The 70,206-nt window shown below is 31.2% G+C and overlaps 1 protein-coding gene across 2 annotated transcripts; it reads left to right on the top strand.

The window, feature by feature from the left end:
- Positions 1–2,404: 2,404 nt before the first annotated feature.
- On the top strand, positions 2,405–54,880 carry MS3_00004165 (uncharacterized protein). 2 transcript variants are annotated; one of them, XM_051212058.1, is made up of 4 exons: positions 2,405–4,905; positions 30,673–30,911; positions 42,651–42,834; positions 49,992–54,880. In XM_051212058.1, exons 1-4 carry the CDS (start codon positions 3,193–3,195, stop codon positions 53,832–53,834), a joined length of 5,979 nt encoding a protein of 1,992 aa, XP_051073312.1. In that variant the 5' UTR covers positions 2,405–3,192; the 3' UTR covers positions 53,835–54,880. The 2 variants fall into 2 exon arrangements, with proteins under 2 accessions (XP_051073312.1, XP_051073311.1); XM_051212057.1 differs by having other exon boundaries at positions 42,651–42,822.
- The last annotated feature ends 15,326 nt before the right edge of the window (positions 54,881–70,206 follow it).

The raw sequence follows: 70,206 nt of genomic DNA on the forward strand, positions 1-70,206 counted from the left end.
GGTTGATTATCGTCGCTCTTTGACTAACGTTAATTGGTTTGCATCTCGCAGATAGAAACTTTGGTCCTATTTTGTTAGAAATATTTTTGCTGATTCTTAGGTAAATAAAAATAGAATTTAATAACCATTTTTGCCGTATAGTACTTTATTTTGTACAACAGAAGCTATTAACTCTGTTGTAGATGAACTGAATTGTTGAAGCGTCATATATTCTCTGCCGTTTACTTATCTCCTTGACCTCCATTATTATGTAAGTTGGTTGGTGTTGATACCAATAAAGGGATGACCAATTGGCTGTGTTTTCAATTCTTTGGAAGAGAATATTTTACCATACTCAAAAGAAAGTATTCGATTTATTTATTAACTTATGCTGCTGTACCACAAGTAGGTGTTCTTTTGTCTTTCCTTTCTTCCTAATCTATTGTCGTCTATTAAAAGTTTTTCAAATATTCAGATGATCTCACTGTATGTACATCACTTTCGGTTTCCTCATACTTCCTTGAAATAAATGAGTACTTAACACCCAATGAACGATGGTCAACTTTTAACGGCCTTACATTTGGAATTTTGTAAACAGATGACAACCGATTTTTGTCGGATACAAACTATCCATTTCATTTACATCTTTCCCATCACATATTGTCCTGTAGAACGAGAAGCAGTCACACTAGAAACCATATATGTAATCCTAGCTATAAATCCCATGTAACATTGTATCTAACACATTTGCTATACGATGAATATGTTGTAAGAGCTGATCAAACCGTAAACTTATACTCTTGAATCTGCTTCTAATTCAATATTGTGTAGATTTTTATCTTCTCACAAATATTTTATATTATCCTAGACAATTTTATTTACATGATGCATATTTACTTTTTGCAATTCATAAGAAGAGTAAAAGAAACTTATTGAAATATCGCAATCTGAGAATTTTATACTGTATTTAACAATAGAACATTAAATAAAGCCATTATTATTATTATTATTATTATTATTATTATTATTATTATTATTTATTCACAAAATAAGCTTCAAATCTCTCACGATCAATGTCTCTTGATTTCCAATAATTCTTCGATTGATATCAGTTTTAAATGAAAGCTATTTTTATAAATTTAGCATTTAAAAAGGACTATTGCTACTAACTTTTTAAAGAACTGATGATATTAAGCAAATGGATACCATTAATGTTACATTCGATTTTTGGTGGTAATTTACGACAATTATAAATATAATTCAAAATGATTACTTTAATGACTCAACCGTTGAAAAATACCATGTTTGTCAAATGTTAAAAGTGAACCGTATGTATCATAATAACCTATCAATTTGCAATACAAATAATCCAGAATTGAATATGACGTTACGTTTCACATCGGTAGAAATGATTCTTACCATTAGGAAAGATGAAGGATAAAATTTACTGAATAAGACAACATAAAACGTCCACTCATATTGACAGTTATGTTTAAATCGGAATACATCGATGAAGTTATTATGTAATGGAGGGGCTATAACGTAATCTTATCTACCAGTCACTTAGTTATATACAACAAAAGACCTGGCACTGATTCAAGTCGTCACATTGTAATAACATGATAAGATTATATTATCAGGACAAATCTCAGAACAGTAGAATTAGTAATAGAATCAGTAGAGGTTAAATATCCCGCTAACAACCATTCACGCCTTTGAATTATAAAATATCTTTCTGATTTTAATATACTATCAACACGCAATACGAGTTCTAACTAAGTCTGTATACCTGCAACAAGTAATTCTTTTGAGAAATTGAATAACAGCAAACGATAATGAAATTTCTTAAATGAGAAGAATATATCACACTTTTTGCCAGTAAACAATAAATTTACTAATTTCTTATCGATTAAAGATTACATTATAAAGTCTCATCACAATTTGTACTTCTTAAGTACGGTTAGGTTGTCATTACATAAATGAAAACGTGGAGCTGAATTGTATACACTGGCATTAAGCTAAATGAAAGGAATATTGTTGTGAATATACAAATAAACAGACAGAAACAAACAAATAGTGAGTGAATGAGTGGAAGAATTGAGTTTTTAGGCTGTGTGTGGCATGTCTAGGATTAAGCTTTTATTGGCCTTGATACATCACGATATCAGTGTATAAACAATTGTCGGTGTCCTATTTCTAGTTTATTCGTCCATATTTCATTGTAAGTTCAGTGAGAGAGATAGATAGAAAATATTTTAATAGGACACGCTTTTAGATTGCCTCAATTTCTAGACAGCCAATTGAAAAAATCTCGTGTGCACAGGTTGTATTCTTCTCTTCTCTGATTGGCCATCAGACTAATGGTAGACAAACGCAGGATTTATTAATGATAACCTATTGCTACCGGAACTAATCGCCTACGTAAAGATAACTTGTTAGTATCCCTATTCTGATTTGTCAGCTTTGTCTGCGTGCATCATCTGGCGAACACTGTACTGATATCATAACTACTATCATTACTATCATTATCATTACTTTTTATGTTCATATTGGTGTTTTATGCAAATACCTAAAACAACTATCTAGTTCACCCCACTTCCACATTTATTTATGAAATCATTTTTATAATAAACACTGAGACATCATAAAGACTATTTTATTTTTGAAAATACTATGTGTTAGTAGCTATTTACTAGTTCTACTACTCTTGATTCCATAACTACAGCAAATATTGACAAACTATTGAAACTCTGCACATCTTGTATGGAATAAGCTTGATTAAAAAACAATTATTTAATTATTATTATTGTCGTTGTCGTTCTACATGTCTGATAATTATTAGTAATTTATTCACTGTGCATAATTTAAATCGTAACAAGTGTATTTTGAATGTCATCATATCATTTTATGAAACTGACAAACATTCATTTCAATACAACAATTATTATTGCTACTATTACGGCTGCTATTAATATCACTCTTTTTATTTGTTCAACCCATATTTAACACTAACAGAAGCATTTCAGTGTCCAATGTATCAAACAGTATAATTGTATTTGAAACTCCTATGATGATATTCAACACAGACCAAATGTTTTAACGTATTTTAGCTTCTGTTGAGTTACAATTTTTTTCTTGTACCAATTTTTAATACTGAAAGCAGAATTTAAAGATTAAAATCTTTAAAAAAATCGATAAATTGAAACTAAACTCATGATGGATGTAAGTGGTACTGATCCACGAACAAGAACTGGATTATTTTTATGGCCATGGGCAAGTTATCCTGCTGTTGCAGCAAATGCTGCTGTCGGTGCACATGCACAACCAATTATGATGGGTGCAAATGCTGGAGCAATGAATGCTATGCCTGGTTCTAATATGTTGAATGTATCATATACAGGTTCTGGATCTGCTACTATACCTGGAATGATTGAAGATCCATTTGAAAGTTTTTGTCAACGATTCTCTTATACTGGTGCACATGCAGCGCATATGTCACATATACTTCCACATCAACATGTTGGATTAAGTGAAACACGTCATTTATCACAAGATCATGAAACAAGTGATAATAATGATGGTAATCGTCATCCAAATCATTCACCATCTATAAATCATACACGTGCACATATTACTTCACATCGTCTGCTTTCTGTTCAACCTCGTGGTAATATTAATCATTTACATCAAGACACTAACACCACAAATGGATTAAATGACCAATTAAACGATCCCAGTAATAATACTAGTAGTAATCCAACAGCCGGTTCGAACAGTCATGCTGCAGCGATCGCTGCTTTTGCATCGGCTGCAGCTAATTCTGCTATAATGGGTGCAAATGATCCAACTTTAGGCAATTCTAATGGTTTATCTTTATCACATGGTATACAAGTACCGCGTCATGTACAGTCTAGTTTACGAAATTCCAATACAAATGAAATGGTTTTAGATAACTTATGCAATGGTTTTGCAAAACCTAGTCATTTTTCAACTCAACTACAATCAAGTGTAACAAATGCTTTAAATAGGCAGCAATCAGCGATCACCTCGGTGAATTGTAATAAATTACAAACGGATACAATAACTCCATATAATTTACACTGTCACCATTTGAAAAATCTAGGTAATCCAGCAGCTGTTGCTCTAGCCGCTGCCGCTGTAGTTGGTGGAAGTGGTGGTGGTTGCGGTGGTGTTGTCGGCGGCTGTGTTGGTACAATTGATCATTCACAATTTCAAACAACATTGAACAACGAAATTCGCGATAATTCAACACCTACAAGTAATAAGCATTTGGATGAACAAAGTTCAACTAGTAATAGTAATAATAATAATAGTAGTAATAACACAAGAAGGTCGAATTCAAATAATGATAGTTATTCGATTTCTCATGGACAACAACAACAATTTATGTTTTCACCAAAAAGTCCTCTTCCTGATTCATTGGAAAATCCAAATAAAAATGAATCAAATACAGGTATTGATCATACAACACATAAATCAAGTCGTGGTAATACAAATTTATTGAATAAAAACAATAGTCGATTATTGTCTGGACCACAACAAGATCGGATTAATAATTTAATTTTTAGAAATTCTACTTTAAGAGCTACAGAATGTTCACCGGAATCCACAAATACGATAGCACCAGATCGACATTCATCAGATATGGTCATGGATGATGTATTAACAAGTCAAAGAGAAGATAATAATACAACTAACAATAATGTCACAAGTAGTAATAACAATAGTAATAATGGTAATGTACGAGTAGAATCAAGATTTCTCGGGATAAATCAAGAGGAAAATCTATCAATTAATGGTATATGTAATGGTGAAGGTTCTTTATCATCCATACTGTCTGTTCCAAATGGTCATACTCCATATCATCCTCCAGCTAAAGGTTACAAATGTAAAATTTGTCAACATGTAAGTTTTTTTTACTAAATGTTTTCCCAAAATTAGGCTGCAATCATGTAGATGATTAGTTTGATTCGTATCAAAGTTTGAAAATGTCTTCAGTTATAATAAAATTGAAGAAATACATGTTTTTTAAACCTTGGAGCTCTTTTTGAGTTCACTAGTTGACAATATTAGCATGAGTCATTTACTTACACCATACTATTTTTGTCAATAAGTATTCATTATCTGTTGGGAATTGTTTATGCGTTAGAACTTATGTCTTAATTGATTTTCTAATCAAATAACTCTAACAAGTGATTACGTAATATGATGCCAAAAAATGTACTGTGAATGGATCTTATTTGATTTGACTAAATTTTTTCACCAGTAAACTGATGTCCATTGAGGAGAGTTATTGAAAACTAGGGAGTGAATGCTACCAATTATATTGTCTTATATCAAAATGAAACAGCTATCCATTTCATTCGAGTCGTAGCTATCATGGAATAAGATGGATCTTCATGAGATCAACTTATCCAAAGTAAATTTAGTTCAATTATTGTTACCTCACGTCCCATTTTCTAGGGGATTTGATCCTCATATAAATGTCTTAATATTCAAGTGAGCATAATGATTGTATGTTTATGCTCAAATGTTAAGTCATTATTGATATGCGTGACTTTTTACATATCTATATAGATAAAATCAGACGTCCGAGAAAAAAGACATTTAGTGTCCAAAATCTAGGTGAATTTCAATAATGTCAATGTTTAGCTGTTTAGATTACATTTATCAAATCAGTGTAATGAATTAACCTAAATTATTTGATCTGATCTATGTTACGTTGTTTATGTCAATAAATCATTTGTAATTTTTTCCTGTTAATATAAAGTATTTGGTGAATTTGATTGATAAATACTGTCTTGAATTGAATGGCGTATTCACGTATATATACTGGTCATGCTTATTAACAAACACTTATAATTTGAGTGAAAAATTGAAAGACATTGTACAAAATCATTGATTTATTAATTTTGTAACTACGATATATACTCAACTGATCATGAAAAAAATTTAGAAAACTTTTTTGATCCTTCGATTAGCAATGAGATTTTGTTATTGAGTGTAATCTTGACGGAAAGAATAATGTTTGATAAAGATCTGATTGAATGGTTTTGCAATGATATCGGATGTTTATCAGATGATTTCTACCTCGTCTTTTTCGTTTGGTTGAGGATAAACTGCCATGAATAGGCACCTTAATGATTTACACATTCGTTACAACTCGTAATTTGTAGATTCAAAATGTAACCCATTAAATACAGTTTAGAAATTTGAGTAGTATCGATTAACTGGGTTTTTATAACATTCTATTATGGGTGACAGTCTATTTACTGTAGTGAATTATTTTGTATATCCCTGAAAAAATACTATCGAATTTGGTATTCAATTGATAATCTAGAGTTTACCGAAAGAGATCGATTGGAACCGAGTAAAACTGAATGAATACTTGTTTGATTATTTCCAAACCATTCAGGAGACTTCATTTTTGATCAATGTAACGGTAATTTTCTTCTTACTTTTCAGTTTGTGATATATATTTTATACACCTAACTTTCAATATTATTTCTGAGTCCCAGTGAATAACAACAGAATATTAGTAACAACAGTTTTTAAGTCAAATAGACTACAAGTCTATTAAGCATTTGTTGATTCTAAATATGGTAATAAACGTAATTATTCAATCAGCATATTTATGATGTTGTTTATCATAAGTTTCATAACAGTTGTATTTTTCTACATCACTAGCCATTGAACACATAATCTACAGTGTATTCTACTTTATATCTTTCCTTTGTTCACTTTAAGTATTGTTAAGCATATTGTATATTCGAGTGTATTTATGCATGGTTGTTTATGCGTTCACATACTCTCTCTTCAAATTCAAATAGCAGGTATTAAAATGACATTGAGACTGTGAATACAAAAATGTTGATTTTGTAATATCGAATAGAAAACTTCATTGTTAGTTTATTATTTTTAAAAAGTATATACAATCGAATCGACTGTGTTATACATACCTAATCAAGATTTCCTCATAAAAAATATTGACGACAAATATCATTATAACACTATTATCTACCACATATAGTCAATGATGAAGGTTTGTGATAGATAACTTTATTATTTTGTAATCATATTAGAAATTAAATTCATTTGGTGGTGCTTGTTTGAATCTTCCCATTGATGTTTAGGACTGTAATTGACTAGTCTCTTATTGGCATATGTACATTCTGTGCGGATTGCCTCGATATTACCTCAAGGTACAAACAATGTTAGCAAAGACGGATGGTGGCTAACAATGGAATCCATGAGGTGCGTTTCATCTTATTTAGGACTCGTCAGCTGTATGTACCCACATCTCAGTTTTGTGTAGAAAAAGGAAAGTATTGGTATTTAATACAATCAACTATAGTATATAGCATCTCTAAATGTTTACTTCCCTTTTTCTAGAGAGGAAATAATGCTTTTTAATACAGAGAGCACAAAACCATGTAAGGCCTTAAAGTCAGTAGGAATTCATTTGGGTTTTTTTACTGTTATCAACATATCCTCAGAACATAACGTACATGTTACATGATCGCCACCAGCATCACCATCATTGTAGTGATCTCATAGAATTTGATTGGTCAATATAAACTTGATTTATACTTTAGAAAACTAATTACTGTAAAATAATAACCAATAGACATTTTGAAGGTAAATTTTTCACTACATTGATTTACTACAAAATTATATGTGTTCATCTACATCAATCTGATAGGTCTTGATGATTTTTTATTCAGAAAAAATTTATTATACAGAAAAAATATTTGAGTAAACTTCTAGAGACAAATTTATATGGGTGATCATCATTTGTCTAGAAGATTTCAATCACAGTGTGTAAGTAGTAAAATCATGTATATATTTTTTGGTATTAATTAGACATGTTTCTTTTGTTTGAGTTTTTTCCCCAGCTGTTTTCTTCTACTTTTCACCCATACTTTTACACTGATAAGTTAGTTTTGTAGTTGAATCAGAAGTAAATTTTAGTCAAGTTGAGTATTCATTCCTTATCTTACTATTAATAGACAGTCCAAGTTTCAACGGTCAGTAATATCATGTACTTGCCTGATGTTTCTTTCTGTATCCATCTTTATGATTCTATCATAGATACATATGTCAAATTTCACATTTAACAAGGTGATAAACTAAATGTTTGGTTTATTTGATTTTTGTATACTGGCTGAACTACAATTTTGTCTTAAACTAGTTCAAACGTGCCTAAATTTAAGATTAGTGTTGAATTACATGTGTGAAGTGCAGAGTAAAATTTTCAGAGCGTGTTAAATTATATGTTTGTATATATATATGAATAATGACGTAAGTAAAGTGTCTGAATTTACGATACTATATATATATATATATATATATATATATATATTCAAATTGTTAATAACATTGTGTTAAACGAAATTATTTCAGGATCAAAGTGCCTTTTCCTGTCTATCTGTGCATATCCATAGCCTTTATTCTTTGTTATAATTATACCTTGTAAAATAAATAAACTTTATATTCACATAATATCTTATTATTTGAAATCTATATTCTGTCACACAAATAAATTTGGCTCTATATTATATATATTGCATATAGATTTAATTGATAGCAACCAATTGCTATCTATAGCGCCTTTATGTTTGTTTAAAATTTATACATTGAATACATTCTATTGTTAATGATTATATTCTCCCTGAGACTCTAGTCTAGCATCGATCAATTCAAATATCCACATTGTTATTGATCATACTATCAATTTTTCAGAAGTAACTACTTGTTCTGTTAGCACAAGATAATATTTTTCCTGTAATACTTCAAGATTCTCTTTTTTGTTTCTCTATAGTTTGAACTATATTGATCACTTTCTGTTGGTTTAAACTGATAATGTTTTCAATAAATTTGTAATTTGGCATGTCAATTAAAAATTTCTTGTTATAAAATCTATACTAAGCACAATAACAAATGTATATTATAATACATTTTTCAAGAAAATTATATATTACAATAAACTTGTAATGACAATTAATTAAACTTATTACAAATATTGTCTTCATGTTACTAAGATAAAAACCAATTGTATTAGTATGGATGTAACTAATGAAGTTACTCAGAATAGATTGTGAATATCATTCATAACTTTTTAATATTGTTTGAGTAGTTTATAAGAAGTACCACTATAAAAAAATGAAATTTAGTATAGATTGTTACTACGACCCAATTGTTTTTCTTTTAAAAAAAGTATTAGATACTTCGTTCATGTATAATTTTTTTGTCTGGAGAAAAAGAAACAAATAGATTTAGGAGCAAAATAGGTCAGTATCCTATTTTGTTTGTTACCTCTAGTTGGAATAGTTATCTGAATGAGAAATAATATTTACTGCATCGAGTTGCTACATTAATGAAGTTGCGACGATTTATTATTTTATAACAAAAACTTATGATCCAGGTTAATATGTTTAAGGATGGATTTTCCAAATTAATCTTATAGCGAATAAAGACAGAAGATTATGACGAGTGTGAAATCAAGTGAACCAGAATCAGGACATCTATACCACACAGAGAATATTTCGACTAACAGTCAAGTCACATTCGTGATCAATTAAAATTCTAAACATTTAGATTAAATGAATTTCAATTCAGCGTAGATGAATGATATTAGGAAGCTATTGAGAAAATCTAGATGTTTTGAAATTTACCTAGTGTGTTTTACCCTGATAGTCGTAAATTTTCACTGTTGTTCCAGTCCAAAACGTAGGACTGAATAAATGGCATTCTGGTTATTTGATAGTTATTATGCAATGTGTAATGAATAAATGCGACTTCAATTTTTTCTGTGATGAATTAATAGTTCTTTTATATTTTTGAAACATAAATAACTTGTGAGACGTTTTATGTAGTAAATTTTATTTCGATACCCTTTATATTGTTGATAATAACGATGATGATGGCAGTATTATTAATAATAAAATTAATTTTATTAGTTAAGATAAATTGTGCAAAGTCGATTACTGTGTTGATATAACTGTTTAATTGAAGTACAGGATATGTTAACTATGTTCATACATAATCCTACTTATCGGTGCTTGACAGTGTACGTTTGAACATGTTTACGGGTGAATATACATCTGTATGGACCCTAGTGTATTCATATTATTGTCACCATTTTATTATTATTATTATTATTATTACTATTGTTATTATTATTGTGCAAATGACTGTATATGGAAAATGGCTGTTACTGAAAGTGGAATTTCAGTCTCTACACTATTTTATCACCATAACGATAATTTTTGATGATGAGGATGACCGTGTCAATATAAATGGTGGACGGCATTATTTTTTTATTGTTATTTAACTAATATTTATCGTTTTATTAAATTAACTAACTGAAACACAACTCCCATTGTTCAGTTATTTTTTGTCTTGGTAACAGTTTAATAAACACTTAAATTTTTCTTGAGTATACATTTGGAGAATTCACCCACACAATATAACAATAAAAACAGTCATAGTTATGATGGTCAAAATGTCTTTACCTTCGCCTAAGTACATCACATTATAGTTTTACTAGAGATTTATTAGCTCTTGCTTCTCTTTTCATTAGTTTACTAGCCTAAAAGAAAATACATAAAGATTAACTCTAAGCTATTATTGTTGGTTAACTAATGATAGACAGAAACGTTTTCTTTGTTCAGTGAGTTTTTAAATAACTTTCTACAGATACTTACTTATGCCTGCTACCCCTCGTGTAGGAACATAGGCCGCTCACCAGCATTCTCCATTCAACCTTGTCCTGGACAATCCTTTCCAGTTGTTTTAAGTTGCTACTCATCCTTTTCACATCTGCTTCCTATTCTCGGCTCAGAGTGTTATTTGGCCTTTTTCTTTTCCGTTTCCCTTCAGGATTCCAAGTTGGCATTTGCAGTTTTATGATTTCCTCAATGTGTGTCCTATCCACTTCCAACGTCTTTTTCTAAATTCCTCTTCAACTGGAAGCTGGTTTGTTCTCTTCCATAGTAGGCTGAACTTGCTACATATATACACTAATTAATTTTATGAATAGTTGAAATAAATAATATTGGTTGTATACCATCTTCATGTGCTTTAAGTGAAAATGGCTTTTGTTACAGAAGCAGTATTAACATGGAAAGCAATAGAAACCAAAAATTCTAAAAAGCTATTTAATCCTGTTATAAAACTTAGCATTATTGCTCAACGACAACAGTCTCAGAAATAATTAAACTTAAGAATTTTAAAGCCACATGGTTAACGTATCACGTTGAAATCGTGGTTAAAATCCCACATTTGTAAAGTTAGATCACCTAAGATATTGCATTAACCTCATTTATTTTCATCATTACCGACTAGTTTACATGTTTTCAATTTTATTACAAAATTCTTATCAAAGTATGAATACTTAGTTATCAAATTTTTACATAGCACATAAAATATTTAGTAAATATTGAAGTGAATATTGTTATACTCTATTGATATTCTGATGGTAATTTTCTACACTGACATGACCTTTTAAAATTTAAAGTGAACTATTAGTATGTTGGCACTCGACACTAGTTGGTTGCCAGTTTTACTGCCAAATAGTAGATTTTAAATAATGCTAGCAAGAGATTTTTTGTAACTGACCCTTTGTTTCTCTCTCTTCCTATGTGTGTCTATATATATATATATATATATATATATACATACTTGGTATGATATAAATAATATTTGGAAGACTTTTTTCAGAAGACATCTAATTGAAAGCATTCAAAACGAATGTTTACACGACCCCTAACCAGTTGAATTTCTTCATTTTGTTTTGTAGAATTAATATCTTGATACAATTCATGTATTTAACTGATATCATAAATACTGAATATGTTTCATCACAAATAATTCAAAATAAATATCTTTTTTACATTTCACAGCTGTACATTATTAAGTGTGGTGATTGTGTAGTCTTCTGGTAACTTTCATTACGATTCCAAGTCACTAGAAGAATGTAAAATTAAGGAGTAATGAATAGTTGTGTGTTAGTTTTAATGTGAAGCACTTCAGCATTATTTTATACATTGGACTCGAATCAGCATCTAGGTACGATCTATCGACACTCAAACCAGTATATATATATATATATATATATATATATATATATATCAGTTAACTTAGGTAAGGACCTACCAACAGAAAAGAATAGATCTCGATTGATACTGTAAGAAACTATTATCAAATAATGATTTCTAGTATAATACCAATGAGTATCTAAGGCATTATAGTGTTTATTATTTTGTCTTTTTTCTATTTCATCCATTAATTAACTATTTTATTCTGTTTCTGTTGAAAATAACTGTTTGATGAGTCGGAAGATATTAGAATGAGTTTTCATTCTTCAGTAATAATTAGGCTATCTATTAATTAATTAATCGTAAATTATTTATTGATACTTTTGGTAGACCTTAAGGACCTACACAAATATTAACTTGTACTTGTTGTAAACATCATAAATTGGATTTTAACTTGTTTCATGCTTACACTTCATTTATTCAACTCTTGATTATCTGTTTCTTGTACGAATTATAACAAACAATTAAGGGTGTGATTGATGAATTGAATTGTACCCCTAAGGAAATACTTGTGAACATATGAATAAAATTTTAAAAAAATATGTGAAAAAAAAAGTATTTAAGAGATACAAGTAATCTACCAGAACACATATGTACATAGATTCGAAAAAAAAATACAAATATGTACTTTCTGCACTTATGAACGTTTCATAAACGATGTGTTTGTTTGTTTGTGTATAGATAAATAATAATTACACGAAAATGAGGACGTGCATAGTGTTGTATATGATTAGACTGTCTATACATCAATCTTATGCATATCCTAAGTATATTTATGTTTATATGTATATACATAAGTACTTATATATATGACAGTTTACATTTAGGCTCACTTTTCATGATTATCTTCATGTCTGTATGTCTATCACTCTCACTCTCCTCAAACCTACATGTCATTTGCTTAATGTCTGTACATTTAGCATAAACTAGTTAATGGACATGACCTATCATTTTGACTAGAAGAAATTATGCGTCTAAATTGAACTAGAAGATAATCTGATGAATGTTATGTTATTAATCGAATTGCCTGTACCAAATGCTCAATATTCTTGATAATATACAGAGGGTAAGGACAATAGTTTATTGAATTACAAGTATGTGGACACTGATGCATTGTAGTGTCACGATATTCACGACAGATTAAATTATAGTTGAGTTTGTCCTCCTGACGAGATTAATAGTTTTCTAATTGGTATTCTTTTTGTAAATTATAGAGTATATCGGATAGTTCTACTCTCTTCATCTGGTTGATATCCTTCATCAAGATCCACGTTTGATTACTTACGAAATTCGGTCAAGTTTGTTGACCATTTTAAACATCCAAACTAGATACTCTGAAAATATTCAGCCATTTTTAAGTAGTTTTAATTTTGAAAAAAATATCTGTAACGCAGAATGGTTTATTTGTTCGGTTAAATACAGATTTCTGTATAGTTATCGGAAAGATATTTTCAGCTCACAAGATAGAAAAATACTCCCACCTCAATAGGTTTTGAAACCTATTCATGAAGTTTTATCTCAAAAGTTAGGTGAATACGTAAAAACTAACTTCACTACATAGTTAGTAAAAAACGTTCGTCAAGTTCCGGTAGGGAACGTTCATGAACAAGCTATTATCTCTATATATCCCCTTGTTAGTTTCAGTAAGTTGGTTAACTAGGGTTTTTTCCAGATCACAGATTCAAAATCCAGTTGAAAAAAATTGAAATCCAAAAAGTTCGGATTTCTTCTTATTTATTTTTAGGACCTTGTCATATCAAAAACTCCCAAGTCATTTAAATAATCACATGTCAATCACGAGTGGTAATACCTTATGAAAATATCAACTAGTCATGAGTTTTGATCATAAAAACCCTCACCATTGTTTACGTTTCTCATATTCAGTTTCACTGATACTGTTGTGAATGAGAAGTCACATTGGGATAATCAATTTATTTATTAATATAAAATTGCACAGTTCATTCATAAAATGAGAAAATCATACGTTCAATACTTCATTTGCAAATCCCCCATCAGTTGTCTCAAACTTCATCATTCCTTCATTTTTATGACAATTACTCTATGTTTCGATTCTCTTCACTTCGATCTTCTCAACCTTGTGCTGCCAGGCATCCCACTTCTGATTAGTAATATGTACTACTTATGTCGACAAACATAAGTAGCATACATCACAATACCATTGATGTGTGACTGAAAAAATATTCAATTAACTATTATCTTCTATTCTATGGTTTGTCACTGATTTCCTCTAAGGAATAATTGTATTTCATTGGTATTCTATTAATTATTTTAACATAGCCCCACCAATCCACAATGAACATTAAAAACAACCGAAACAGGAAAATAGTCTTTAATTTCAATACAATGTAAGATTTATCTTGACATATTTTATTGAGAACGGGGAACAACACGGAGGAGTTTGGGAATATACTTTTGTTTTTTTTCTGAAATATTTCGTTTAAGGATTACCATTGTCAAAGTGTGCTATCAGCTGCCATAACAAATTAAAACTAAACAGGATTGTACAGTTATTTTGTTCCCGTTCAAGATTCTATGATGGTGTTTACTCATAACATTATCAGGGACCAGACCTAGGATGTTCAAGAATTCAATAAGTGCATTTGTCATATAGTGCACTAAACTCATTATCACATCTTACCTACATTTTATTTGTTTAGATGTTTAAATATTAGTTAACTAGATTTAAAAAGTTGAAATAAACTAATTCCACTTACTTCTAGATGGTTGAGTCTGACATTGAGTCCTCATCTGTTGTGCAAGATGAAACCAACAGGATGCTATTGAATTTACACTTATGTCATTACGAATTCAAGACAAAAAGTTTTCGACTTATTCGTTTATAGATAATTTCATTTCTTGGCAAGTAATACAGTGTAGACAGATTCAGGAACGGTTTACTTAAACTAACATTCTTGTAAATGAGACGGTCACAGTACTAGTGTGGAAACCATTTTGGCACTTTTGTTAAAGCTTAACCTAAGTACTATAGCAGCTGACTAGAACATTTTAGATCTTGATCATAGCTAAGTGCCCATATAAAATACTTAAACAACCGATCAACCATCCATTTCATGTCTAATCATTCCATTCACACATTTATGTCAAAATTATATAAACTCGTTAATCAAAAGGGATATTGATCCCGTTGCATCTTAAATACTCATTGTTACAAACAGTAAGGACATATCTTTGCGCACACACATACGCACACTTATCAAATCATATACATACACGAATATGCATACAAAACGATAGAAATATTTGCTAGTATGTAAACAAACAGACATACAGATTAGAACTGGTCAGACTGTAAATTATGTTCAAAATGACCTACTTTACGACAATGATGTATTTTTCCATATAAAATCCTGTCTTTCTCAAACCATGTAAAGAAGTGATGAAACGGATAATTTTAAGAAGCTGTCTTTTCAAATAGGCATATTTATTTTGTAAAAATTTATGAATGTATTTCTCTAAGATTTTTATCCATCAATCTATGATAATAGACAATGATTTTTTGTATTGTAATGTTACCACCATGTAATAAAAATGATCACATTTTCAGAGTAATTCGTTTCACATGGTTTAATATTTCTTCATAACACGAATTGACAACAATTTTTAAGATCAGGCAACTTAAGTGAATATGATGTTAACAGGTGAAACAGAACTTGATCCTTGACGTTACTGTATCCGTTCAATCGTGTTAATGAATGAATGCCTATTTTAAAACCTAATTATCAAACCAAATATTGGTATTTTCTAGTTGTTAAGACAAAAAGACTGTGTAATTACATCTAAGGAATAAATGTAGTTACTTATTGTCATTTAATGACTGACATCGGAAGGAATTTCCCCAAGCTTTGATATAAACCGAGTAATTTAGGGTCATTCGAATTAGAAATTTAGAGACTATGCTTAATTGAAAGTACAAAAATAACTACATTGTGCATTTAGCATGGTTTGGAATACATTATCAAATTAATCACTTGACTTGATGGTATAGTACTTGTCATGGAACTTGAATATCATGAGTTATTTCATAAAAAAATTATTGAGAAGTTTTAAAATAAACGATAAAAAGTAATCAGTAATTTGTTTTCGAAAAACATTCATCTGAAGTCTAGTTCGTTTAGAGTTCTCAAATCAATCTGTTTTTATATATCAAGTGTTAACAGTTGACGACAGCTTTACTGTAATTATTTCAAATTGACTTTGTAACAATGATGAACAACTGATGGACGTAATGCATACTGTTTACAAATATCGGTTAATTTCTTAAAGATCATTTGATCATTTAGATGGTACACACGAAATTAGCTTTTTTTTAAATGAAAGCATAAAGAAGATACACTCTCAGCTTACAGTGAAATCATTTGTCAATAGAATAATTTTATTTTTGTTACTCAATTCAGTTAACCATGAACACAGTAATGGTGTAAATAAAGTCTTCGTATGGACATAGAAATGTCAAGTGTAATTCATCAACATATATCAATAAAGTATTGAAATATCTGTCAAAAAGTTTTGGCAAGACTATAGTTTATGGACGAGCCAATCAGGATTAAGATGGCAGATCTTGGATTCTGGTGAGAAATTATTTCATTCATATGGCTAAATACTATTTTGACATAATAGCTGATATTATTTCGGAATGAAGACATTACATCTAACAGTAAATCCTAATTCTAATTCTTCACGCCAATATTTTAGCGTTGCTAAAAGTTCGTTCATAAATTAAAATCTCATCAAAATATTTTGTCGGGCATTTATAGATAATGATAATTGTAAAGATTTAAGAAAGCAATCTATGATTGCAGGTATTTAAACGAATATTGTACGATCGGTTGAAATTTTTTCAAGCACCATATTACAGTTGACTAAATACTGTACAAAATCATTTTACTTGTCAAACTGAGTGTTTTTTTACCATGATGATTTGCAAAAATCTGAAAGATACTAGATGCAAATTATGCACTTTCTTGTTTACCATTTTTAGAGATTTATTTTATTAGAACTTCATTTTTAGTCGTATGGGCCAAACCTTTTTATGAACAGATGGATAAAAAAATAATAGTAAGAATGAAACTGGGATTCGTTTAATAGTTTCAAGTTAATCATTTAATATAATAAAACTGCCTTTTAATTATCATTTGACTCGGAATATAGCTTTATTTTAAATCTATTCCTACTATATTTAACGAATTCGTAAAATCTGTTCATCATTTCATGACATCATTGAACATCAATTAATGTTAGTTATTCTGAGGTAACAATTATAATACTTTTTCTGTCGAAAGTGATAAAATGACCGTCCTACTGTTAATTCTAATATACACAGATTAACTAAAACACAATTTCGTAGTAATTTCCTGATAAGTCCTCTCACTGAACTCTTGGATCGGTTCCCCAAGCTTTTCTAATAACCCCAGGCTAAATCTACGTGACAAATTGAATACGAGAGAAAAAGAGTGAGGCGTGAAATGAACTCTCTACTCCAAGGTTAGTTAATGTACAAAAAATTGGGGGTATTCATGGTATTTTAGATGGCTCTGGGCTTCTAGAAGTGTCTGGAACCATAATAAACATAGTGGCAGGTTAGGTAATCATTCAATAAGAAATGGGACTGGTGACTCTCCACATTCTAGATATTTATGAGGGACCTCTACTCAACGCTGATTAAATAAAGCAATTAGTCCCTTTGATAAATTTCGATAGTATAATAAGAAGACAAAAATTATCAGAACTATGTGATATATTAGCGCAATACATTTCAGGCAATCTGTTAAGAACATTTATATGCAAAAATAAAAGGTCACCTAGACTGGAAATGGAGGGTAAGAGCAGACAAGGATAATAAAGAAATAATGCGAAAATAATTTGAAACCTGATCACTCTGGATAATAAGCTGATATTACCAGGGTAATTTTAAGGTTAGAATAAACTATTTTTGAATTTTTATATGGCTAAGGCTTCAATAAATCTTAGTATACGCCCTTTTACACTTTTGTACAACACCACAATTTTATGACCTGTTTCAATCATTGTATATAATCCAAGCTGACACAACTCATTAATAGAAGTTATTACAGTTTTATTTCAAAATTTCCATACAATCACTCAACTAAGTAATATTTTATTTCCCTAGTACATCAATACAATTGTCTATACGAATAGACACGTGTATACATGTTCGTAAATACAATTGAGTTCACTTTGGCGGTTTAAATGCCTTCTATAGAACTACTTATTTCTTTTTAATTGATCACCAGGGTATCAATTTATTAGGATGGTCCCTAACTGGATCTTCAGTTATTACAGACATTCAATTCTGTTAGAATGATACAAATACTTGAAATAATCACTTAATTGATTATTTAAATTATTACAAATATAAGCAAGTGGATATTGTAAAAGTTTAATAATGAAATTAAACGTTTTTTATAATTTTAAACATTTACAGTCTCACATAAATTGACTACATTTAACTTAATAATTTGATCTATACAAGATTGTTTTTAAACTTGAAAAGTACAAGGATACTTAATATGACTGAAATTATTAAATAAATAAATTATAATTATTGTTTAACTTTTTTTACATGTCATACTAGATTATTGTATTGTGATGATTTATAGTATTTCATTATCCATAAATTACTTGTATCGATTTCTTCTTCACCATTTGCAATGTGTTCAATACTGTTTGGGTGGGTATTATATATACATATATATGTGACTCAGTTGTTATGTAACACACTCGATATCTTTTTCTACATTATGATGAAAATGTCTTCCAATTGGATTAATATTTGACTTCATTAATTCATTTTTCTCTATACACAAATAAATGAATTTATAATATTCTCTGTAATATATTCAAATTTGTATTGATCTTATTTAGTTGGATGCACATATATATACATAGATATTAGATATATGGATATAAATGCAATATATACTGACCATCACCTATGTGTGTTATGTTTTCACTTATATATTAATTTGCGTTCTAAAGGTGTCCTAGTTATTTGTTTGTATGCGTCCAAAGTTCTTCACTTGAATTCTTCATTTCAACTTTTTTTTGTTATATGGATTTAGTGTAAATAATTTGTAGAGTTTTTCATTTGTATTGATTTTATGCATGAAACTAAATATTTTTATATTCATTTTTATAGAACTTATTACCAGTCTAATTTCATTATAATACTTAGATAGATACTCTACAGAATAATATATGTTGTACACTTCTTGAATGTATATTAATTTAACGACTATTGAGGTGAATACATCCAAATGATCAGGCTTCTTGCTATGACTTAAAGTTATCTATTCAATTAATATGAATCTTTATTGAACATATAATCTTTATTTGAAATGAATTTCAAAATTGTAATATGATTATTTTAATTTTTTTTATCAATGAATGAGCTGGAATTTTAGGTATTTCATATTTGAGAAAATTAATTACTGATTTTCTTATGAATATAAATGTAGAAATTATACAATTCATAGATTTGTAACAAAAGTTACATCATATTATTGTCTATTAGAACTGATACCAATGACTCTTTGAATTTTATCTCTTATCAATGAGTTAACTTGAAATAATAATTAACAATTCAGTATGTAATAATAATAATGATAATAATAATAATAGTAAAATTGAAATTTCTATTTATTAAATCTAGTCAACATTTGATAGAAATCATAGTACTGAACATTGTATACTATAAATATAATCAGAATTATAGAAACTTATCTGATTGTTTAATTACATTATGGAAAATCAATTTTCTTTATGAACACATAATTCTTCATTAATTATTTAATGGTCACCAGTGGAAACATAAGCTCTGGTTCTTTTTTTTAAAGGAACAATTTAATCGATTATGTATTTCAATAATTAGACCATTTGAAATATTTAATAAACTGGTGATTATTAATTTGTTGTAAAGTTTAAGTATGATCTATGTACTGATCACTTCAATATTTTTTATGGAACAAAGAAACGTTTGATTATTCTAACGAAAAATAAATATAAAAATATATTGTATCATTATAAATAATAAATTTGTGGAATTTTATGACTTTTATTCTATGTTAAAAGCAGGAAGAGGTTAAAGGAGATTTTTACAATACTTTGAATCTCAAATTGTGGCCAAACAAACTATGCAGTACATCTAAATTGTAAATAATCTTACCACTAAACTTAGTCTGTTATCGAGTTTACTTTCAGTTAAAAACGTTTGTATAATCATATATATATACCTATGAGTAGTGAATGATAATGTTCGTTTTGAATCTAAGCTTCAGTTGTTCATAAAGCAGATGGTTTTGTCCTATAATGAAGATGCTATACGGTTTTAGAAAAAAAGAATAGTGGCAAGTAGAAAAGACTCTGTAACTATCATAATATTATTGATGGTACAAGGCGATTTGAGTTGAAGCGATTACTGAACAGCCATTTCGTCTTTATATGGGACTCCTTGGCACCAAGGGTCAAGCCGGGAACCTTCAGTCTCATGCATCAAAGCCTAGTCACCTATCCTCAGTTAAATAATTCATATTTCTTCCTCCAATCAATCTATGATGTTTTTCAGCCATCTTCCATTGTTTCCGGTGGGTAACTGTCTCACGCCAAACATGGTTGAACTCTACTGGTCACAGTTTCTTATATGAATTGATTTTAGAATGTTATAAACTTTATCTACCTCTCCACTGATAATTATCACAACTAATTTCAAAAATGTAATTAGGGAATTCTAATGTAAAGCCGTAACTAGTGTTGTTCAACTATGTCAGAAAGTAAGAGACGAACACTCATTGTTACGGATTGATTGAAGTCAGACTCGTACATCATTGGATTCTGGCTCAGTGATTTAGAGATTAGAGATTTGAAGGTCCCGGGTTCGATGTATCGGCGCACTATTGAGATATCCCATCCTGTGATGAAAAAACTGTCCAGTGCTTCCTGATTTCCAATGAATGTCTAACTTGGGTCGTTCAGGGATATCAATAATATTTAATTGTTATATCCGAACGAAGAATGAATGAATGGTAACTGATAGTAATTATTTATGAACTGTTATTACATATATTCCTATCGGATAACTGTTGCGTAACTAGATTATATGTATATTCATATTCCTTTTATCATAAAGTTTCATTCGACCTATTAACTATTATATGGTCTACTTATTCTCAAGTTACTCCCAATCTATTAGTTAAAGTGTCTCACACACAGCCACTTTTTGACTAATCTTTTAAAGTTGTTATTTTTATTTTGTAATGTGATATGGTTTGGTTGGCTTGTACATAAGCTACGTGTGTCTGAAATATATTTATCATACAGAGGATGCTGAGATTGTGTTCTGGACTAAATGGGCGAGAAGGACCAATAAAGATTCAGAGTTGACGCAAGGCTGCTAGTGCTGGTCATCGCATCATTAGTTTAGCACAAGAACAGGGTCTTATAAGTTGGTATTCTGATCATAACAAGACTAATAAATTAATGTGCACTCTCTACCTTTGTCATTGTAATACTTTATCAGTATAGTGGTGTCTTACTACTTACTTAGTGGTCACAAAATAATTATTATTCGTATATTTATTCACTTGATAATATCATTTAATTAGTAAATGAAACTGATTTGACACAAAAAGATATTACTTTATGTATGTAGGTTATTTTTACTCGATCAATCGTTTATTTTAGATGAACTGTTAACTTTTATATACACAATGATCAATTTTGTACATTTTTGTGCCTAAATCATTCTTAATTCCGATGATGAATGGTAAGATAGTAAGTAAAATTCTGATTGTGTAATAGTGAGGCGATTCAAATTGTAGTAATTTTATCAATTAATTTTTATCAGTAGAACATATAAAATTCAAGTGAATAGAAAAAATGTAAGAAATCATGTCTTGGAATTCTATTTAGAATTTTATTGGCCTTATCGTACACTTAAATTAGTTAAATAATTAACCAATTAATAGGTAAATCTTGTTTTTGCTTATTTTGTCACCAATCATCCTCATTTCATTGAGGTCTTTACGCTACATAATTCCTTTTCTCCAATATTTTATAGTAAAATAATCCTTTCAACTGAAGTTATGCTGAACTGTCATTCATTCTAACAACCCATCACAATTAAATGGGGTTAATCAATCATTTTTGCCTTCTATCCAAGTCATGATAGAATGTATGTTTCATTTTGTGACAATAAGGTACTGAAAAGACAGAAAATTGTCAAATTCAGGTTTTGTTCCTAAATATGGAAACCGGCCTACGGATGAGAACAGAACATCATTTCGAAATTGAACACCTCAGTCGTCTAGAGTACTTCAGAACACAACTAAAAAAATTATACAAAGTTTCATAGCCTCTTCAAATAACACAAAATCACTAGACGCTTACCCATAAACCACTACTACCATGATTATTCCCAAAATTTTAACCAAAGTCAATATCACTAAATTCTGCTATGGATATGTCTAGTTATAGCTCAACCGGAAACGTTAGACGAACAATAGAAACAGTAAATATTAAAGCCTCTAATTCATTCTTAAATTAAAATCTACTATATAATGAAAAGCAATTAAATGAATGGAAAAGTTGACCAAAATTCCTGGGTACGATACAATTAATTGACATGATACAGTTGAGAATAACTCTGGTATGTTTTTAACTTCACCATTCGAAAATAGTAAATTCCATATTGGATTGATTGAAGTTAAACACCAACACTTTTGGATGCCGGCTCAGTGATATAGAGGTTAAGAGTTCGCGCGCGAGACTGATGGGGCCTGAGCTCGAGTCCCGCGAGCGGGATCGTGGATGAACACTGATGATAAATCCCATACTGGGACGAAATGGCTGTCCAGTGCTTCCAGGTTTTCCCTGGTGGTCTAGCTTTAATTGACTCATGAATTCAACTTTTAAATTCCATATTGGTTGAAATGTTTTGTTTAATTTAATTAAACAGACGTTTATGTTGAAAGACAGTGGTTTCATTTGTACATGATAAGAATTGTTTTCTGTGGTTTCTGTTTAAATTATTTTCACCGTTTTCCTCCCGTGTTGAATGCTAAATTTTTTTCAAATTGTCTTGAAAGTCTCTAGCAAAGAACTAAATATTTCAGTAGTATGGAAAATGCGACGAACAGTTTATTTATTACAGATTTCAATGTTTTTCTGTTGAAGAAAAGTGAATTTATTTTTCAGTGGTTGAGAGAGATTGACACATCATCATCATTATCAAAACATCATATCGAATAATTATTTAAAACTTTTCAACAATTTACTAAATTCATCTGATATCGAACTAGCACCTTTACTCTTTCAACTTAATTGTTGGTCATTGTCAGAAAAAAAGTATTCACAGAAATTCCCTTTTTTGATTTGAGTCATTCATTGGTAATAGGTAATTAGTAAAATAGATCCCAAAGGTGATGAGCTAGCCATGTAACGTGACTATTTTAAAGAGATTTTGGCGAGATGATAATTCAATGGACAAACCGATCAGATTTAGGTTAACAGATTTTGAATTTTGATGTAAAATTCATTCATCTATTCGGATATATGGCGTTTTGGCATTTTAGGTTATGTCAATTCGTGATGAAAACCTTGAATCAAATTCCTACCCCTAACTGTCAAATGTAAATCATAATTCTTATTCTTTACATAGGTTTATAACTCTCATTTGGACTTAGTAAGTAAGTGGACATACTCAAGGCCACTTTAGCATCACTCAAACGTCGTCCATAAATTAAAGTCTGAATAAAATTTCTTCTCATTGTCGAATATGAACTTCAAAAAGGAAGCTCATAAAAATGTATCAAACAGCTGTGTTGTTTTAATTTTTAACTGTTTAGCAATATACATTATGAATATCACTTTTGAATATGTTACTCTGTATAATGTAGATCTTTATTTCGGCACCTCATAATCAAGTCAATCAGTAGCGTACGAATTTAAATACTTTGTTACATATTTATTTCATTATTAGGAATATCAAATAATTAGGTAACCCTTTTTTTTTCAAATTAACAACTAATGATTTTATGGTCAATTTAACAGTAACTAGGTGACTAAAAAAAATAACTGTCTAGTACTCTTTGTCTTTTAATCATTTACTCAATAAATGAGATTAATTAGTTTAATGAAGAAACTACCTGAAGAATCAATAGTGTCCATTTGAATTCTTTGCTCTAACTAGTTTTGAACGGAAATGGATGATTTCAGAATTTTCATAAACATTATTTTTTCAATTGAATTATTTTGATGATATTCGATGGTTCTTGTGTGTAGATTTTCAAATGAGAATAAATGTTTAATATCAGTTAATCTGATTATAATACATACACTAAGTTTATTTTAATAATAATCATACTAAAAAAAATAAACCAATGGATAAACCAAATTGAAAAAAAATTTTTTATATCTGTCGCCTTTCTAAAATATAATCACTAACTCATCCATTCATTACACGTATGTTCAGTTAAACAGGTCGATAAATAATACTCATATATATGCTTTGATTAAATACGTCATCCTGCCGTCATCACAACAACAACAACAACAACATCATCATGGGATTGCATATACTTATATATATGAATTAATTTATAAACATGCTACAATTGAATAAGTCTATTACGTAGTTATTCTTTCGTCAAAGATAACAACAGATCATGTGGTGAAAAGTTAAACAATAATGAAATCTTCATTTTGTTCTTCAAACAACAATTAAAATTGCGCTACCTGTATAATATAATCATGGTGGTCTATAACTAGTTCAAAATATATTTTTTTTAAATATGTATATAAAAAACTCACATGGTGAAATGATTATCTGTCTTATATAGTTACATATATTATGTGTATATATGTGTATGTGAATTTTTCGCATGTTTTCACTATGGTGGCAAAAATTCAAACAATAACAACAACAACAGAAATAAAAAAGGTAAACTAAGTAATATGACTTAGTAAAGTTTCCTTTATTTAGAAATATTTCAAGTTTTAATTTTGATTTAACTAACAAAAGCATTAATAATCGGTGTGATAATTCATTCCTACAACAACAGCAGCAGCAACAACAACAACAACAACGACAAACTATTAACTTCCATATTTCAGTAACAAAGCAAGGAGTATAGTATAGTAAAAATGTTTAGCTTATATTCTTTCCTCACAGTTATTTATTAGTTAGTAGTAAACTCGATTACATTTAGTTTTGTCATGATCATTATGACCTAAGAAGTAGTTATGTTTTGTTTCATATATATTGTTTGTAATTTTTTAAGCTAGTTTCATGAAAAAATAATGTATAATATCAGAGTATATCGAATAATACAAACTGTTTCACAATATTTATAATACAATAAATAAATGAAAAAAAACTGCAATTATTAGATACTTACATATCTATTAATAAACTTTGAAGAGAAGGTAAACTAAATAACTGGTTTTAGCTATCATCTGTTTCACTACTGGTTTGATTTGCTAGCATCTCTTCTTTTATATATATAACAGGATAATAAACACCTTTTTCACTTAAATCTTTTCTAATCATGTTGTTTTCTATCTTAGCCAGGAAGCAAACAAATATATAAATTCACTGATGGTATACACTTTTTTTTCAGCTAAGACAGTTCATTTATTGATTTTATAGATTATATACACGTATCAGTTTATTGATCAATAATTAACTCCTAGTTCAAATTTATTTATTGATTAAACATTCAAAGTTATAAATATATTTGTATATAAAAGTTATTGTTTTTGATATTAAACAGTGGTTCGTGAATAAATCAGTCTTCTTCTGAAATCTTGTTTTCATCTTCACATTATTAACATGCCAGTCGTGTTTTCCGTTACAGTGAGTATTATATTAATTATGACTCAACAATCATGATAAACACTGGCATAAATCAATATTTATTACAATTTCCAACATAATTTTGATTTCGCCTGACAGTATAGTTCGTTCTTTTTTTTCAAAACAATGAATCAGTTGGCATTAAAAGAGAAAGAACGTATTTGTAAAATCTCAGCGAAAAAATTTGAAGTAAATCCAACGTTTCGCCTGGTAATCTTGTCCAAGCTTTTCCAAATACATTCTTCCTCTTTAATGACTCACATCAACTCGGCGCCCAAATACTGTGAAACTATTCGGTCAAATTTAGACGAAATTTCTTATTTATTATAGTGAATCAGTTGTTTGTGAATGATCATAATTCCACTTTAACAAACCGACAATTCATAAAACATTTTTAAAAAGTTACTAGAAAATAGTTTGGGTTTATTATGTTAGTTAATTCTAACCGAAACACTCTCTGCATATCAATAAGAGTAAACCATTATCATTGATGTTCAGATTAGTTTGATACAGTCTAAATAATTATTGACTATTAAACAATACATCTAAAATTAGTAAATTTCATTTAAATAACAGGTTCCAAGAGTTTAATGATTAAAATTTTTCATAATCAGTATAAAGTTGTGGAGATTATTGCGTTTTATTGATATGATGAACCGATCAATGTTAAGTAATCATGGAAAACCTACTAAGGGACTCTTCAGTCGTCTATAACTACGACCTCACATGCAGGAATCGAACCTAAAACTTTCGGTCTCGTGCGTCAACGCTTAATCTCTAGATCACTAAACCCGGAATCCAACGGTGATTAGCATTAAAAGGTAATTTCCTGAGTTTTGATGGGAAGCCGTGACAAGTAAAGTTCATCTGCGTGAGGCAGTTACCCACTCAAGAAATGGAAAACAATTGCTCAATGTCGTGGATTGATTGAATTTAGACATTAACACTGTCGTGTGTCGGCTCAAATGGGTGAAGATCACGCGTTGGCACCGAAGACCTATGGTTCTATGTTCGATTACTTCATGTGGGATCGTGGATACTAACCACTGAAATGTCGCATCCCAGGATGAATCAGTCGTTCCGTGCTTCCAGGTTTTCCACCGTCATCTAACATTGATTAGTTCATGATTTCAATGGAACTTTTTAATATTTGCCGAAGTAGTATAATTAATCAAATATTCATCTGATTAATTTTGTTATTAAGAAACTATTCTTAACAAAATGTTGACCATTTAACCGAATACAGATGGACAGATAAAATTTTCGAAATTGGCCAACTAAAGTTTTTTAATGTGACTTCATTACATGTTTGATCTTTGTGACTGTCAATAACATTAAGTAGTTTTAAAACAGAATAATTTGGTGACACTGTGTTTTTATTAGAACACGGATATCATGAATAACAATAATTCTACAAAATACAATCATTATTACAGTATACTTATTCTATATTGTAAAAGAATCAAGTTGTTTTCTTCCTTTTTTCCTCACTCACATATACTATGGAAAACATTAACCGTTCATTTTCAAGATTTTCTTTTGTTTTTTCTCTTCTCTTTCATTATTTCTAAGATTATTTTCTTTCTGTTTTTTAGTTAAGTATAATCATTACATTTTTCTATTAACCTGATATTTAATTAAAATTGTATGTTTTAAACAACATTTGACTAAAATAAGAAAAACAAATACACTTTTTGGCGAGACTATAATTTATGGACTAGCCAATCAGGTTTAACATACCAGGTCTTGAATTTTGGCGCGAAATTCATTCACCCATTTGGCTAAATAGAGTCCTGGCATTATAGCTGTTGTCATTCCGTGATGAAAACCCTAAATCTGTTTCCTAACCCTAACCGTCAACTGTTAATCATCATTCTTATTCTTCAAACTGCTTTATAACCCTCATTTAGCTCTAGTAAGTAGGTAAACACTCTCAATGTCACTTAAGCGTCGCCCGAATGTCCATAAATTATAGTTTCACCCATTTTTTTGAGAAAAAAAATTAGATAGTAAATATAATTATTATTTTCTTAAGTATTTGATATATACTCAATCAATACTGCATTATTAAACAAAAAATCAACAAACTGAACTCTGATTTACAAACAGAGATGGATGGTGGCTAGTAGTAGAGTCCAGGACGCACATCTGATCCTATTTGGGACTCGTCAGCTGGATGTACTTGCATCCCAAAGTTGATGTTCACTCGAATCTAGTCTCATCTCCTCAAAAGCCATCACATTATCCCCTAAGCTACTGAGTCTAAATAGCCACTGGTTTGTGTAATGCTGAGGGATTTTAATTCATTTTGTATTGGTTGTTTGAATCTTTTGATTGATGTTTAGGACTGTAATTGATCAGTCTCTTATTGGCATATATACATTCTGTGAGGACTGCATCGATATAACCTTCATTCACAAGCATTATGAGCAAAGATGGATAGTGGCTAACAGTGGAATCTATGAGGCGCGTTTCGCCTTATTTGGGACTCGTCAGTTGGATATACCATCCATCTCTGCTTATGATACTTATTATGAAGTTATTTCGCCTGTGTGAAAGCACAGGATGCACATATGCCAATAAGAGACTGATCAATTGCAGTCCTAAACATCAATGAAAAGATTCAAACAAACAATAGAAAAATGAATTGAACTCTGATTTGTTGTTTTTTTTCATTTACACCTATGTTGGGATATTCAGGAAAATATCCCAAAAATTATCCTGTTAAGCCTAATGCTATCCTTGGACATGAAATGGTATCATCTTATTGGTCAATATTTGTTTAACGTGTCATTTTCCTACTGGCCATTATTGTACAATGTTATTTTCTATTTTATGGTACGTTGTGGTCTGCTTGACTGGTATATAAACAAAGTATGTTTGAAATATAATGATTCATAACTCAGAGGCTATGACTTGCGTTCTGGACTTAGCTGGCTGGGCTAGACAGGGAAGCGGGACCAATCAGAACCCTAGGTCGTTCCACGTGTTTGCGCGTCTTTGGTCCGATCAATAATTCGCTACCCTTAATCAGCAGCATTTTCACGGTTATAACAACCTACTTAGCAGTAAAGTAGATTAGATGGTGGTTGGAGATAGTCGACAGGAAACGCTGGACCCGGGTTTCGTGCTACTTGGCACTCGTCAGCAAGGTATACCTGTAATCTTGAGGGAACCGATGCTTAAACTTAATGAAAAAATAATCACTTTTATGAATGTTGTTTTTTATTGAAATTCTGTATAAACTGAAATGAATTCATGATAAAATAATTGACATTCTATCTCTTGATAGATTATTGTAAGATAAGACGAAAACAATACACAGATATTTTATCCCAATTGAATATGTCTTAGTAAACGGATTACAAAGTGTAATGATTTAAGTGTTCATACTATTTGGTGTACGATTTCTTTTTTCTTTAATCACCAAATTGTCATTTTTTCCACTGAAATCAAATTTTTGTATAGTTTATTAATGAAGACAGAAACAATATTGTTGAGTAATTTCGGTTGTAACTGACTCGACTATCTATAATCATCTATATTATGATGTGTCATTTTAAAAATGGATTTTTCTACAATTAACAAGTGAATTAAATTATATAATACTGATAAAGAGAATTGAATCAAGATGGTTGTACTGAATATAATTATTTGTACTTAAAGAGATATCACTTATCGTTTGATTATATTATTTAGTGGTCTACTAACTTATGTACTTACACCTGTTATCTTTCGTGGAGGAACATAAGCCGTCCACCAGGATTCTTCATCGAACTATGTTCTGGCTCTCCTTTCTAGTTGTTTCCAGTTGCTATTCGTCCTTTTGATGTCTGCTAATGATTCACGACGCAATGTGTCCCTTGGTCTCTCTCTTTTTTCTCTTTCAGGATTACAAGTTAGAGCTTACCTCGTAACGTAGTCTGATGATTTCCGCAAAACATGTCCTGTCCACCTTCAGCGTCTTCTAATTTCCTCTTCTTTTGGAAGTTGTTTTGTTCTGCCACACATTAGGTTGCTGCTGATGGTATCCGACCAACAAATATTGAATATTTTGCATAGAAAATTGTTTATAAATACTTGTACTTTCTTGATGATGGTTGTAGTATTTCTCCAAGTTTCAGCTCCATACAATAGAACTATCTTGACGTTCATATTGAAGATCTTGACTTTAATTTTTGCTGACAGTTGTTTTGAGTTCTATATCTTCTTCAGTTGTAGGAATTCTACTCTTGCTTTCTCAATTCTTACCTGTACATCTGCATCAGATCCTCCCTGTTTATCGATGATGCTCCCTAGATACGTGAAGGCTTCCAACTCTTCCAGATTTTCTCCATCAAGTATGAGGATCTTGCTTTTTCCATTGTGCATGTTGAGGCATACTGCTTCAGAGACTGCTGCTTTTTAATGGTTCACGTCAATCCAATACAACTTTATTAAAACAGTTTAATTCCAAAATGTACTTTTTAAAATGTTATTTTACTGTTTATTAAAGATATTGTCTCATCTGTAAAATATATTCTGACAAGTGTAATACCTAACTAGTGTAATATGATTTACGGTCGTTTTTTTAAAATAATTTCCAAATGATATTTCACTTGTTTTCTTCTTTCAGTAATATCGAACTATTATTATCGGTATTTTTTGTCTATTAATTGTACCTAGGTATGTTTTTCACGTCATGATTTATCTGCTCATAATGCCGCCACTCATAAACAAGATCCTCGACCGTATAGATGTGAACAATGTGGTAGACAATTTTCAACATGTGCCTACCTATCACAACATAGACGTATTCATACCGGTGTGAAACCGTACGCATGTCGTTATTGTGATCGTCGTTTCACTCAATTAAGTCATGTACAACAACATGAAAGAATACATACAGGTGAAAAACCATATCGGTAAGTAGTTATTGATGTTTTTCTCCTTTTTTATACTTTTTTTACTATCTTTAAAGTTTGCGAAATGTCTGCTGATTATAAAGATCTTGTAAATTATGTAAATTTTATGAATGAAAGACAATTGATTAATTTAAACAAATTCACGTGTTTTATTTATTAGTTTGGAACTAAAACACTAGTGTTAATATCGAAACACATCAATCTGATTTGACATTTGGTGCCAGATAAAAAATTTTGGTTTTTAATAATTGTTAAAATTGAATCTACATGTAGTATTTGAGTGATACTACTGTTGATTCATATCCATGGCATCTTAAGATTTCAAACTGAGAATATATAGTGAATTTATTTCATTTCTTATCTTCATCTTTCTATCTCCCTGTTTGTGTCTGTCTATGATCATACCACTGTCTTTTCAGATCCACTGAAATTTAGTGAAAACATTAACTAAATAATATCAAGTCATAGTTTACATGATCACTGAGTAGTAACTAAAATGTCATATTCTTCTGGTTGTTTATTGTTGATGGAATTTTATTTGTCTAGCTACCATTTTTTCACTAGTTCAAGTGATTCTCAAGATTGAACTGTGAAACTGGTCTTGAATCAGGATTTTAATCATAAAGTAAACATAATTTCCTTCGAGATTCTAGTCAAGGCATTTGTTCGGGTGGAAACTAGTGCAAAACCTGAGATGAGACTAAAATTTCTGATCAAGTTTTATTCATACTGTTTATTCAATCGATCTAATTATCTTTGAAAGATGATTTCAATGACGTGAATGCATAATGTGTAATTTCATTTCGGTTGGTTGAAAGTAAGAAGGTATAAAACTATGACAATCGTTTTATATCTCCATAAAATGAACGTGATATCAAGTATGTCAGACTGATGACGGCCATACTGCAAGTTGGTTGATTGAATTCAATCACTATTTAAAAGACTAGACAACTGGATTTAAACGCCAACTGTCTACTACTACCTGTCACCAGATAACATTTACGGAAAGTATGCTACCCAAAGAAAATGAACAGGTTTGTTCATGGAACAAGCTATCAATGTGTAGCTTCATTTAATCCATGTTGAAAAAGAATATTAGGCTCTGAGTGAATTGTGCACCATACTTGATTACTTTGAAAGTTAAATTTCCTATCGAAAACTATCTCATCATATATTTTTATTACTTAAAGCTGGGTTTTTTCTAACTAAATAGATTAAGTCAACTTCTTATTAGAACAACTTTTTATGAATAGTCAATAACTGTTAATCGAGACCATAAGTAATGTATTTTATTAATTAATTTCTTTAAGCGAACTCAATTGAAGTACATAAAGAGTACAATCAAACTGGTGATGGATATATTCCACCTTTCGTGTATGTTTGTGATATGAAGGCAAAATAGTGACACATTTCTTGCATTGTATCGAGGCTCAAATAGTTCGATTGTTGGATTGATCAAGTTTGAGTGGTGACTACTTCACTTAGATTGTATGTAGGACCAATGATTTTTACACTAATCAAGTGACACGATGCTGTTGAAATGACAACCAAGATGAACGCTTAACGATGACTAGTAATCCTGAATTCAGTTCACCTATGCTCATTCACTCGATAACCGAAATAGGATACAACACACAGTCGTTAAATAACTTCGATTTGTATAGGTCCAATTCCATGACCCAAATGACAACATTATAGAGTAAATTCTTGACGATACATCAACAGGAATACCTACACCATAAGTGGAAGACGACCAAGTGATAAGTTCGTAATTATCAAACAACGTTCAGAGAAAAGTAAAACACAACAATAGTTTAGGCGTCCAACGAAAACATGCAAACAGGGCAAATAAAATGATACAATAATCCAAGTAATTAGAATTATGTAATAAAAATAAACTGACAATTTGATAGAATAGTTCTAGAAGTTCATTTTTGCTCAACATTTACCCCGTTATAATAAATAGCTGTTTATCGTTTATTGTAATTAATCTAATGTTAAGTGGTTGATGGCATTTGACAGTAATCCCTAAATATTATATTTTCGAGCTATTTCTCTGTAGTAAGCACTAAATTTCTACGAATTTGGAGAATATAATGCTTTCTATGTGGCTCTGATCTGCGTAATAAGATGTTAAATTCAAAGGCGTTAGTATTAAGCTTACTTACTTACTTACTTACGCCTGTTACTCCTAATGGAGGATAGGCCGCAGACCAACATTCTCCAACCCACTCTGTCCTGGGCCTTCTTTTCTAGTTCCATCCAATTCTTGTTCATTTTTCTCATGTCTATCTCCATTTCTCGGCGTAATGTGTTCTTTGGTCTTCCTCTTTTCCTTTGGCCTTGAGGATTCCATGTGAGGGCTTGTCTTGTAACGCAGTTGGGTGCTTTCCTCAATGTGTGTCCTATCCACTTCCAGCGCTTCTTCTTGATTTCTTCCTCCGCTGGGATCTGGTTTGTTCTCTCCCACAGTACGTTGTTGCTAATACTGTCCGGCCAATGGATCTGAAGTATTTTGCGTAGACAATTGTTAATAAACACCTGTATTTTCTGGATGATGGCTTTCGTAGTTCTCCAGGTTTCTGCCCCATAGAGTAGAACTGTCTTGACATTTGTATTGAAAATCCTGACATTGGTGTTGGTTGACAGTTGCTTTGAGTTCCAGATGTTCCTCAGTTGTAAATATGCTGCTCTTGCTTTGCCGATCCGCGCCTTCACATCTGCATCAGATCCACCCTGTTCGTCAATGATGCTGCCCAAATACGTAAAGGTTTTTACATCTTCCAAATCTTCTCCGTCAATTGTGATTGGATAGGTGCATTCTGTGTTGTATCGGAGAATCCTGCTTTTCCCTTTGTGTATATTGAGACCTATTGCTGCTGAGGCTGCTGCCACACTGTTCGTCTTCTCCTGCATCTGTTGTTGCGTTTGGGATAGAAGGGCCAGATCATCTGCGAAGTCTAGATTATCCAACTGCATCTTAGATGTCCATTGTATCCCGCGCTTCCCTTCAGATGTTGACGTCTTCATGATCCAGTCGATCACCAGGAGAAAGAGAAAGGGTGAGAGTAGGCAACCTTGCCTAACACCGGTCTTCACTTTGAACGACTTTGTCAACTGTCCTCCATGCACAATTTTGCGGTGTAATCCATCATATGAGTTCTGTATGATATTGACTATCTTCTGAGGCACGCCGTAGTGTCGAAGAAGTTTCCATAGTGTTGTTCTGTCCACGCTATCAAATGCCTTTTCGTAGTCAATGAAGTTGATGTAGAGTGATGAATTCCATTCAATTGATTGTTCCACAATGATCCGTAGAGTTGCGATTTGGTCTGTACACGATCTATCCTTACGGAATCCTGCCTGTTGGTCACGAAGTTGGGCGTCTACGCAGTCTTTCATCCTGTTTAACGATACCCTGTTGAAGACTTTTCCCGGTATTGAGAGAAGAGTGATGCCCCTGTAGTTATCACACTTGCTGAGATCGCCTTTCTTCGGTATTTTGATCAGAAGTCCTTCTTTCCAGTCTGTTGGTACTTGTTCCTCATCCCAAATCTTATTGAAGAGAATGTGGAGTATCCTTGCAGTTGCCGCTACGTCTGCTTTTAGTGCCTCTGCTGGGATGTTGTCCGGTCCTGCTGCTTTGCCACTCTTGATTTGTTTGATGGCCATGCTGATTTCTTCAATTGTTGATGGGCTAACATTGATTGGGAGGTCCGTGGGTGCTGCTTCGATGTTGGGTGGGTTCAGTGGAGCTGGTCGATTCAACAGTTCTTTGAAGTGTTCTACCCACCTGTTTTGTTGCTCTCCAATGTTGGCGATTACCTTGCCTTCTTTGCTTTTCACTGGTCGTTCTGGTTTGCGGCGATTTCCAGAGAGTTTCTTTGTCGTGTCATACAATTGTCTCATGTTTCCTTCTCTTGCAGCCTTTTCCGCCGTCGTTACTAAATCTTCCACATATTTACGTTTGTCGGTTTTGATGCTCCTCTTCACCTGTTTGTTTACTTCTGTGTATTCAGCTTGTGCCTTGGCTTTCTCTGCTCTTGTTTGACTGGTATTGATTGCTGCCTTCTTGTTCCTCCTTTCTTGAATCTTATCCAGTGTATCAACAGTGATCCATTCCTTGTGATGGTGCTTCTTGTGACCTAGGACCTCATGACATGTTGAAGTGATTGCCTCTTTGATCCCCTTCCAGTTGCTCTCCACAGTTCCTTCTCCATTGAGTAGATCATGAAAGGCCTGGAACTTATTGCTGAGTACTATCTTGAATTTGTTGAGTTTGTTAGTATCCTGAAGAAAGGCCGTATTGAACTTTTGTGATATTGTTCGCCCCGTTGTCCAGTGTTTCTTGAGTTTCAATTTCACCTTGGCGACCAGCAAGTGATGATCTGATGCTATATCAGCTCCTCTCTTGGTTCTCACGTCCTCTATAGTCCTCCTGAACGTTTTGTTGATGCAAATATGGTCAATTTGGTTTTGTGTAGAGTGATCCGGTGAAGTCCATGTGGTTTTGTGTATGCGTTTATGTGGGAATATGGTGCCGCCTATGACCAGCTTATTGAAGGCACATAGATTTGCAAATCTCTCACCGTTTTCGTTTCTTTCTCCCAGTCTGTGTCGTCCCATGATGTCTTCATATCCAGTGTTGTCCGTTCCAACCTTGGCGTTGAAATCTCCCATCAGAATGGTCAGGTCCTTTGTTGGGCACTTCTCGGCGATTGACTGCAGCCTATTTTAGAATTGATCTTTAGCGTCTTCATTGTAGTCGTTGGTAGGCGCATAGCATTGGATGATGTTCATTGAAATGCTCTCTTTCTTTGTTTTGAACGAGGCTTTGATGATCCTTGGTCCATGAGATTCCCATCCTATAAGCGCATTTTGTGCTTGTTTGGACAGCATCAATGCAACTCCTTGTGTATGTGGTGCATTTTCTTCTTCATGGCCGGAGTATAACAGGAGCTCTCCTGTAGTTAGTCGTTGTTGTCCAACTTGTGTCCAATGTGTTTCACTGATCCCAAGTACCTCTAGGTTGTATCTTCTCATTTCTGTAGCAATTTGAAAGGCTCTTTCGGAGTCCCACATTGTACGAACATTCCATGTACCTAAATAAATGGTCGCTCTGGTTGTCAGAAGGGGCATCGGCCTCGTAACTTCCGAAGGAATTCGGCTTTCATCATGAGGCGTCATAATTCTTCTAAATGAAGACCTTCTGACTCCCAGGGCAGAGTTTAAAAGGTTTGAATAATTTTTTCTGGTTAGCGTTTTTTTAGCGAGTTAGTTTTCTACGGGATGCGGTCGCTAACCCCATGCCCAACCCTCCTCCTTTATCCGGGCTTGGGACCGGCAGTAGCCCCCAGAGGGACTCCAGGCGGAGTTAGTATTAAGCTACTGTTGCCGAAATTATCATCCCCTAAGACTGAGATTTTCATAGTGGTTGATCACTGAGTAAAAATAGTCAGAAAGAATATTCTAAGATTGACTGAAAGAAAACGCGTTAGCGTATACTGTTAAGCCATTAGTTATTTGAATGTTTTAAGGTAACTGTTTAATTTAATGTTTGCTTAAAATGTTGGTGAATAAACTATATGGAAAATGATATTGTTAAATAAACTAACATTGGTTGGTTCATGATCTCAATGAAATTAAACGATCTCCACAACCCGATACTGGTAATCATGTGCTCACTAGTGACCAGCTTCAGGAGGAAATTCCTAAGGTTATAGTGAGAAGACGTTACTAGAGGAGTTCAGCCGTATCTAGTATGAGACAGTTACCCACTGAAGACAAGAAAGATGGTTGTGCATTATCATGGATTGATTTAAGTTGGATACTAACACCGTTGGATGCCAGCTCAGTGAACTAGAGGTTAATCTTTGATATACGAGACCGAAAGTCCTGGGTTTAGTCCCCTCTTGTCAACGTATCTTCGATGCTGGTCACTGAGAAATCTAATACGAATCGGTTGTTCAGTGCTTTCAGGTTTTCTATGTTTATCTGAAATTGATTAGTTCATGATCTCAATTAAACTGTGGTGTATGGTGCTTATATCTGTCGACATAATTGACATGTAACACCATTCGGAAGAGGAAAACCTGGCAGCAGAAGGCTAGGAAGATCGAGTTGAATAGAAGAAAAAATAGAAAGAAATTATGAATTGGAATAGTCATACGGAATGTCAAGGACAAATGATAGAAATTTGCAAATGAAGTATGCAGTTTATGGTTGTCATATATTATCAAGATATATATACAGTGGCTGTCCCAACTTGTGTTTTCGCTCATTAGAAAACTACAATTTATCTGTCCAAAAAAAAGTTGTCAAACTTGACAAATCTCAGGAAATTCTAGGGAGCTGTTGTTTACTTACGTTGGTTAGATTTTCTTTATTACTATTTCTATAATATACATCGTTTCTATTCGTTAACTAACAACTAACTACAATCATTTACAATGATTAACAAATTGAACATGTTTACAAATCGTTTTGTTTACTTAAAACATTTAAGATATTTTAATTTTTGATGAAAATTTATGGCAAGGTCTTTCTTTCTAGCATTACAAATCATTATAATGGTAGATTGATCATTAACAATGATTAATCTTTTCGTTACAATAATATAACCATAGACAAAGTGGAGATTATTATTATTATTTTCATATTTAAATATTGAACACGACTATTATTCCATATGTATGTACACACATAATGTGAAAATCAATAAATTAGTTACTATGTACATGGATTCATGCTTACACTGAATATTTTTTCAATACAATTATTAATAGAATATTCATTGAATCTACAAATTTCACTAAGTTTCAATTAGTTCTTTTTTTCTTATTCCATAATCTGTTATTCATTGTCTATATTCAGTGATTGATAAGAATCCAATGCTGATCTTTTCACATCATTTATTTTATATTTTGTTTGATGTTTTTTTTTCAGTTTGGTAATTTGTGCATTTTTTTTATTCGTAGTATTTTTGTGAAGATTTTTTAAATTTTAATCGTCCTCCCCCCTCATCATCGGTCAAATGGTGTTTTACTCTCGTGTGTCAACCCATGGACTTACACCATATTTCAGTTTTATTAACAAATTCATCCGATAGTAAATGGCAGACCATGTTAGAGTATGTGTTTATGAGTAGATTTAGATATATAAATATTTGGATGATTTTCTAAGGTGAATGAATAAAGACAATTCTACTGAAGATACATATGTGAGAGTGAGACAGAAATAAGGATACTGAAGATGATATTGTTAAATTGGTCAGTATAAGTAGAGAAGCATGTTAGACAGTAGGCAACATGGCTAAAAGCAAAAGAGTTAAGGGGTGAGGCATATGTTCACATATCTATGATAAATACACGGGAGGGGGGTGAGAAATAATGTCTTAAAAATGTTATAGAAAAAAGATACAACATTACTACTTATATATATGACTAGACGGGGACAGTCTGCCGATTTCTATAATAATCGCTTATTTTCAAAGTACTTTAACGTTGGTCTTTGGTATTGTGTACTAGTTTGCATGATTACTGTATTTATCCATTAAACTGAAATGCGTGCGTACACATAAACACAAGTGCACAATCAAATGAATACAGACAGACTATAGATCAATATATACATATATATAGCCATGGCGAATAAAAATGGTCTAAATCTAGGTCAGTTCTGGTTTCCGGACATGTATGTTCAGCTATCTTACCCCATCTGAAACACTAACCCATGTATATGTTACAAAGATAGAAAAATATACAGAATCCGTCTATCATCCCTTCAGGTTTTATTGTATGATTATTTCTCCCTTTTTTTAATTCTTTACTAGCTGTAAAAAGGACTTCATAGGCCCAGGGAAGTATAAAAATTAAACATTTTCTTTAAATTTATAAAAATATAAATTACAAACGCTTCGTTTAATTTGACGTTTCTTTTGTGTTTAGTCAAATACTAGAGCAAAAAAATATAAGGGAGGAGACATAGAAGAATTCTGTTGTTTTAATACATTCCAGTCCCTGGGTTAATCAGAATCATTACTCTTCAAGATAGGCAAGAGTTTAATAGAATTCACAATTTATTTCGACTAAATAATTAATAGCTAAATGATTTCCTTGTATGTTGTTGTTACTCCATATCAGCCTAATTTTTTAAAATATCCTTTGTTGACCGATAACAGTTATGTTAAATCATTTCAATGTATATGACTAGTTGAAATATATAATAACTAAATAAATAGAGAATTACACAAGAAAGCAATCAAGTTGACAGAATTAAGATATCAGTATAGGATTGTGAAGATTTTTGAGCTTTATTTGAGATTATGGACTGACCAATGTTAGACCACAATTGAAAAACTTGGCACTGGATGTTCGTCTCATTCTAATATCGAATTCATCAGTTGGGCTCGCCCACGATCCAGGTTTTCAATCGTGATCTGACATTGATCAGTTAATGGTCTCAACTTGAATTCAGATAATTCAACATGTACATGTTGAAAATTTAAATAGTTTAGTCATTCGACTGTTCAGTAATTAGATTGATACAGGTTCAAACTTCAAAATTACTTATCCTCATTTTAAAAATTGGAGTAGTAGTAGTAGTAGTAGTAGTATTATATTAACATTTAGTTAAATAAGATTAGTTGAAAACTGGCTAAACGAATTCCCGGTTGGTTGGTAAGTTGTGTTAGTTAATTAAATTATTTAGATAGGTGTATTAAAAAAAAAGAACTAGAATAAACTTTTCTCTTAGAAAAATATATATAATATCTACCATTGTTGAATAGTCTTTATTGATTTTACAAATCAGGCAATGAATAAATTCAATTTGACAAATTAACTGAATGAAAGTAGTATATTTTATGAACATCAGACGATCATCATTGAGTTAAAAGAATTGGAATGTGAACAAATAACAGGTATCATTACCAAGGTTTGATTTGATGATTTCGAATAAATTGAGCATTGGGTAGATTGTTGTAGGTAAATAATATATTTGTAATATCCCAAATTTGGATTAATTTTAATTTGGTTATTTATTCTCTGAAGAAGTGACTTACACTAAGTCACGAAACGTCAGAAAATCTAATTTTCTACTCATTGGGATATTACAAACATATTATTTATTTATAAACAAATAACAGTTAAAATTCAGTTTAACCTAAGTGTTTCCACTTTTTTATGATAAAATGAATTTGATAAAAAATATGATGAATATAGTTAGTTTACTACTACTAATAATAATAATAATAAGCTGGCCATCGTAATGAATCGAATATAGGATAATAATTCAGGTAATTTAAAATAAATGTAGCTAGTGCTACTAGATAATTGCCAATTACATTTATTTTTAATCTTAAACCTAAGAGAGTGATACTCACGGTTATGACTCAGTGATACTTTTACAGATATGAACATTTAAACATAAGAAAGATGGTTATCTCTTTACAAAAAATCAATATAAATATAATTTTCATTATATGCTGATATTTGGGAAATAGGTAGGATTTCGGTTTTAAATTGTAGAGTCACACTAGGTCGTTTTTTATCATGGATTATAGCATAATTAACTTGTGTTTTATAAGTTGAAGTCAATATTTAGATCTGTGATCACTTGGTGCCAAACATCTTGTCATTTGTGATTCAGTAGTAGGTTAATCAAATCCATTTTTGTACAGAAGTGAAGTAGTTAAGTTTAGATCATTTAGGCATCTTATGTATCACGTTTAGTATTCAAATTATTATTAAATATATTTTTGTTGTTTCTCTATAGTTCAAGATTACTTTAACAGTGATCATGTTCACCAATTCATTATGATTTAAAGCTTGAACCATAAACATGACTCTTTAAATGATCTTTACCAATTCAACCAATGAGAATACAGAAAATAAGATGTTGAATAGTTCACGATGATGACAATGATCATAAGATTTGGGATTTAGGGTTAGAGTTAGGATTTAATTTACATACAGACTAATTATGAAAGCATAATCTTCATAATAAATAATAATGGTGAATGGTAAACGTTATTTGAAGGTAATCGTGTTTCCTAAGCTCTACATTCCTTATATACTTTAGTTTTACTCATAATATTTTTAAAACATTGTCAATTTTCATAAATCTTTAAGAGTATAGAACCAAACAAATATTTGAAATTGAATAAATAGGATATATAACGATCTTTCTTGTTCGTTTTTTTTTTACTAAAAGTTAAAGTGAAACCCACTAATCAGTGCTACCTAATATTTTCCTTAACTGAATTTTTCAATTAATAACATTCTTCTATCTCAATGATCATCAAATATAACTTGATAATTTGTCAACATTAAAACAGGATATTCCTAGAGAGAAATTTGAAGGATAGTTCACATCCATAGGTTTGGTTTAGTTAGACAACTGAACAGACAGTTTGAAGTAATGTGAACTATTTTCAAATTGAACAGTTTCTACAAATCTTTCTATCGTAATTATGATCGTGTGAAAAATTGGAAGAGATGAACTGAGTAGAGTTAGTTCAACCATGTCCAAAGAATGAAATAGATATTATCCATATCATTAGTCACATAGTATCTCACAAATTAATCAATATCAGAAATGTTGTAGACTATTTGAATGTCAACTGTGGTGTGTTCTACTAATGTCGACAGATATATATAGTGTGTGTCACCAAATAAAAGTGGAATGCCTAGCATCAGAAGGTTGTGAAGATCGAAGAGAAGAAAATGAGAACAGATAGTGATTTTTATGGAAATGAAGGAACAAAAACGTCTGAGACATTTGATGGATATTTTGCAAATTAAGTATTTACTGTATTGTTCTCAGATTTTAATAAGAAATTCTGTAATTTTGTATTCCGATACATTTGGTTATCTCCGCCTATGATCTCGTTCGCTACAGTAATAGTCTGAAAATAATCCCCTCTTACAAAAATAGTTAAACCTGGAAGTCCCAAGTTTCAATAGTTGATGGATAGTTTTACAGTTCAGTCTGTTGAATGCTAATTGTTCATGAACTCGTAGAACAAAAATAGATTTTCAGGATTCAATAAGTGAAATGAGTCAATATGATAAAGTACACGTTTATGTTTTATTTTTTACACATCCCAACAAGTACATTTATTACATTTGTCATTATATACTATTACACTATTGTTAAATAATTTCAATGTGAGAGAAAGAAATACGAAGAATATCATCCGAGAATTTCATCAAAAAAAACTTGAATTTGCTACTACAGGGAATCATGATAAGCACAATTCAAAGAAGACATATTAGGACGGTAGGTGAAGATTCATTTAACACAGCAAATTCATGGAAATGATATTTTAGATACACTTATTTTCAATACAATTGTATTTACAGTCAGACTATCAGTCAGATTTGTCTGAATTGAATCTCATAGTACTTGATATGAAATGAATTAATAACTTAGTTTACTTCATCCTATCATTAAACAAGGTATAATCAACAGATATAACTAATTTACTTCGATTTATAATTACACCTTCTTAAAATGTGATCACATGTCAAGGTCGACTGAGGAAAAGAAGAAGTATTCCTTAAATGATTTACACCAATAACGTCCTTATGATCAAGTTTGTCACATTGTTATACACAGTCAAAATGTAATGGTTTACTTTCATGTGTTTTATATTTTACTTTTATGATTTACGTGATTACATCATTCTTCTCTATATATTTATGTATATCTTTTCTTCTTTTCAATGTATATGTATAGTTGTACAACATGTATGAAAAGTTTTACACAAATGTCTAATTTACAATCACATCAACGTCAACATATGAAAGGTAAACCATATCGATGCGAACAGTGTTTCATGTCATTCGATACAAAAGAAGAATTAGATGTACACGTTCAAGCAAAGCATTCGGGTAACCGATATGCGAAGGTGAGTAAAAAAGTGCGTAAAAAAACAAACACTTAAAATTTATTAACACAAAATAGTCAAACAATTATTGTCACATTTTTATCTGAATATTAATATTGTTTCCTTGTTTCGTTGTAATTTGTCTCTCGGTTCAATTTTGTTGGTTTGATTGTTCATCGTTTTTGTTTTGTTTTTTGAAAAAAAGGAGAATAAATCAAGATGTCAGGTAACAATCATTGAAAACCCATAAGTGATGATTCAAATCACATGAAGAAAAACTCCATACTAGAAACGAATTATCGCGCAAATAATAATCATGTTCTTTGACTAGCATCTTAGTTGAACAATTAGCGAAGACTAGGAAACAGTGAACAATTGCTTAGCTGTTTCATCCTAGTGTTGAAATCACAAGCGGTATACGTTCACGATTCCACTGGGACTCGAACCCAGGGCTTTCAAGTCTCATAATCGGCATCCAGTAGTTTACATGGTCAGTCCCTATTGGTTTTTGGATAGATATTGCAATGTCAGTGTTATCTGATTTTCAGTGATTACTTAACCAAGAAGGTCACTTTATGGTTCATATAATGAAATCCGAAAATCTTCATGAACTCCCTATATCGTAGTGAATATCATATTTTTGTTAAACTAACGAATTTTTTGTACTGATAGAAAGTACTTAAATATTCTTGTCCTGGTTTACACTTATTATATATATATATATATATATATATATATATATATATATATATATATATATATGAGTCAAATCCTCCATTCAAGGATGCTGAAATCAAAGTGAGTGACGCTAGATTCGAATCTGCTACCTACTGATTGAATATCGAGTGTTACTATGTCATGTTTTATCACACAGAGAGATCAGGAGTAAGTTGAGTGCAAAGTGTATGACTTATGTTTCACAAGAATAATAATACTTGTCAATTGTTTGAAAGATATCACAACCATATTCTCAATACAACCAAAAGATTCCTCACTAATCGGACTTGTTACTTCCGATGATCAGCGTTCAAAGTAGAGTTATCTTTTCCTAAATGTTCGATAAAAAGGAATTAGTGGGTAGTGATTTAGCAAGTAGAAAATGTACAGAACATATATGAAGATACGCAATAAGTTGCAAAAATTAGTTCAAGGTTGTTTTAAAAGGCATGTAACTTTGTGAAGACGAAAAGGAAAATATAAATCCCGTATTGACACAATACACTAGAAACTGAAACAAGAAATCTTTACAAATATTCGCATCATTGTAGATAACATCTAACATTGTTTTAAAAACAGAATCATCAGAAGAAAATATATTTCACGCGATTACGTCAAAATATATTAGTGGTGATGGTGGGATTATTAAGTGATTGGGGATTTGTGAGTGAGTGGTCAGTAAAAAACATAAATCAAATGTATTAATTGGTTTTCTATGGATATTAAGACTTCCTTCCTTTATCCTACTCTTGTTTTAATTCTCCTTTATTTCTTTTTATCATGTTTGAACAACTGCAAGTCTTTAGGATAAAATACCTAGTCTAGGGACATAGGTAAGTCATTTACAATCTAGGAAAACAAATATTTAGTCTTTTGCATAAAATTTGAAAATTCAAATGATTTTTTTTGTTTAGATCATGCAAAATAAACAACCGGAATATCTATGTTCATAACATTTAGACTGACAAATAGAAATTATTTTATGCTACCATGGAGATAAACGATGATGTTAAGCGTGTTAAACAATCAGCTGTTTTATTCAAATTGTGCATAACAGGCTGATGTGTTGGTGAGAATAAACATATTTTCTTGTTTGGTTATATGAGGCCTATGAGACAGGACCGTAGGACAGGAAAGCAGTTGTATTAATCAAGTCCAAGTATTGATTAGCTAGCTTAGATTACTTATATACTTTTAGTGACCTTCAACTAACCAATGACATTTTAAACGTGGGATATCTGAGAGCAACACCAAGTTGACTATTGGTCCGGAATGTAGTTTTCTACGCTTGCTTGCCCGATATCCAGAGTGGAGAACAACTTAGCAACCAAACAACTTCTAATTATACAATTAGAATTTCTGAATCATTCATACAGTAGTATGGAGCAAAATCCTGATCACATATCAACAGAATTAAGAAATTATAATATTGGCATAAATACACCATAAGTGAAAGAGTATTAAGTGGTAGGTCCGTAATAGATTAACAATAATTTGGGAAGGGTAAAACACACAACAATAATTTATGCGTCAAACAAAAGCTTACATGTAGAGAAATACATGAGCACAATAGTTTAAGTATTTAATAGTTATTCAAAAAAATGTGAACAATAACTTCAAATAAGGACCGTTAAGAAAGTTTACCTTTGCTTAATATCTCTCTCGACGTAATACGGACGAGTCAGCTCTATCCCTTAATCTTTATTTTGAACTCTTAGTCCTAAACTAAACTAATTTGGTAGCACTAGAATTCATGAACAAACTAATTAGGTTAATAATAGGATTAAATGGATTTTTTATATGAAATTCATGCATCTATAAAGCTGCAAACGATTTTTGTGTTAGCAGATGATGTCGGTTTGTGATGAAAATGTTAACTTTGAACTTTTTTATCCCTAACCCTAAATACCTAATTCTAACCAAAGAAGTTAGAGACTTAAAAATCAATTTGCATTCTGTTAAGGTTTCAAGATAACGGATAATCTGTGTTCTGTTACATGAGTTTATATTCTATAGTTTTTTCACTCAAGAACAAAGTGACCTGTTGAGAACTTTAGTCGATGAGAATTCTTCATATTTACTTTAAGATCGTCTATATACTATACTTTTGACGTCTTGAGTGTTGTAGCGCAGTAGTGATTGAAAAGTTCGGTTTTTATGCACCAAGAGAGCTGGTTTGAATTTGATTTTGTTACTTACTGTGAGATCTATAAAAAACGAGTTGCAATATATTAGTCTCTAAGATTAGTAAACAAATACAAATTACTATTTGTACATTCATGCTTCAGTTGATAATTTGATCGCCAATTTATGCATAAATCTTATCTAAAATTACGTTGTAATTATAGAAAACAAATTAAATACTCACAGTTTATGAACATGAAATTGCCGTGTTTCTGTGTTTCATTCAGACCGAAATGAAAAATAAATTCTTTAATTATATGAATGTAAAAAAGATACAAGACTGTTATATTTGTAGATTATAATGTTCGACGAGAGTAAACTTTTTTAATTTTAACTGAGTTTTAAATATACACACCAGAAAGCAAAAGAAAAAAAGAGAGATAAGAGCTAACCGGAACTAACGGTACATGGAATAGCACTCCCTAAACGAAATGAAGTCACAAAAATAATAAGATGAAACTTAAGTTACTTAATTATAGAAAAGTAGTTTGTAATGTAACACTAAACAAATGACGACTATTCGTCAAGATTAGAACGAATAGTTTGACAGAAATCGGGTGTCGAGTAAAGAGAAGTCATTATATGTGAAAAATATATTTGAAATAATCTCAGCGTTTGAAATTTAAGTAATTCCAACGTTTTGTCTGGTTAACCCTGAAGAAGTCCGGACAAGTTAGCTGGGCGAAACGTTGGAGTTATTTAAATCTCAATCTCTGAGATTATTTCAAATATAATTTTAACATATACTGAAAACGATAAGTAGATTGTGTTTAATTTTTTTAGACTTATTTAACACATGGTAACACTTTAAATCAATTTTTTTAAGTAGAGCAGCTATGGAATTCTAAACTCAGATTTGAATGAATGACATGTGATGTATGGTTGTAGATAACCTTAAACAAGAAGTAGGCCATAATTGTAGTTTTATCACTCATTAACAAGGGACATAGCTGGAATCTAAGTAGAACAAAGGTTTTGCCACAGATTTAAATTCATTGTGTAACGTCACTTTGTTTCGTATTTCATCACAGATAGAATTTGATCAATACTAACAGTTAGGAATTATGATACAGGTAATCAATTAATTACAACGGACAAGTCTTGAAAATACCACTAAATTTGATGTCTGGTATTTCTCTTAATGTAATCACTAATTATTAAGATATTATGTTCACTCAATAATGTGATATTGTAGTCAAAATAATAAGGTTAAATTTATAATGCTGAAATATGTGGAAGATACAACTCATAGTATGAATAATAAGGGAATAAATCACACCTTGTGATAAACAAAGGTAATTTTAATAAATATTGTGATTTTTTGACACTAAGTCGAAATTTTTGTGCGATTTTTGTGTTAGCGTTTCTAGTATACTTTTAAATAGCTTATTAAGTAATAGTAATTATAACCATCCTGTGAAGATCCTAGACTCAGGTTCGAGCCTCATAAGGAATATCAGTTCTTTTATGAATACAAGCTTGCTACGCTGATTGAAGAGTTCTAACTAGCATAAAACCTAGTCTAGGGTGTCTGACTGGCTATCTTCAATTATCGAACTCATTGATAGACATTTTATTTGCTCTCCTGCTTAAGGTCTTTCAAGTACTTTAAATCAATGTTTGGAGACGTTGGGTTAGATTGGTCAAACTATGTCATAGTCATTGTTAATCGTTCACTATCATTTTCGTACAAATCTTAAATGTGTGGTTTCATTCTGAATTTCGCATTTTTTAAATTTTGTGTACCATTTAAAATTGTATTCATGTTTAAATTTCCATTTAATTACAAAGTAAAATTCTGTCTTAATTTATATCTTGGTTAACACCACATTTTTGTTTTACTGATAAGAATTATAACAAATCCATGGTCCTTCTACGCATTGTTGATAATTGATTAAGTAGTAAATGAAATTGAGACATTATATCACTCAAAATAATAATTGACATAATACAACTAATGATAATATGAGAAAGATAAAATTATAATTTTTTAAACAAAGATCAATAGACACCATATACTACTTACTTGTCAATAATTCAGTTGTTGAAATCTAAAATACGTGTCTTTTAGCATGTATATTTTAGAGATGATGGCAACCAACAGAGTTCGTTACACAATAAATACTTTGCAGTAAAATAGGCAATATATTGTTTCATGTATGCACACCTACATAATGATGGTAATCAGAATAATAAACGTTATAAAATACATAAGAACATAAGAAAATACTGTTCATTAGAACTAAGGTTGGTGTTGAGTCTATCGAGGCGTCCGAATCATCCAATTGAGATATACGCAAAAAACGAAGTTCACAAAGCAAGAATTTGTCTAAAATAGCGGTTTTTTATTGAATAATTTACAAAAATTAGTTACAAACCTCAACTTGTGAGGTGTCTATGGCGTTTACTGTGTCCTTTTGTCTGAAATGAAAAGGCTTCGACAGTGCAAAAATGACAGCCGTTGGTTCTGTTTAAACTTGATAACTGTTTATCAGCAAGCAGAAATCGAACTAAGAGCAAGTAATATGGAAACTGTTGCGTTTAAACGAGAGTTAAGCGATTGCACAAAATTGAGAATAACTGCCACAGTGGTTGAGATAAAGTAATTATAGTGATAATTATAATAAATATTTTAAGTATATGTAAATATTTCAAAATATTACACGACAAACTTGCGTTACAACATGTGCGTAGAAATAGCTAGGAATACAACTGTTTACTGAATATTAATAAATAGTATAAAACAATACACAAAGTAGTCGAAGGGAAGTGAATAAGGACAGATAACGTAAAACAGACTTACCAGATGGTTTAGATGGTTATTAATAATTCGTTTTATTTGATATATATAAGGTCATTATCGATGTGAAACCTTGCACAAGTGTGCATTTGTTTAAGTCGCGACACTTTACATTGACGTAGCAAAACGAGTGGTTTGGGATGGGAAATGACTTAGAAATTAATGGAAATGTAAGTAGGAGAAATGGTTCAAAAGAATTAAATGTGGTGAAAGATTGAAGAGTTAAGCATAATACCAGCTTGTATTTGTAGAACATAGAGAAACATATCATTGTTTCTGAATTTTCGCCAATATTGTTTATGTCATCTGAACTGATGACACGTTGTCTCCATCTGGCATTTTGAAGATTTACAGTCTGCTTTTATTTTGGACACTAATTTATAACAAAGCAATGGTTGTGATGGATTTCTATATTCTCCGAGTGTAATAGTTTGCTTCAAGACTAGTCTATGTTTATCCGTTGTCGGACATGGTGATCATTTCTCACTAATCTTAGAATTCTTGCCAGTTATTTTGGGCTGACGGACGACAATATCTGGACACAGAAACAAAAATCCCTCTTCATTTTTACCGTCTTGTAACAAGTAGGGAAGGTTTATCCGACTATCAAGTGGTGAGTATTCTAAACAATGAAAATTGAAATCGAAAACAAAAGGTTTGCATGAACTTTAGCAATGTGATCATTAGTGTTTTTGAGGCAACCTATTATGTGAACAATACTGACACCACTTGTAAATTACTATGCAAAAATGACAAACAGATCAATGATGTTGTAAATCTTCGTTAAAATAGGGGGTGGAGAAATGTAATACATTATTTAATTATCATGTACCCTGATTTTGTACTGACTAAATTTAGGTTGAATAAATTTTAAAGATGATCAGAAAAAGGAACATGGCTCCAAATAGATTATGAAATCATGAGCTTTTAGTCTATGCCCCATCAGGAGATACAGATCTTCTGGATGTGATTAATTAGATAATGATAATCCCGATTTTCAGACCTTAAGTGAGCTAACAGGAAATCAGTGATTGTAACACATGTGTTCACTCTGAGATTCTATGTAAGTCTGACAAGTATTTATTTATTAATTTATTTTCATGTCTCAATTTCACTCATCTCCCTCGAACTATTTTTCTGATTCACTTCTGAAGAGTCTCATACCAGGACGAAAGCGCCATTCAATTTTTACAGGTTTCCAATGATTGTCGGTTTGTAATCTTAGTAAAACTCAACAACTTTCTCAATCCCCATACTGAACAACATTCTGTACTATCATTTGGACATTTTATTTTATTTCCCTCTAATTGTCATTGGTTCTTCCTTATTACATTTAAATTCATGTTAAGATTGATCAGTTTACATGAACAAATCCCCGTTATCCTATAAATAAATTAACTTATTAAGAAATCTTGTATAATTACCAAGTTAAACAAAATTGACACGTTAAGTTTTATTGATTTTATCAATTGTTCTATTTTCTTCACAGGTATTAGTCTGTCCAATATGCACGAAAAATTATAATTCTGAAACATATTTAGCAAAACATGTGGATCGTCATAAAGAGGCTGCTGCTACGGCTGGTATGGACGGAAATGGTTCAAACACTAATAATGGTAACAATAGTAATAACACTAATCGTAATAATAACAACAATAGTAATAATGTACGTAACCAAACATGTGTGGATAATCTATTTGCTGCTGGTTTCCATAATCATTCAGTTGCAATGGCTGCCGCTGCTGCGTCAGCACTTAGTCGAGGAAATATGATTGAGTCAGGTTCAGGTTCGCATATAACCGGTAGCCGTCATTCACATGGGAGTGGAGGAGCAGGCGGTGGCGGCAGTATTCATTCACACAATCCACACCCTTCTGCTGCTGCTGCCGCCGCTTCAGCGGCTGCGGCGGCTGCTGTCGCTGCAGCTCATGCACATCAAGACTTACATCTACGTGCTGTAGCGGCCGCGGCTGTAGCGAGTGGTAATGGAGTAGTTGGAGTTGGTGTTGGCAATCGTAGTGGTGTTAATGGTGTTAGCCTTGGTAATGGTGATATTGAGAATCCGTGCGCTTTTTTTAGTCCAAATGTAATATGTTCCAGTGAGACACGAGTGACTAGTTCTAATGAGTGTGATTTATTACATAATAAATTAAATTATAGCTCAATGTCCAGTGCTGGATTATTTCATCATTTACCGGTAGGAGGTGTCCATGATTCAAATGTTGAACATTTAACCGCTGCAGCTGTAATTGAACAACAACAGCAACAACAACAGTGTCTTGCATCTCATCGTCATCAACAAGGAACACATTTTACTACAGATGATAATCAACATATAAATTCGTTTAATCATTCAAATATCATGAATAATATATCATCAAATCATCATTCACAATCTCAACAACAATATAATCATCATCATAATCATCCTCAACAACAGCCACAACACCAACAGCATATTCACACGAATCAACGTAATCTTCATTCATCGTCGTCCTCCTCCTCATCATCATCTTCGTCATCATCATCTAAACGACAGTCTAATATGAAATCATCTTTATCACCGCAATCAAATCATCGTTATACTGAGTCACCAGTAACAAATGATTCACAAACTCAACAACATTTACTCAATTTAACACAACATCATTTGACAACTACAAAACATCTTTGTTCTTTATCAATTGAGTCGTCGATGGTTGTGGCATCATCAATGGATTGTTATATTTCAACTCGGACTACTTCAACAACACCACCGAAAAAAATGACAGCAGTGACCAATGGTACTAATACTACTACTACTACTACTACTTCTACCACTAGTACTACTACTACTGCTAATACTACTCAACAACATTCACATATTCATGCAACAATAAATAATAATAATAATAATAATAATAGTATCAGTAACAATGGTAATAGTAGTGATGATACCATTCATATCAAACATTCACATAATGAATCAATGTCGTCACAACTTCTACCGCCTCCGGCTCACCAACATTGTTTACAACCGACCCAAACTAATCATTTGACTGGATCTCATACATTTGTAGAAGGGATTGATAATAATGGTAGTAACGATAGTAATAATGAAAAATTGTCGGAAACCTCGAATTCTACGACTACTAGTCACTCACAACATTATCATCATCCTCAACAACTACGTATTGGATTATCACAAGCTCATTCCAATCAAACATTATTACATAATCATGTAAATAATAACTATTCATCAGCACCAACATCACCAGGTGTATTCAATTCAACAGGTGGTGGCTTGTCAACATCATCATCGGATAATATATCAACATTTGAAGAATTTAGTCAAGGTTTAGTGAAACTTGATCATAGAGATTCTATCAGTAAGTGGTTTAATAATGATAGAATTAAAGATATTAATAATAATGTAGTAACTAGTAGTAAGAAGAACAATAGCAACGAAGTCAATTATTGTGATGACAATCATGATGATAATGATGATGAAATGGAGCACATGAATGAAGATAACCATGAATCACTCATTAATGTAATCAACAATGATAATGTTGACACTTCAACAAATAGTAATAACAATAATAGTATTAAGAATGATATTAGTACATCTAATCTTATGTATGACTTTTTATTTCATGGAAATTCAAATATTGATGATAATGAACAAAGTGAAACAATCAATAAATCAAATCACCATATAGAAATTATTGATACCCATGGGGTTGAACGCGAAGAACAGCCCGACACTGTGACCGATTGTGTTTTGAATTACGAAAATCATTTGAGTAAAGCTGAAAAAATCATATTTAACGTTGAAGAATCTCCACTCAATGGAAATCAAGTCTGTCAACCTATATCATCATCAGTGTCAGGAACAAAATCAATAACAACGGGATCACGATCATCACCAATTTCATCGCAAATTTTAACACAACGACTAATAACATCCGTGGAGACCAAATCATGTAATGGTAACCTTCATAATGGGATACCGCTATCAAGGTCATCATCGTCATCATCATCATCATTATCATCACCAGGAATCGAGCCTATTAGAACCGATGATGTGACTTCAAATACATTGAAACATGGACAGTATACTTGTCAGTTAACCGGTGACAATAGTGAACGTAATGCACTTGATAATGAGTCTATGTTAAATCTTCAACATGAATCATCTAACTTACATGACGTCAATGAAACCGATGATCAACATATTATGTCTAATAAATTAAAATCAATCGATATGGAACAATTATTCCCCAGTAATAATGATAATAATAACGAGGACATAACTAATTTGGATAACATTAACATTAATGACAAAATTATCTGTGAGAATTTACAACTGAATAATAACACTGATACAACTCTAATGAATCATCGTTCATTGAAACGTAGTTTATCCTCAAACGACAATTACCAACATAATCGTTTGAAAAATCGTCATCATCAAACAGAAAATCATGATATGGAGAATGGTGATGAATTCTTGACTATATCATCATCATCATTACATCATAAACATCATAATATTATCAATAGTAGTAGTGAGAAGAATTCAATGAACATGTTATCATTAACATCACCAGCGAATATATGTGATGTAGATAATGTTGATCATGATGGTGATGACGGTGACGATGATGATGGTGATGGCGAAGATGCAGATAATGACATTGATGATAAGAATACTGTTTTTGATGATAATGACAATGTTGATATTAATCAAAAAACTGTTGTAAATAAAACCAATGAAAATAATAACAATGATACTGTCGGTTGTGATGTTGATGATCATCTACAAGCAATGTATCATCTAAAATCAGAGTTCAATGATCAAACTCCATTTTATTTAGGTGAAAAAAGTCAACCAGAAGAAACTGTAGATCAGAATTCTTCTTTATCGTCAACAGTTATAGAAAAACAACATTTAGAAACAATGAATTCTAGTAAACGAAGACGTCGACATCAGTACACACCACAACATTTGCCTGTGTTTGAATTGAACACAAAAGATACAATAGAAAAATGTAAAAATAATAATACTAACAGTACTACTACTACTACTTCTACCAATACTATTAGTAATAATAACAATAGTAAAAATGCACATGCTACAGTAATTGCAGGCTGTTTTACAAATCGACGTAATAAAAATGGTCATAGTATTTTAGAAAATGGTGATAGCAAATGTTTAAAGAAAGAAAAATTAAATGATAAACCCAATACAATAGATAACAATAATTTTAACAAAGATGGTGGTAATCTTAGTAGTAATGATACTAATAATAAGTCAACGAATAGGGAATGTTATTTTCCTGCTTTTTAAATAACATTTGTTTATTTTTATTGACATGAATAGAAGAGACTGTACAGTTTGATTGATATATGAGAGTTTCAGTTCTTGGGAATATTTACTAATTGTTATCTCAATTCAAATTTTAAACATTCTAATATATATATACGCTGGTTTTGCTTTAGATTACAAAACAGATGACCCCCTTTCCACAAATCCCATACTTTTTTAACGTGCTACTCTATTCATTTTTCTTTTATTCACTAAAATCATCGAATATCCCGGTCATAAATATGCTTTTTTGATTCGTCTTATAGATTATTATTGTTGTTATTATAAACGTTAATGAGACTTTATGTCATACAAAAAGATATTTAAATAGAACTTTCTTACATATTTCAAAGGTGGGGACAGTTTTTTTAGTTAAAGTATACTACTCATCTATGTTTAAGTAGGTCAACGAACAATGTAAAAAATATCACTGCTTGTCAGTACATTTAATTGTGATTTGGTTTATCATCAGTTTTAATCCCTATTTTCACATATTCATGCGCATATTTCAGAATTACCAATAAAACAAATGAAAATTAATGGGAATTATTTTTTCATAACCTTGAATAAACAAACGAGTTATTACTGTTATTGTTCTTATTATTAATATCATCAGATTATTAAGTTTCATCATACCTCATTTCATAAATAATTATTTAACTAATAGTGTAACATATTTTTTGTTCATTTTCATGACATTACGCATACACATTATACCGGTATTTCATTGAACTAACAACGTATGGTACTTTTGTGCACTTCACCAAATTTGAAATATAAATTATTTTTAAAGCAAAATATAGTTTATCCTTTATACGTTCAACCGAAATTGGAATTGGCTGAAAAGTGAAGAAATGAAAGTCATAAAATTTTGGATAAGATTTGAGAAGATTAAATGGAAATAGAAAAAGAACTCCAGAACAAGGAATAATAAGGAAACTTGACCCTTTCTCTCTTTGCAAAATGGTAAATAAAAAAGGTATTATTTAAGAGAAAAGATCTATCATATTTTTCTACGCTTCATTTCTTATATATATATATATATATATATATATATATATATATATATATATATATATATATATATATATATATATATATATATATATATATATCTTAAGAACAACTCTCAGTTTGCCATTACCTTTGAAAATATGTACACGTATATATGTGTACTCATTTACTAAGGAAATTTATTTTTGTTTACGGATCACTTTACAATTTACTGAAGGAGTAGTAAAATGAAAAGAATTGGAATTAGGTTACTTTGTGTTTATTAGAGTTGCTCTTCACTCTGCGCACCACTAACCCACTACCGATATTTAGTAATAACTATATTGACTGTTTTTGTCATTTACTATCTTATCATCAAGAGTAGCATTATCAATATTGTATTTGTCACGATATGTTTGGATTTACTGTTTCATCACATTCGTATTGTCCTTACTATCCCGTCCCGTTGATAATATTTATCTTCATTGATCGCATAATACATTTACGTATACACATTAAAACATTGAAAGTAATCTAAAGTCATCTTACCAGCAAAATGTTGAAAATCTTACTTTATACCATTTGGCAATATACAAATCATGTATGTGTTATTTTATATCACAAAACCATTGTCCCTCCTCTCTCCATCAATTGCTCTTCTGTATGTAGATAAGCAGAAACCAGCCTTAAAATCAAACGATCAATGTAAAAATGTTTATTTCAACCGTTTTTTTTTATTTACTTATAATGAATGTTGTGTTTGAGTAAAACAAGTAGAACAATGATCATTATAAATTAAAATTGAAAATACATAAAGAATATTTATTAGAATGATATGATGATATTTTGGCTATAATTATTGTCATCTGTATGATATTGTATTTTGTTAAATTTCAGTCTAAATAATATTAATGCAAAGTGATTGACTGTTTTATTGAATCCAATATTATCACACCTAATCAAAAATATATCTGTATCAGAAGAGGTTTTGGGGATATTATAGTAATTTTAATAGTTGAGATCATTAATCAATTAAAGCTACACCACCATGAAAAACCTGGAAGCACTGAACAATCGTTTCGTCTCATTGTTGACTCCTCAGCAGTGCGCATCCACGATCCCACCTCGCGAGATTCGAACTTAGGACTTACATTTGTTTAAAGTTTTCTTTTTTGCCTCTTAATAGGATACGTTACATGTGTGTTTCAAGAAAAAAACAAGACCGGGAAATAGAATGATTATCCATAAAGATGTTAGCGCGTGTATTTATGTTAAATCATTTAGCGTTGTCTATCATTTAAATCATTACTTACTGATCAGTTGGTTTGTGCGTATCTTCAATAGAAAGAATTCAATTAGCTGTGTTAGAAATCTAAAATTATATATTTGTAGATGACTACATATACTGTACATGAAATGTAATTTTCACATTTATCCTTCAGATCATTCATTCACTTATCTGTTTGTTTGTCTTTATCGATTGGTACAATTTCTATCTATTGAACTTCGTTCTATTTATTCGCCTGTCTCTGATATTCTTTTCCCCGTATCCTTCTCACACAAAAATAGTAATCACATATACGGCTCATGGAAAATGATACATTTGCATTAACTATATCTCTGGTGAAGTCAAGTTAAAGTTTAACTTGTTTCATCACTCACCAGTTCTTCTTGTTCTCCCTCCCTCTCTCTCTCTCTCATTTTCATTTTACATTAAGGAACCCAGTAACTGAACAAAATTCATCTATTTTTTTAAAAAATAAAATATACGTGAACTTTTAACCAGAACAGAAACTTTTAGCCAATCATTACAGACATTAGATGTTTTCAGACGAGAAAATTCTAACACTAGAAGATGAGTAAATATCTTTAGTGCAAATTATGTGTTAAAGGATGTTTTTCTAAATATAATTCGAACGAGCTCATAAAAGAAATACGTGATGAAAATTACTTTATTATTATTACTACTATTGTTATTGTCAATTACTTTTTGTACAGACTATTATCTCTACCATCACATTTGGTGCCTCACTCTCGTTTATTGTCGAACAAGAAAAAAACATCAATGAGAAGATGTCATTGAACTTTTTTTAAAAATGTCACCATTTTTTTCATTTTGTTCTGTTTTCTTCTTCAGGAAAAACTTGTTCCAGTGGATATAAGATCATATTCTTTTCGTCTATTTTGTCAAATTGTTCACAGATATTTTATTCGAGTTCTATTTTTTACACGATCATATAAGTTTTAGTGTTACATTTTGACTACATACAAGTAGTAATGACTCATAATCTATAAAAGTGAGAATGAATTGATAATGAAGACTTAACCATTAAATGTAAAGTTATACACAGAATTTTAGCAATGTTAGAATATTTTGACAAGACTAAGTGGTTTAGAGTTTGAGACAAATCGATTTTTCTTTGATAGAACACTGAGGTAATTATAAGACTAAAAACTCCCGGACACACCAACCAACGACAAAGTTGTGCGCACAAATTGCATGTAAGTTCATAAGATTGCTTAGCGGAAGTTGTAATTCTAGAACTTATGTCTACCAACAACCAGTTTATTAATACAGGATTAAGTAAAAGAATAACACTGAACACTTCATTGGTCTGGATACTTCATTAGTAAATCGAGACACTGATATCGAAAACCAGATTCCAGGGATAACGTATTTATATGCACGTTCTGAGTACATTGTCCTACTGCAATGTATAATATTGTAGATTACCAACGTAGATTATCTGCGTCGAATAACTGTATGCCTATTCAAGTTAGACGGGAATGGTTTGAACAACCAGCTAACGTCGAAGTCATACCTCGCGGTTAGTACCTAACATGGATTACCCTTTCATTATATCCAAGTTCTATGACTGCTTTGATGACCCTACGACACAAACGACGTTATTATAGAAATATGTTAATAAGAGAAGGTACATGGAACAGAGTGTGACCAGTGTTGCATGAGCCATTTCATGGCGTACAATTAACTAAGGCGCCCTGGCTGTTCTTGACCTTGACGAGGATCAGTGAACTGTCCGAAATTCTGTGATATTTCACTGGCTTTACAGTAGTAATTAAAAAAGAAAACAAGAAAATGTAAAGGCTTTCGAATCAAATATATGAGTCATAATCAATTTACTTTATATTACATCATAAGATATAAGCATTGTAATAGTCAACAGATTACATCTTGGAGTTCAAAGCATTTATCAGTCTAAATCGAAAGTAATCACAATTATTCAGACTTATCCCACTAAATAATAAGCCTATTATTGTTGTTAACCTGTTTATTCCTTCAAAACTGATGTCTTGTGTCTTTTTTAATCCGTATTGATACTAAGCGCTGAATAGCTAGGTTATTGCAAAATAAACAGATGTTATGATTATGATTTTACAGAGTTCTACGTTGTAGTTTTTGTCAGACCACTATGGTGGTCTTTTTGTCATAGTTGTACAACTTTCAGTTACACCGTTAATCAAGATAATTAATAAACTTTATATTTAAATAAATCTTATACATAATAACTAATAACACTGTTAAAAAGCAATCTTTTGAACGTACATCTGGCTAACAGCAGATTTTCCCGAAATATTTGAGGTTATTGAATCAGTGCTCACAACACAGGCTGTATGTGTGTTTGTGGAGAGGGGAGGGTAAAGTACACAATGATCCATTATCTCAAGCTAAAATGCGATAAGTTCAACTACTTTCAAATGGTTGAATATCATCCTTTTTTATTTTCTCTCAATAACAAGAAATAGTAAACTGTAAGATACTTTGATTATTATAAATTCATTTACTGTTATGCCCCGATAAGAATAATGAATGGTAATTTTGGGATCCATTTGTGGACTAATACTATACTTATATTTTTACCGCATAATTGTTGATCAACTAAACTATTCATACTCATGTCTCTCTTATCATAGGCTTTATTTTAACCTATAAACTGTTATTATACGATTTTCCATTCTTGAATTACTCCTTGTCTATTAGTCACTGCCTCCCTCATTCACAGCCACATCTGGCTAATTCTTGTACAAATGTTGTTTCATATTTTATTGGTACGTTGTGGTCTTTTTGATTGATATATAAACTCAGTATATTTGAAATATAATGATTCATACGCAGAGGCTGAGATTGGTGTTCTGGACTTAGCTGGCTGAGCTAGGCAGAAAGCAGGACCAATCAGAACTCTAGGCTGCTCGCACGTCTTTTACGCGTCCTTGGTCCAATCGATAAGTCACTGCCCTCTAATCGGCGGTCACAAGTTATAACATTTACTAATTCAATAAAACAAATGTTAAGAGTTGAAGTTGTGGTGATTTCTGAACCTCATTAAAAGCATAGAACGACCTAAGTTAGATCACCATTGGAGACTCAAAAGCGTTAAACAGTATGGAAGATCTTGGATATTCACTGCTAGGGAGTCCCATATCAGGGATGAAATGTCCATCCAGTGCTTTAAGTTTTTCAATGGTAGTTTACGATTTCAATGAAACAAATTGTTTAGTTTACAGAATTCAGTTCATATTGATCGGTGTTATAGTTAAATGTTTTACAAATTTAATCAGTGAAATAGATTATCACGTTGTTTTTTTAATGTTACATAGAGATCAATAAATCGGTCAACTTATGGATTTATTACCTACTATGTCAATACAGTACAATAAATGTATACATATATTTTATATTTATTATTCGAGGGTTGTAAAGCACCTAGTAAAATGTTCATCACATTGTTCGTTGAGATTTTATTCAGAAAAACTATGTTATTAATAAATAAACATGCGGAGAATAGTCATATTTTGATTAAAAAAAAGTTAACTAATCAGGTTGTCGATATTTTATTCAACTACACTATGATTGATTTTACTATTATGGTGTTAGTTTGTTTGTTTGTTTGTTTGTTCTAATTAATAAGTGATGTAACGGATGGTTGACTGGAATGATTTTTAACGTTCAGAAAAAAGAATCCTACAAACAATAGATTTTATAATGGAATTAATCAATTTAATAATTGAATTCATGAGTCTAGTAAAGCTAGACCACCATGAAAAATCTGGAAGCACTGAACGGCCGTTTTTTTATCCGAGTATGGAACACTTGAGCAGTGCGCATCCATGATCCCACCCCACGAGATTCGAACCCATAGATTTTTTCTAAAAACAAAATGGCGGTAAAATAAAACAACTAAGCAATCTTAATCATTACATCATCAGTTTCAACTTATCGACAATTCAGTCTTTAGTATTTCGGTAAAGTTTAATGAAGTTAAACATAACAAGTTGGATTTTTTCTCAACTTTAGGCAGGAAAAATAATTTGTTTGTTTTTTGGCCAATATGAAGATATTTTAGTCGGTATATAAGTAAGCAAAATGACTTGTCCAAGTTTCAATTCAAAACGTTTATTGACTAAATGATGTAGTTTTTCTTTCTAGTTGTGAGAACTTATATGACAAATCAAATATTCAAGTTTTATAGAAAGAATAACTTCTTTATGAAATAGGCACTAAGAATGTTGTCCTATACAACATTGAAAGCTTTATAGGTAATCCTTCTAGATCAGAGAGAAAGATAGATAACAGAACATTATTAAAATGGAGATAATTTAGTAAAAGATAATAAGTCGATATAGAGTTCATGTTTTATTAACTGCAAACTTTCGAAAGATCATTATTTATTGAAATCTGAATTGACAACTTCATAGAAAAACCAAATAAGTTTTAATAACAATTGTTTACTGGTTACATAATTTTATTGTGAGATGGGTGCTAGATTTGAAGCGATTACGAGTTCACTAAGTCTGCAAACGAAACAAAGACTTGTAACCAAAGACCAATAAACTAGCTATTCTGTTGCGTCCCAGCCCCGCTAACTAAAGAGAGAAGTCGAAGTCCGAACGGAGAACCATATTCCGCAAAAAGCCAGAAGAATGAGCAATCAAAACAAACACAAATCAAAACGTATATATAAAGCACAAAACCGTCCTTGGGAAGGGTTATAAAATAGCATACTAAAAGGCACAATGGACCAATAGCGTTTAAGATTCTCCCAAGTGGGAAGTACGTCTTAAAGGTGAAAAGAGCGCTTTCGGCGCGAAAACAAAGAAATTCAAATTTTCAAAATAAAATTACAAAGTTAGGACTCTTTCCAAGTGAGTTCTGGGGATTTAAGTCCCTCAACAATGGGTAATTACTAGAGTATAATTAAAATTCTACCAGCTTGATAGATAATTTATATAAAATGAAACCACTAGTTTATAGGATAGATGATATCCATAAACTTTATTTTTGTGTTCTATTCTAGTGTGAATGATAATTTCTTCAAATCACTGTGAATGAATTTTGAAAAGCGTTGGTTACTTAGTTAATGGATCCGCGGGTTTAACTATAAAATATCTTGAATGATTTAACGAGACTAAATTATGAAATGACAAAGTGACGATTTGATATTCCCTACTAAAAAAATTTCTCGATTAGTGTCAACAACTACTAACAGGGGATCAATTAAATGTTTTGTCATTCACTTACCAGCTGTAGGTTGATATACTAGCTTTGAGCTATAGAATTTTATTTGAGAGTAACTGATGCTATTTTGTTGTTAAGATTGAATAGAGGCGTTTATGATTCGAATATATGAATTAATAGTTGGAAACCGAATTCTTTAACCCTCAATCCATTTTACAGTAAGCTACATTCTGTTATAATAACACTTAATTATGAGGTCATTTGTTTCAGTCCTATCATAACATTGATGCTTTTTATTATATTCACTTGTAAATACACATCTTGAGACTTTTGTGTCCAATTTCTAATGTTCTTATTCATAGATTCGTCAGTTTGAGCTGGAGGTGAGGATAATAACTACAGCATCCTGAATAAGGAATCGCATGTTTTCTCACTTCAGATGTAAGATGTATGTAATTTAAACCTAGAATTAAGTCATCTATCTGTAAGATTTAGATGTTAATCTTGCAGAGTTTAATGAATCTAATGTAAAACCGAAATATGCGAGCTGCCTTAGGTAAATGTACAATATACCGACAAAGATGGGAAAAGTCTGAGAATCAGGAAACGCTGCATAGTTACTGTTGTAACGTGTGGACTGCAGTTTAGATGGAGCAGCGTATTTACCGATCGATTCAGTGGCACGTAAGACACGTAAGGACGACCTAGGGTTCTGATTGGCCCTGCTTCCCTGTCTAGCCCAGCCAGTTGAGTCCAGAACACAAGTCACAGCCTCTGAGTTATGAATCATTGTATTTCAGACATACTCTATTTATATACCAACCAAACAGACCACATCTTACCATAAAAATAGAAAACATTTGTACAATATTTAACGAATGAACTAAATAATGGCCAATAGGGAATGCCCATTTAGAGTCCAAGGACATCACTAGACTTAACATGATAATGATTGGTATATTCCTCAGCATACCTAACAGTTACAGAACAATTAGCAATAAAATAACAGTGGAATAATAGTTTTGTTTCAAATAATTAACCCTCACATACCAAACTATTTTTCATAGTAAAGGAAAAAGGTCAAGCTTACATATTAAAAGTCGAGCTAGTATTCTGAGTTAAGGTTATCATCCTATCACAACATGACTCGGTTATGTTGTAATAAATCCAAGACTAGGAATTAAGAGTAAGTTTGGAGTTGGGTTTACAAATAAAAGTTGAGGTTTTCATCACAAACTGATGCCAGTTATAATGCAATGCTTTGCCATTCTACTTTTTGCAAGCTGAATAAACCTAGGGTTGAGACTTAGACGATGAGCTAGAAAGGGGGAATATTATATGGCTTCACTAAACACTCTTAACTGAGCATTGAATCACATTGACCACATTAACTCAAATTCTGCCTTAGGAGCACGAATGTTTCGTCATTTAGGCTCGGAAAGCAGCTTAATTTCCTATTTCGGTTGCACAACAGATATTTATATTGATTCCTAACATTTAGAGAACCAATTATTATCGATTTTCATCTGGTTAATAATAAAATATAAGCTTTCTATCACTGCATTATAAATTTCGTGTAAAATACACGAGAAGTTACTTTGATTCTGATTGGTTGACTCAACGCCGTCAGTTCATTATACTTTTACCCAGCCAAATGAGTGAAAGGCTTCAGCGGAAAAACGTATCTCTCACTACAATAAATATATGACATTGGTTCTAGTCTATGAAGAAATAATGATACTCTGGTACTTATGGATATACTTCGGGAACCAGCTTAACACTTTCTTTTAAAGTTTCCTTTTGATTGAGTTTATTTAGTTGATAAAATGTATACTTTAATGAAAGTTTTGGTTACTTGATCGCTTTGTTACAGTATTCTGTCTGAATAAAAAACTTTTATCAAGTGATGGAGAGAAATAGAAACGGTAGGGCTATTTTTATGTACATAATCTAACTTTTACTGTTAAATCATAAGGTAAATGATAATTATGATCTGTTAAATATCTTATCTTTACAAATAGGTAATTGTTCATATATTTTAGTGTAGTTGAACCAGAGGATTCCGTTTTCTCAAAGATTTTATTGAAATAATTACAGCTAAGATAAATAGTCAGATGCAATTTACCATTTTTATTTGATTGCTTCTGTGAATTATTCAACTGAAATATAGAACTATGAAGTTAAACACTGTGTAAATATCGATAAATATTCAATTGCATTGTTTTTGATAGAGAACAGAATTATATATATGTTGTTAATTAACTATTTTATGACAGTTTACATTATGAAATTAACTTTAACTTAGACAATTCTTGCAATTCAAAAAGCACTAGATCGCTGTTTTATCATAGTATAATGATCTCCCAGCTGTGTAAGTTCATAAATTTGTTTAGGATCTGAACTAGGACTTTCGGATTTCACAATGAATGGATTATTTTGAAACGAATGAGTCTAAAGTCATTGTTTGAAAATTTTCACTTTAACCAATTCCCTATACTGTGCAAATATCAACATTGGGTATTGTACGATATGACTACACACTACTGATTACAAATTTTCGACAAATTTCGGAGAATTTTCCGAAAATTAGTTACTAGTGTTTATATCATTGTTTTGAGAATGAAGAGTTTTGTGACAAAAATAGTTTATATTTACTGTAATAAGATATCCAATAGTACAATAATGTTATTATTTTACTGGTAAAGTATAATATGTACTCTGAAAAATTAACATTCCAATGAATTAATGTTGTAGATAGGTTACCCTAAAAAATGGTATTTGTATAATAACATGAATTGAGAAACATTGAATATCAATTTAATAGTCTAAAGGTTGCTTCCTCAAAGTCTTGTGTTCAGTCATTGGTAGGATTGTGAATGCGCTTTATTAGGACGTCCCATCACTAGATAACAAATGTGTATATTAATAACTGATTGACATTTATAAAATCAATAATTAAAGAGTTAAAAGAAAGCTTACATTGAGACTTGAGTGAAAAAAAATACCACAAAGTAACAGTTCATGATAAATACTCCTTTAACGTTACAAAGATCAATTCTAATCAAAGTAAATCGTTAACATTTATCTTCCGTTTTCATTTTTACAAACAAAAACAATCAAAAGAATGAAACTGGAGCATAAAAATGTTTAGAAAAACATAATTTAAAACAAACGAAAATAAAAATAAAACTAATCAGTAGTCAATAAATGATCGGTTCATGATCTCAATCAAAAAATGATAAACCGGCGAGACTCTAATTTATGGACGACCTTTGAACGAATCTTAAGTGACCCTGAGAAGTATTATCCTATCAGCAAACAGTCAGTATAGAGTAAAATGTTATACAAAACCAAGGAAATAAAGTGGATACACTTCTTATACGTGGTTCAAGTTTAGAAAGAGGTTCAGAGGTTCTAAAATTGTAATGCATGCAGTAGAGGAAATCATCCATAGGGCTACAGAATAGTCGGCCTCTGGCGACATGACAAAGTTTCAAAAACACTTTCAGCCTCGACCACATAGCTTCAATATTGTTTATATGCACTCTGGTTGTTGAGTGAACAAAATGCTACTTCTGGATAACGGCACGATGCACATAACCAAGCCTATGTAGGAGTCTGTACGCTCTCCAAACACCCGTATATATTGTAGTACCTGGCCGCAGCCAGTGTTACTGGTACTTTTATTATCCAGTTCGCAATAATTGTCATAATTTGTCTTAGTTAGGAATTATATATGGGGTTTTCATCACGAACCGACATCAACTATAATCCCAAAATTTTATTTAGCCAAATGGATGAAAGGCTTTCGCGTTAAAATCCGAGATCTATTATCTTTCACCTGACACAAATTATAGTCTCGCCATTTTATTTGTTATAGCCGCTCAATTATCACGTTTTATACAAAATTCCATGTGAACCGATCGTACATTATCATTAAGCACGGAAGTTGGCGCCTTGACCCTGAAATCTTTAAAACGTTCCTGATTGGTTCGTCCATAAATTAGAGTCTCGCCGATAAACCTTATTCATTTAAAAGATTTTTACTGTTTCAAGGTTTTAATAATGAATAACTAAACAAACAGAATATTATTGACTATAATTTTTCATTGAACAAATTAACCCTACTTCTTATTTTTTTGAAAACAAAAATCAATAGAATAGTTGGCATTAGCAACAAGTTAACAAAAAGTACAAAGGAAAAAAAGAATAATAAAAAAACAGTGTTGACATGACAATAATTGTTATAGTTTTATTATCTATAATAGAATATAGAATAATTATTATGGTTATTTCATTCTTGATGATATGGATTTAATAAAATCAAATGAGTATAGTATTAAGAAGAAAATAACATAATCTTGAAAAGAGATGTAATTGAATCGGAATTCTCGTTTGTTTTCCATGGTTGATAAAAAAAGGTAATGGTTTTATCGTGTATGCTCACTGCTGAGGAATCCCACAATGGGACGAAACGGACGTTCAGTGCTTCCAGGTTTTCCTTCATGGCCTAGCTTCAATTGACTCATGAAGTGAATTATTAAATAAATGATAGTTCGTAAACTTTAGAAGCTATTCTCTTAATAATCACTATGTATTTTTTCAATGTGCATGTATTGAATAGTTAGTTTATGGTATTTTTCTTTTCAATTTTATCCTAATGGTAGGCTTTCATTTACCTCACTATCTATTATTGTAATTTTTAAAGTTAATTAATTATCATCTACCTGTTACTCAATTTTGATTATAATGTAATTGAAGGGAGTAAAATGTATCAAATCCATTCATAGAACAACAAATTAGTCATCTGTTATTATTTAAAACCCCGAGTTGGATTAAGACGAACGGATAAAGGAATCCAATGCTCACAGATGAGTCACAGTGTGTACGAGAACACCAGTAGTCAATGTAAATGAATGTTTTAAACCAATATTTATGGCCAGAGAAAAAAAATACCCTTTAACAATATCCAAATAATATTTCTGAAGGACAAGTCAAAAAATGACAAGCTTTGATTTACATCAAAATTGATAATCAAACACCTAATTGTATATTTTAAAATTAATTCCCTAAAACTCCTGTAACAACACTAAATTGATTGTGTGTGGGTTTTTGTTTTACTTTTCTGAACCTGGAAATTTTATTTTCTTCATAAGTTACTTATGTATCCTTTTGATTCAAGCTAATATTGTGAAAACATCTTTGGCGTATGATTGTAATACTTATTACATTAATGATGATATTGAATACAAGACTGTAATACGAGAAATGAATCATTCAATAAAACTGTCTAACGACATAATGAAACAGTTTATCCTCAACTCGTATATACCATAGTTGTTTTAAATAGAATGGAAAGTATTTCCCTAAATAATTTTCTGAAAGTTTATTCAGATTTATAGGCATAAATTGTTAACTGTTATATCCTGATGGGAATAATGAATGATAACTGTTGGAATCTATTTCTGCACTAATACTATACGTATACTTTTATCGTATCATTGTTAAGTAACTAAACGATTCGTATTCGTGTTCCTCTTATTATAAGCTCTATTTTAACATATGAAATATTATTATACGATTTACCATTCTTGAGTTATGCACAGTCTATCGATTACTATCTCTCATATTCACAGCCACTTTTGGCTAAATATTGTACAAATGTTATTTTTTTATTTAACCATACGATGTGGTCTGTTTGGTTTGTATATAAACCCAGTACGTCTGAAATAGATGATTCATGTCGTGGTGGCTGAGATTGGTGTTCTGGACTCAACAGGCAGAGAGAAGGACGGATAAGAACTCTAAACTGCTCGTACGAATTTTATGCGTCACTGGTCCGGTCGATAAATCGCTGTTCTCTAATTAGCTGTATCATCACGTTACATAATAATAGGGCACAAGGCCCACAAGTCATAACGAAAACTTGACTATTTATTGTATAGGGATTTATTTTTATAAAAGATTCTTAATAAGAACTTTCTGGAATTGAAGTAGTATTAAACAGAAATTTTTTTAAATCGCCTGTTCTAGATCTAACTTATAACAGCTCATGTACATTTGAGTTTGTTCGTATTTAATTTGGTTAAGCCCTTTTATTAATTTATTTAACAGATAGAGTCATTCGTACAACAACAACTTATCCATACCATTGAACATGTATGTGTTGAGAATTGCTTACTACCTACATATATATAAATCCTATTTATTCGACTCGCTCACTCAGTCGCTTGCTCTTCGGCACTCACATACCATTTTTGTTTCGTGTGTCTATAGTTTTGGTGATATGTGTATGGTGCGATAATAAACGTAATCAACTCATCTTATTCGTCTTCTGATTTATACACCATTGGGCATTATCTAAACACGGTTAACAGGGTGGAGCAATATATGAAGTTAAAGAAGTATATCCAATACCGACCACTCCACAATCAATTTAGAACTGTCTGCTCATTGTTGTCACTCTCTCATTCATGTTTACACATATCTATTGTAGTTCTTTTAAAAATTGATTTTTTCTTCATATTCCATTAATCATTATAACTTTATTCATTTAATGAATGATGGTTTTAAATAATACACAATTATTAACATATCAATCAAACAAATTCCAAACTATGAGTCAATTGAAGCTAGATCACCATAGAAAACCTGGAAGCACTGGACGGCCGTTTCGTCCTAGCATGGGACTCCTCAACAGTGCGCACCCACGACCCCCCCTGCGAGATTCAAACCCAGGACCTGTCAGTCTTGCGCCAGGCGCTTAACCAACTAGATAACTGAGCCGGCATCCAACGGTGTTAATGTCTAACTTCAACCAATCCACGAAGTTGCGCCACCGTACACCATTGTCTTTAGTGAGTTCCTATCTCATAACGAAACGGCCATCCAGTGCTTCCCGGTTTTCCATGGTGGTCTAACTTCAATTGACTCATGATTTCAACCAGTGAAATTTCTAAAATCTCCACAAAACCCATTCTGATAAATTCCAAACTAATTTAATTGATCAATTCACATTGAATGTGATTTTTCAGTCATAATTACTAGTAAACAATCAATAATTTAAGACGGTGATATTTAACATTCTTTTGAAAGAAGAATAATTTATCAATCACGAATATTTACATAATTAGCCATGTACAATTTTATTTAAAATAAATCATTACATTTGTCATTGGTATTTGAATTGGATTTTAATAGAGTTGGTATAAGAATTTTGAAGAATCTCTCATCTATACTACTAATAAACTGTTCATTAGTACCACACAAAATCGTATGGTAAATTTCGATAAAAACTGTTTATTTTATACAAATTTTTTTTATTCAGTTTATCAATTTAGAAGTAAATTAATGATTGTCATCCAAAAAAAGATTAGTAAAACTTAAAGATGATAAGCAAAGATGGATAGTGGTGAGTCTTAAATAGGGCGAGAAGCACGTACTGGATTCCACTGTTAACCACTAACCATCTTTGTTTTGAATGCTTATGAATTAAGGCAATATCGAAACAATACACAAAGTATGCACATATGCTAATAAGAGACTGATCACAATTGCAGTCCTAAATATCAATGGGAAGATTCAAGTGAACAATACCATGTGAATTTAAATTGAAAGATGGTTTATTTTTATTCAGAAATATTATCAGTTGAATAAATATTATGAATCAGTTGTCTTGAGCTGATTTGAGATTCCCCAACAGTGTACAACTATAACTATATAGTGGATTAAAAGCCCAACCTATAGATCATCCAGTAAGCAAATTATCTTTAGAGTACCAATTCAGAACTTAATAGTCTATAATATCAACTTCACATAAGTTTTAATCTAATGTATAGCTATGAATTTTGTGCACTATGAAGTTGGAAGATGAAAACACACTGATAACATTGAACCTAGATTGTCCAATGAATAGAATTTACTATTGATAATTATCATACTTCGATTTAATGGTGTTCAACAGTATTTTACTTGTTGTAAGGCTGGGAAGTTATCGGTACAAACTTGTGAGTGAGCTTTGTTAAAATGGCTGATGGTTCTTTATTTTTAATGGCTTTTCAGACTGACGACTAACTTCAAGACAAACATTTCAAAGTTCAACCAGAAAAGTGAGCCCTATAAAGTTAATCAAACAGATAGTGTAAGGCATTTACTTATTAATCATATAAGAGTAAAGTTGTACCATATATAAATTGATGCTAATATCAACTAGTTAGTGTAATTCTTCTTATACAAAGTACTTGTAAGAATTTTATGGGTGATTAAAAAAATTCATATTTGTATGAACCAACATTTAAAACAACATGTTTTCTTATTACACTGTCTACAAGACTAGAAACTGTGAATGAAAATTCAAATGTACATTCTTTCTTATTTCTATTAATATAAATATCAATAAACACGCATGTAAACATAATTCATGTAGATTTCTTTTCTTTACATGGGTTACTGATTATAATGTGAAAAACGTACAACATATTACTGAGATTAAATTAAATGTTGAGATTGTAATTAATCACATCATCATCATTTCTAATGTATATAATAGCAAACTACTTGGAAATAAATAAAAAAGATTTACAGAAGTATTAGGACTAAGGACTTTGTCTGAAACCAGCCTTTTCTAAAGTTACTGCTGATCCCAAGCCGAGATAAAGGAGAACACTAAACATAGATGTCATTTAAACAACGGGAACCATTAAAACTCTGTGATGAAAGTTTAAATCTTTATATTGAGTAGTTGTGGAGCCTCATAGAAAAATCTGAGATTCTTAGGAAGTCACGAAACTGATAATACAAACATTATCGGAAGGAATCATGACAACCACTGCAACAATTAATATAGACATATGGAAGATCGATAGGGTCTTCCAAATAGCCACA

This window comes from Schistosoma haematobium, chromosome 1 (genome assembly GCF_000699445.3).
Source record: "Schistosoma haematobium chromosome 1, whole genome shotgun sequence".
Taxonomy (NCBI): Eukaryota; Metazoa; Platyhelminthes; class Trematoda; order Strigeidida; family Schistosomatidae; genus Schistosoma; species Schistosoma haematobium.

What these genes read in the sequence shown, in the direction of transcription:
- MS3_00004165 (XM_051212058.1), top strand. Translation starts at nt 3,193, where the DNA reads ATGATGGATGTAAGTGGTACTGATCCACGAACAAGAACTGGATTATTT. An exon ending in AATGTAAAATTTGTCAACAT is followed by an intron (nt 4,906 to 30,672) that starts GTAAGTTTTTTT and finishes AATTGTACCTAG; the next exon opens with GTATGTTTTTCACGTCATGA. An exon ending in ACAGGTGAAAAACCATATCG is followed by an intron (nt 30,912 to 42,650) that starts GTAAGTAGTTAT and finishes GTATATGTATAG; the next exon opens with TTGTACAACATGTATGAAAA.